Here is a 72,089-nt window from a genome sequence, read left to right on the forward strand (position 1 = left end):
TCTGACCACAAGACAAAATATGAAAATATGACATTTCATAGATGTTTCAGTACTTGCATCACTTCTGTGTTCAAAAGACAAGATTATATCATAGATCCAAAATCTATAGGGAAATTGTTGTTTTGGGTATGTCACCAAAATGGTATGTCGTGTTCATTTTAAAGCATTTCTTCTGTGCCCACAGCCAAATGTTGGCACAAGCATAAGTGGAGGGCCGTAAACACAAGAGAAGGCAAACGCTGAGCCTGTAAAAGTTCAATCCACAGGGAGATGAACTGACCACTTCTCTGTGGGGTTTATTGACTCTGGCATTCAACCAATTACATTATACCTCAATCCACTGTATGTCGTATCCAAAGAAATTCTAAGAGGCTGTGAAGAGGAATTTTATATGTATTGGCTGTTTTAGGCAGTTTAGATTATGCGCTTGACGGAAAATGCAAACACAGAACTTGAGTTATTGGTTACAACCATCTAAAACAAACTATTAATCGCATAGCAGAATAGCTTGAATTGAAAAGAGTTTGGCATTGAGGAAGCAACTTTTGCAAGAGCAAACAACTCTGAAAATGTACAAATCTAGTTGTTTCCCATTGTATCGGTAACTCATTTCAATGAGGCAATCTTGTTGGATTTGTTTAATATCCATTGTATATACTTTTCAGATTTGCCTGTATATATAATTCTCTATTTGTAGGCCTATGACCCAAAGATTTAAATGGACAGATCAGCAAAAAAAAAAAAAAAAACAATGAAATTTTATGAAAAAAAAATAAATTGTATAACTTCCCAAAGGATTTGTCTTCTGTCAATCAGTGATTATTGCTAAAAAAAAGGCTGCAAAGTGGACTAGACTAAATGTGAGATTGGGTGCCATACACTGTAAAAAAATATAGTTCAACTTCAAATAATTTGTTACCCCTCTGACTTAAAATTTTAGTGTATTCAACTAAAATATTCCAAATGTCCCTTAAATTAACATTGAGTAACTTAAAATTTCAAGTTGAATAAACATTATTTTAAGTTGAAACAACTATTTGAAACAATTTTTTTTTTTACAGTGTATATGATGAATTACTTAAATGGTTCTTAGTGATTTTTTTTTCTTTTTTCTGCCACTAACAACTGAAATATTTATGAAATGATAAGATCATCTCCTCAAAATTCTTCTACATTTCCCTTTTGTGTTCCCTACAAACGTTTGAGCATAAATAATGAGAGAAGTTCGATTTTTGCGTAAGCTGTTCTTTTTAAGGCCGCTCTCAGTAAGTAAACAGCACAAGACATCTGACAACTTCAGAGCAGATCCAACTAGAGTTCATCAACTCTCTCTGTCCACAAAAAGAGGAAAGACAGAAAAACATTTGATGTGCTGTTTTTGGGATGCATGCATGAGAGCCGCTGCTGTTTACAATCAACACACAAAGACAGCTTTCTGCAGCGTTCATACCTCACAGAAAGAAACACATTCCATTGCGTTTCTCAGAGGCACGGTGCGCAGGTTTGCTCTTAGAAAGCTGGTACTGTATGTTGGCTACAAGGTCTGATTCATTTTAGAAAAGCAAGCCGCGAGGAATTTCTCAGCGCAGCTCCCTGAGGTCGGCGGTTTACTTTCTTCCTCGCCTGCTGAAACTGAGCACAAGGAGCTTAAGAAGCTGTCAGAAATCTTTGTAGGCTCCAGATAATCTTATCGTTTTGTAAATGTCTGTTATGTTAGTTTCAGGAATGTGTAAAGAATTGCTGAAGTATAAATCATCACATATGGCATCTATTGTCACTTAAAGATCCAATTTGCTGCCTTTTATTGGCCAGTGATTGAAACGTTAGAAAGTCCTCAATAGAACAGACACGTGGCAGTAATCTAGGTTAAATGTCGCGGCTCCAGGGCACAATGGGGTCATATAGGAAGTGGCTTTCGGTCGGAGAGAATGAAACGCTGTTCTATGCGTTTATTGTTGCTTTACTGCTCTGTCATGTCTGCACCAGCACATTTTGACTTCTTACACTCTAAGATAGCAAAAGAAAACTTAGCAAGATAATATTGTGAATATTATAAATGCAGAATAAATGACTATATTTACCTACGCTACTATTCAAAAGTCTGAAATCTGCAAGATTTTTTTTAATGATTTTAAAAGTGTCCTATGTGATCAAGGCTGCATTTATTTGATTAAAAATATAGTACAAACTATATTTTTAATCAAACTATATTTTATAGTTTGATACAAACTATATATCAAACTATATTTTTAATATTTTGAATTTATTTCTGATGCGCAGCTGAATTTTCAGCATCATTACTCCAGTCTTCAGTGTCACATGATCTTCAGAAATCATCCTAATGATAATTTCTGATGATTTGCTATCATCAATTTCAAAAACATTTGTACTGCTTCATATTTTTGTGGAAACTGCATTTATTTGAAATAGAAATATTTTATTACATTATAAATGCTGTCATTTTAACGCTTCACTGATATAACGTGTCCTTTTAATTTATTTGAAATGTACTTTTTTTAATTAATGAAAGCATTTTTAGAAAACCTGTTTTCTCAAGGTGAACCACGAAGAGGAGCTTTCTCACGTCTATCAGTAAAGGCATGACATCTGTCCACAGAGATCGTGTCACCCTCATCTGACTGTACAGTTTGTGTAATTGTTTAGTTGTGGGAATATTTAAGTTATGTGCACAAAAAAAGAGAAAAAAATATGGGATAAGGAATTGTTGCAAACTGCTAGGCCACAGCTTCATCATTTTAATTGCTTTATAACAATTATTATTATTGCTATTATTTAAGATTTTTCTTATTTTATTTTAAAAGCAGAATTCTGTCATCTTACATTGTAAATTAGGGTCACTCTTGTTCAGTCCAGCTCCACTGGCAGTGATGTGGTTGTTCCGAGACCGTTACATGGAAGTAGAACTACACAGAACTTCTGCTGATTTTTCCAGATGTTCATGTGAATTGCTTTCGGTAGTCAGCAGTTTTCCAGCAGACACACCCAGTAATACAGACACAGACGGCTCTGCTAACACACACCCCAAAATCAACATTGGATGCCATGAACAGCCTATTTGTCCTGATGTCCGCGCCGAGCTACAGTTGGCTGAACATGTGTCAGGAAACCTTCCATGGGGGGGTTCAGGAGCCACGAAAAACACATGGCCAACATCCACTGCTACGAGACGTTACACCTCAGAATAGCTCAGAGTTTCTGAAGGGAAATTGTCCTAAAGTCAGTATGAATCACAATGTTGTCAAAGTGGAGTTTTTCCAAAATTTTATTAGTGATGCTCACTATCAGTGCTATTTTTAGCATCGAGATACCATTCTAGTTTTTTTACTTTCATTTGAGTTATTTTGTTTTATCATTTCTATTAGTTTTAATTATTTTAGTACATCTAGTTAAACTGAAAATGAGAAATGTTGCCTTGGCAACTAGCTGAAATAAAACAAGGTTATTTTATCTATAGGGCCTATATATCTTTAAATTTATTTCATAATAGTTTTAATAAATTTGTCATATTTTTTATTTTTAAAATACGTCAATATAGTGTTTTTTGTGTATACAACCTCTATTAATTTTTATTTCTGTTAGGTAGGCTATTTTAGTGCATTGAGTTAAACTAAAAAATGTTTCCTTGGCAACTACCTAGTATGTTTGTGCTATTATGTTTTTGTCAGTTTTAATATTGTTTTAACTTTCAGATGTTTATATAGTGTTTTTGCCACCTTTTTAGTTTTAGTTTTAGGTTTAAAAAAACCCAAAAAACCTATAGAACTGTGAGCAATCACCGAGTAACACCTATTAGAAATGTATTAGCATACGTTCAGCTTAAAGTTTAGCAGGTATTCTCTGAGTTTGCATTTAATAAATGTGTTTCAAAGTTCCGCATCTGAGACCACGGATTTCTTCATTTTTGATCTTGCTCTGTCTGTTCTTTATCATTAAACTAATACAGCAGGTCTCAGTGAATCTATTGTCAGGCGGCTGATTTGAAGTGGGCTCTTTCTGGACTCGTGATGACCAAAGGGGCTCATTGTTTTCACAGAAGCCTCTGTCCCTACTTCCTGTTGACACAAGATGAATGTCCATCACATCCTGTCTCCAGGGTTGGTGCCTGGTGTTCTCTGTCTGATTGACAGCTGAATGAATGAAGCCAAAGCTATCTTCTTTAACAGAGACACGACTGTTTCCCGTCTGCGGACGTGCCCACATTCAACTCGGTATGACAGTTTATCCGAGTTTGTTCAAACACTATATTCGGACACTTTTTAAGATTTGTATATATCATACCTCACATGTGCAGTTGTAAACGATCAGTACTGTAATGAATCTGAAACAGCCAGTAGAGGGCAGTCGTGTTCTTTGATGTAATTGACATCCATCACCACGAGAGGGCGACATTAATGCACTTATGTTTAGCCTGCTGTCATTATTGTAGCAGCACAAGGGATTCAAATAACTGTTCACTAATAAACCAAAGTGCTAAATAATAAATATAATAAAATCTTGATGAAATGTGGTTAATAAATAAATATAGGTGTTGATAAGTAAAATGCAGTTAATAAGTAAATAATAAAACTGCCTTGGTCCTTGGTGTACAACTCAGTGTGATTTCAGTATCACTGATATACATATAGTTTTTGTCAATATTTTTCATTAGATTTTATTCTTTATAGATTTGTTTTAATTTTAGGTAGTTTTGTATTTTTTATTTTATATATATATATATATATATATATATATATATATATATATATATATATATATATATATATATATATATATATCTTTATACTTTATAAATAAAGATACTTTATTAAAACAAATGAGAAATGTTGCCTTGGCAATTGAAATAAACAATTTTTTAGGATTTTATTTATCAGTTAATGTTTTTATATTTTCTGTTTTCATTTTTATTTCATTTTTTATTTGTTTGTTTGTTTGTTTTATATATATATATATATATATATATATATATATATATATATATATATATATATATATATATATATATATATATATAACAGTTATATGCAACAGTTATATATATTTTTTTAAGTTTTAGATTTTAGTTTTGGTTTTACTTAGTTTAGTATTTTAACTTAATAACAAAACATTACCTATATCTGAAATAAAAGACATTTAGAAATTAGCTGAAATGGAATTTTTTTTTCTACTTTATTTTATTTCAGCCAAAATCTTTTTTATGGTTTAGTTAACAATCCTGCTACAACATTTAATGTAATAGAGCAGCACAATTTATAGTTGTTATACATTGTGTTTTAATGATTTTTGAATTGAAAAGTTTAATAATTAATGATAACTAAATCATGCCATTCCAAACTTCAACCCTGTTTGTCCTGCAGCCTCCACCTCGCCGATTGTATAATTACTGTAGACTGAATGTAAAGCATGATTTACTTTTGACTTACATTACATATGATTTGCTGTATACATAAGCAAACTTATATTGCTATATTATTTTTATGCTACATGGTTCCTTTTCATGTTTGCAGAGTTATTTCCAGAGCTGCTTATGTGGTTCAGACAGTGATGGAGATGTTAGTGAGGCCTGGTCTCTGAGGAACTGGCCTCTTTCGACATGATTTACAGGCTCAAATTTACCCTCGCTCCTCCAGCACTCAGCATCCGCTCATGATTTCACAGACACTGGGGTCAGTTTTATCAAATAGATCAACACAGATCATTTAGTCTGATGAGAAATGTTCATAGTAAGATCTGATTGATTTCAGACTGGCATTTTGGCAGATCTGAGTACAGTGTGAGATCTTACTAATTACTAAACTCTCTCTCAGGACAAAGTCTCCATTTGAGCTCTAGGAGAGATCATTGAGATTCTGAAGAGATTTCTTTTGAGGTTTTATTTTAAAATGGTTTACCAGGTTGAAATCAGTTTCTAGTCCACCTGACTGACCATCTAAACTAGCTTAGACCAGCTATTGACGAGTGAACATCTTGGACCTAGAACTACAGACCATGTAAAACTAGCTAACACCTGTTTTATCTAGAAATAAACATATTTGGATTATTGTGCTGGAAACTGAAGTGCAAATGTGCAAAGATGCAAATGTGCAACTGTCAGCATGTTAAAAAGCTAAAAAGGAATAAAAATGTCTTGCATTAACAGCTGAAGACTACACTTGTCTTCATTCACCTGCTAACATAATCAGAACGGACAGACGTGATAAACAGAGACTGACTTCATCTACACGAGCAAAGCAACAATGCAAAGATAAAACACAAAAGAGCAATGCGATCACACGGAGTGTGAGATTATTTCAGTTCTCAGCTGTAATGGACAGAGGTTAACATGAATTCATAAGGTTTCTGAAGCAATTAAACGCACTGTTATCTCCCAGGCTCTTCCTCGGAGCCGAAGCGCATGAAAAATGCATGAGCCAATCCTCTTCTGCATCTCGTGATAATGTCAACAGTAAGAAAGCACACTGCGGCTCTCTAAAGTTACCTCAACTCTGTGATTTTAAATTCACTGACATCCTTTTCAACTGGATCACATGAGGTTATGCATAAAGTTTTTGCATAAATGGCTCATAATAAAGCGGTTTATTTAGACAATCTAAAATGATTAGCAGTGACGTTTGTTAATTAAAATAAAGCTGAAATAAAAAAAATGAAAACCTTCAAAAATAGAAATGTTGCCTTGGCAATTAACTAAAATGAATATGTTTAAAGTAAAAATATATTAAAGCTTTTCATTAAAAAGTTAATGAAAACTAATATTATAGATCACACACACAGTATGGTGATAGTTTCTCTAATCTTTTAGAATATAAATATTTTGAGACAATTTATAATTATGATCAGTGTTATTGTTAACTAAAACTAATCAAATTAAACCAGCTGCTCATTTATGGTCATTAGCTGGTCTGTGCTGGTTTAGATGGTCTGTCAGGTGGACTAGAAGCATGTGGCCTGGATTTCGGCCTGGTAGACCACTTTAGACCAGCAACAAACCACATGCCAGTTTCCATAAAGCAGTTTGGGCATTTCAGAAATAATACACAGCAACATACACACTGCAAAAAATGCTTTTCTTACTTAGATTTTTTGTCTTGTTTCCAGCCAAAATGTCTTAAATCAAGAAGTATTTTCTAGACAAGTAAAAATCATTGTCTTGTTTTCAGAAAAAAAACAAGTCAAATTTAAATGAGTTTTGTCCTTAGAACATGCAAAATAATCTTATATCAAACAGAAAACAAGATTATTTTTCTTACCCCATTGGCAGATCATTTTGCTTGTTTCAAGCAAAAACTCGCGTAATTTTGAATATGTTTTTCTTGAAACAAAACAATAATTTTTACTTGTCTAGAAAATCCTTCTTGATTTAAGAATTTTTAGATAATTTGGCTGGAAACGAGACAAAAAATCTAAGTAAGAAAAGCATTTTTTGCAGTGCAAAGTCTTTTAAAAATCTGAAGTTTTGCAGAATATACTGTCCTCACCCAATAACTTTCCCATGCATATGTTTTGAAATTTCAGAGATTGTGCGCTCAAGGTCAGGCGGTGTGCTTGTTGTGGTTATTGAAGTATGCAAAATGAAAACATCAGCGGAAACGGAATAAAGCAGAAACTAAATGTCATTATACATATTCAGACTCGGTAAAGAAGTGTAACTTGCCAGAACGGTCTCACAGTTTGATTTTTATTGTTAAAATGACCAGAAGAGTTCAGTAATGTTATAGTACGGTATAATCAGGTCTGTTCAATAACTGTCCAGTGAATACAGCAATGAAGAAATAGAAAGCTAGTATAGATACGATTATACCAAACAGCTCTTGCGTTATATTGTCTTGTATTTACAGGTTTTCAAAAACAGTACAAAAGAAGGAAAGAAAGAAAAAGATTGTTGGCTTATTCTTACTTATTCAAGTTAAAGTCAACATGAAACTCAGCGTAAAACCCATTTGATGTCTGCATTGTGACGCATTTTTGAGCGAAATGAAACAAAATGATCAGGAACTGATTTAATTTTGATTTCATGTTAACTTTAAGTAGTTTCTGTTGACTGTGGATATATATGAAATACTGAACGCTACATTGTGTTGAAGTAATTCATCCTGCAGATGTATGCAGGAGAGAGTGGGGTAAGATGTGCCACCCCTAATATAGCAAACTGCATATTCTTTTTGTAGAATAGTGATAAGCTGTAAAAATATTTTGAATATTAACCCTGTTTTGGGGCTGGTTTGTGAAAATCATGTTAAAATAGCATCTTTGATATAACACAGGTTACTCCTAACATGAGGCAAGCTGTGTCACTGAACCACTATTATTAGACACTTATTCCTTATTTCAGTGAAATATAAGTATTAAGGTTCAGTCATTAGCAATGTTTTGCAGCAAAAAATGTCCATTGTCTATCGTCAGTACAGTCATAAAAAATGTAAGCCTAAATTTAAAATTTCTGAATTTGAGTTGCAAATAAAATTTCCATCCATTTGAAATACACAGTTATAACATAAACTAATAAACAGCTTGTGATGCATATTTGTCAGTTATACATAAATGAAACGGGTCAAATTATGGCATGGTTTTTTATTAACTATTGCACCTGTGTGATTTCATTTAAATAATCATGTTTAGAATGCTTAGAATCAGTTTTAATTCATTCATTATGAAATCAAGGGGATTTATTCACTTAAAAAGTATGTTCATGAATAAAAAAATAGCTAGCTGTAAAAACAAGCAATTTAAAATGAATGAGGTTGAAACAAATTGGTTTTACTGACGATAAATAACAAACCTGAAATAAATAAAATATAAACCTGGTTATTGTGTATTTAAATATGAATCATTTTAAGTTTTTCAGGTTTTTTATGTTAAAACTGTGTAATCCAAATGGTTGTAATTTTTTTTTAGAATACATAAATCAATACAAATGTAATTTAGTAGTGTGGCCAATGTGGGAAAATCTTTGACCCTCATGCAAAAATTCCCAATCGCGGATTTCACCCACAAAAACTGGCTAAACAACCGTAGATCTGACAACAAACTGCAGTGCACGCTTATAATAAACAGAATGATACCATGCATTGTGTGGACGCTAGTTAACATTATTGTGAACATTATCATCGTGTCCGGACCGCTTCCCACGTATCGACGAGGACACAAAAGGTTCAATAGACTGTTTGCTTTAAACGAATGGTTATTGTCATGGTGTAAAGAACAGAAACTGCTCTTTGTTAATAACAGGAATCTTTTCTGGGAGCGTTCTAGGCTTTTCCGTGCTGATGGCCTGCACCCCAGCAGAGTCGGAGCGGAACTCCTGTCAGACAACATCTCCAGGACGCTACGCTCCATCTGACTAGTAAGCCAACTCTCAAATAACTGCTATGATGACTTTTGTTCTACCCACTTAAAAGATAGAAGTACTTGCATTGTCCAATCTATACAGACTGTGTCTGTTCCCCGAATAGCGAAGCCAAAATATAAATTTAATGCAGGATCTAGAAAAAATCTGATCGTGATTAAACCAGAAAAACACAAAATAAATGAACAAAAACAATTTTTAAAGCTTGGGCTCCTAAACATTCGATCACTCGCACCCAAAGCAGTTATTGTAAATGAAATGATCACAGATAATCATTTTGATGTACTCTGCCTGACTGAAACCTGGCTGAAAACAAATGAATATTTTGGTCTAAATGAGTCTACTCCACCAAGCTACTGTTATAAACATGAGCCCCGTCAGACTGGTCGTGGCGGCGGTGTTGCAACAATATATAGTGATATTCTCAGTGTTACTCAGAAAAAGCTGCCAGGGCAGAGCATATCCACAAACTCATAGATAATAACCAAAACAATCCAAGGTTCTTATTTAGCACAGTGGCTAGACTAACAAATAAACAGACACCGCCCGATCTAAATATTCCCTCACAGATTAACAGTAATGACTTTATGAATTTCTTTACTGATAAAATAGATAACATCAGAAATACAATATCAAATTTAGATTCTACTGCGTCTAGTATTTCAGCTTCATTCATCGCACCCAAAGAAAAACTGCAGTGCTTTACAACTATAGGACAGGAAGAGCTAAATAAACTTATCAGTGCATCTAAACCAACAACGTGTTTATTAGATCCTGTACCTACTAAACTACTGAAAGAGTTGTTACCTGTAGCAGAAGAACCACTTCTCAATATTATTAACTCATCGTTATCTTTAGGTCACGTCCCAAAACCATTCAAGCTGGCGGTTATTAAGCCTCTTATTAAGAAACCACAACTAGATTATAATGAACTGGCAAAATTACAGACCCATTTCAAATCTTCCGTTTATGTCTAAAATTTTAGAAAAAGTGGTGTCTGCTCAATTGTGCTCCTTCTTGCAAAAAAATTATCTCTATGAAGAATTTCAGTCAGGTTTCAGGCCTCACCATAGCACAGAAACTGCACTTGTTAAAATTACAAATGACTTGCTTCAGACCAAGGCTGCATCTCATTGCTAGTATTACTTGATCTTAGTGCTGCGTTCGACACTATAGACCATGACACACTCATAGATCGATTACAAAACTATATTGGTATTCAAGGGCAGGCTTTAAGATGGTTTAGATCCTACCTGTCCGATCGCTACCACTTTGTTCATTTAAATGGGGAGTCATCTCAATTATCACCAGTAAAGTATGGAGTACCACAGGGATCTGTCCTAGGTCCTCTGCTATTTTCAATATACATGTTGCCTCTTGGTAATATTATTAGAAAATACGGGATTAGTTTTCATTGTTATGTTGATGATACTCAACTATATATCTCAACAAGACCAGATGAAACTTCTAAACTATCTAAGCTAATAGATTGTGTAAAAAATGTAAAAGATTGGATGACCAATAATTTCCTCCTATTAAATTCAGATAAGACAGACATATTACTTATTGGATTCTGTGTACTTAACAGTACACAGAATCTCTTGGATTACAATTTAAAACTAGACGGATGTACTGTTACGTCCTCTAAAGTCATAAATCTGGGTGTAATATTAGACAGCAACTTGTCCTTTGAAAATCATATTTCCCATGTTACAAAAACAGCATTCTTCCATCTTAGAAACATTACCAAGCTTCGAAACATGCTCCCTGTTTCTGATGCAGAAAAGCTAGTTCATGCATTCATGACCTCTAGACTGGACTATTGTAATGCACTGCTAGCTGGTTGTCCTGCATCTTCAATAAACAAGCTACAGATAAATACAGCGGCTAGAGTTCTTACCAGGTCAAGAAAATATGATCATATTACTCCAATTTTACAGTCTCTGCACTGGCTACCTATTCAGTTCCGTATCATTTACAAAATATTATTACTTGCCTATAAGGCCCTAAGCTCCTGCGTACCTAACTCATCTTCTACCACGCTACAATCCAACCCCGCTCTCTAAGGTCGCAAAACTCTGGACTTTTGGTAGTACCTAGGATAGCAAAGTCCACTAAAGGAGGTAGAGCTTTTTCACATTTGGCCCCCAAACTCTGGAATAGCCTTCCTGATAACGTTCGGGGTTCAGACACACTCTCTCTGTTTAAATCTAGATTAAAGACACACCTCTTTAGCCAAGCATTCACATAATGCATCTTATAATCTTGTACTGCAGTTATATCTGATCAAATGTACATTATTATTATTCTTTAGCTTGGGTTGAACAATTTTTGCTTAGATGGAACAGCAGCTACGCTAATTATGTCTCTATTTGTTTCTCTGTTGAGTAACATCCCGTGGTAACTAGGAATGACAGAAGCTTCAGTCTGGATCCAACCCTTAAATGATCTGAGATGACCGAACACCTGAGAAAAGATGATGCCAACCCCTCAGAGGACTTCAGAGGATGCCAACGCTCAGACAACATACAGAATTACCAAATTTTGCCATAAGTTAAATATATTAAGGTTCTGCAATATATAAATATATTGTGGAAACTTAATTTCCTGTAGAGCTGCTTTGCAACGATTTGTATCATAAAAAGCGCTATACAAATAAACTTGAACTTGTTTTTGTTATAATGATGATCTGTCTTGGTGTGAACAAGTCAATCCATGTGAAGTCAATCTTGATATGCGGCACAGTTTACCCCACTCTCCTATACTTCTCATTCATCTATTTTGCATGATTGAATTTTAATAAATTACAAATGGCACCATTTAGTAGTTAATATACATAAATTTATAAGAATAGCAAAAACAGTTCTCAGCTCTTCCTTATATTCATAAATCATAAACTATTCTAGCATGTGACCTTTGACCTGAGTGAATTCAATTGACCTATTTCTGATAATATTCTAAAATAAAGTAGTCAGTTGTACAGTGACAGTAACATTTGAAAAGCATCGTAAGTTGTGGCAATTTCCAGAGCAAAAAAGAAAATCCATTCAAAGTCATCACAATCATTGACTATCACCGACTGTAATCAAAAGATCTTTCATTTTCAAATCAGGCCAAACGGCATGAAAGATCACCATTAGAAATGTTATTTTTACACAGTCCGTCATAGAGTGTGCCGCAGTTTCACTGTTCCTCCGGACACCCCAGAAGCTCCGCCCTCATAGTGATGCGTCCGTACCACGACCACGGAAGAATCCGGATGAATCGGGCGTAGATCGGCGGATCTAACACATTCTTTCTGTGTGTTTCATTGTCAAAGTTTCCTTGGAAGATCTGTCAATGACACAGAAGGACAATGTGCAATTTATAAAATGCTGAATCAGGTGTTCTGATGTCATTTAAAAGTGCACAATAATGTGGCGGTAAAATATAAAGCAGACGTTTGGCTTTCATACACCCTTAACCTGAGCTCTTATAATAGCACGTCGTTCACAGATTAGTCCTCTGAGAGAATCTATTCCAGAAGACTGTTTCTTATCAGCGCTGTCAGAGTAGATTACCCAGCCAACACCACTAACCACCCCCAACCACCACACTCATGACCTTACTGTGTGTGTGTGTGTGTGTGTGTGTGTTGAGGGAGCAGGGAAAGGGCTATGAGAGGAAAAGATCACGTCACTTCATATGACTGAAAAAAGCAAAAGGGATTATTCACTAACAAATGACAATTCAGAAAAATCCACCAAAAATTCACCCACATGAGTAAATCTGTATGACTTAAAAGCTTTAATAGTAAACAACAATATTTGCCTATGCTACCATTTAAAATTGAGTTGGCATGATTTTATGTTTTTAAATGTCTCTTATGCTCACCAAGGCTGTATTTATTTGATTGAAGACATAACTAAATAATAAAGTAAAAACAGTAATGATGTAAACTATTATTACAATTTAAAATAATTGTTGTATATCTTAATATAATTGATTGCTGTGATCAAAGCTGAATTTTCAGCATCATTACTCCAGTCTTCAGGGTCACATGATCCTTCAGAAATCATTCTAATATGCTGATCTGCTGCTCAACAAACATTTATTATTACCAACGTTGAAAGCAGTTGTGCTGCTTCATATTTTTTGTGAAAACCATGATATATAATTTTTGGATTGTTTATTTGAAATATTATAAATGCAGGGCTGTAACCACCATAGACACTGAGAAGGACAAGTCCCGCCAAGTGACCAAACTGTCCCCCCCAATATTTGAAATTCTTGCACTGATCTGCTGCACTCCATTACACAGCGCTCTTGTTAGGATCAGAAAGAAAACCTTTAAAAGTTATATTTGTAGCCTAAAGGTCTAGCAGCACTCATCAATTCCAGCGTGAAGCGTCAATTTGACGTTGAAACTAGACAGCGAAGTTAGATATGGAAGTTGCAAATCATTTAATATTAGTCAACTGTTTTTTTATGTTAGAAATATGTCAATTTTGAGAGAGAGAGAGAGATTTGTGAATTACCTGCATCTGTGCATCTCTTTCTACAAAAAATGAGGCTGTGAGTTTAATTATTTTAAAACAGCCATTTTAGCTCCTTGTTGTTGGATAATATAGCGTAATGGATAGAGAGTCAGACTTGTTACCTGAAGGTCGTGGGTTCGAGTCTCAGGTCCGGCAGGGATTGTAGGTGGGGGGAGTGAATAACCAACACTCTCTCCACCCTCAATACCACGACTGAGGTGAGACCCTTGAGCAAGGCACCGAACCCCCAACTGCTCCCCGGGCGCCGCAGCAATGGCTGCCCACTGCTCCGGGTGTGTGTTCACTACTGTGTGTACACTTTGGATGGGTTAAATGCAGAGCACAAATTCAGAGTATGGGTCACCATACTTGGCCACACACCACTCCCCCCTTTCCCTAATGTAGCGATCCAGTATTAAAACTATTTTATTAATAAAAGGCGCAGGGCAGCAGGCCATAGACAACAAGTTTCTGTGCTCTGATTTGTGTGCGAGTGGCATTAATATAGCTTTTTATATATAGCCTACACTGCTGTTCAAAATCAGTTCGATTTTTAATGATTTTTTGCTGGAGTCTCTTATGCTCATCAAGACTGTATTTATTTGATCAAAAATACAGAAAAATACAGTAATATTGTGAAATATTAAATATTGGTTTCCTATTTTAATGTGATCAAAGCTGAATTTTCAGCATCATTACTCCAGTCTTCAGTGATCCTTGAGAAATCCTTCTAATATGCTGATTTATTATCAGTGTTGAAACTGTTGTGCTGCTTAATATTTTTTGGAACCTGTAATACTTCTTTTTTATTCTTTGATGAATAAAAGGATACAAAGAATAGCAGTTTTCAAAATAGTAATCATTTCTAACAATATATGTCTTTGCTATCACTTTTAACATTTAACACATCCTTGCTGAATAAAAGTAATAATTTCTTTAAAAAAAGAAGAAACAATTTACTGACCCCAGACTTTTGAATAGTAGTGTAGCCTATATTATAACACAAAATGTATATTTTGCATAAACACTGTACTTTTTAACTTTTTATTTATCAATGAATCCTGAAAAAGGTATCACAGGTCCCAAAAAAATATGAAGCAGGACAACTGTTTCCAACATTGATTATAAATCAGCATATTAGAATGATTTCTGAAGGAAGACTTGAGTAATAATGCTGAAAATTCAGCTTTGTTTCACAGGAATAATTTATATTTTAAAGAATATTAAAATATAAAACCGTAATTTTTAATTACAATAATATTTCACAAAATTAAGTTTTTATTTTTGTATTTTTGATCAAATAAATGCAGCCTTGATGAAAGAAACTTCTTTAAAATTCATTAAAAAACATACTGATCCCAAACTTTTGAACGGCAGTGTGTATATATATATGTGTGTGTGTGTGTGTGTGTGTGTGCGTGTGTGTATGTAAGTTGCCCCCCCCCCCCCCCCCATTGTTCAAGACATGGTTATGGCCTTGTATAAATGTCTTGTCACTTTTGATCAATGTAATTCATCCTTGCTGAATAAAATAATTAATTTCTTTAGAAAAAATCTTATTGATCCCAAACTTTTGAACAGTAATGCATTTATGTATTTATTATGTATTGTATATTGATGCATATAAATGAAAATGTACCACATAGCAACACTGGCAGTCTAGTTGTATCTGTCTAATGAATGTTGAATTTTAAATAGAAATAACTGTCTCTCTTTTCTCCATAGAAGGATTCCTTGCTGGAGTTTTGTTTCTGAGAAAATCTTTCATCTTGTCAGCTGCTGCCGCTCCGGATGGAAAGCATGGAGGTGGGAGATTGTCATAAAAATGCTGAGAGGTTGAAATTTTTCTCACGGCTAATGCTGATGCCATGTCCTTCACGGAGGCTGTGTAAGAAGCTCCATCTATTCCTTACAATCAGTAGGGTGATTTTTTTTATAAAAGACATTTCAATATATACTTTACATACTTTAGAATACTTGACGGCATCTCCCTCAAATGTTCATGTTCACAGTAAATGTCCTACCTTATCCTTCTGTTGTTTCTCATCCTGATATATGAGCCATTTCTCTCCATCATTACTGAACGCCACTTTATAGGAACCAACAAACTGCACATGCCCGAAATCTTTGGCTCCTTGGGTGATAATTCCTGTGATTTTGGTGGTAATCAGCAAATCCACCTGGTGATAAAGAGAGAGAGAGTTTTGTGAAGAAAACAGTAGAAGATGCATTCAAGCCCACATAAATGACTCTAGAAGTACGTTTTACATCTTTCAGAGCCCTCCACAAAAAAACAAACAAAAAAAAACATACTTGTAAAATATTACTGTAATACAATGAAATATTTGTTATAGAAAATTGTGTTTCATCAGCATGCACATCTAATTTTGAATGGCAGTTCATGAAAACAATTATGGAAGCCTGTTTCTCCCACAGAATAAAAACAAATAAAAAGGTAATTGTGACTTTTTTTCTCTGTGTTTATATCACAATTCTAAATTGTAAGATATAAATGTAGAATTCTGACCTACTTTTCAAGTTTATATTTTGCTAATCTTAGTCTATATTATAACTCTGACTTTTTTCTCAGAAGTCTGAGTTTACATCTTGAAATTTTGTGTTTATATCTCACAATTATTAATTATTAATTAAAAAATTTAATAATAATAATTTGTGACGTTTTATCTCACAATTCAGACTTTTTCTCACAATTGACACAATCCCCCCTTCGTCACTTTTGCTATGTCCAACAAGCCATGGTGCTTTCATGTTCTCACGCAGTGAAAAATACATCGTGGAGCAAAGAGCAGACTGACAACATGCTGACAGACAAGACAGAGCAGGTTACATTAGATATGAAACAAAATGTCATTTCTCTGTTTTAAGTGGCACATTAACGATTATCTCATCCTCTTTACTTCTTGTATCATGAAATAAACATGAATGAACATCAAAAGGTATTTTGTTTCAACCACGGAAAGACATCAATACACACCATTTTTCAAATTCAAGTCCACCGACGTTAATCTACTCTACTGTCTGGTTTGTTTGTCGAACAAAAACTCGCGAGTTTATATCTCACAATTCCTATTCCTATTTTTCTTCTCAGAATTGCACATTAAAGTCATGAAATTCTGATTTCTTTTCTCAGAACTGACTTTTTTTTTTTGCACAATTTTATTTATTTATTTGCAAGATTTATTTATTAATTGCAAGATAAAAAGTTGGTTACCTTTTTTTAAAAAAGAAATATATATACGTGTATACTGTATATATCCCATGGTGTAAATGGACTTCCATTGTAAAGAGTGTAGTTATGGTGTCATGAGCTCAAAAATAAAATAAAATGACAAAAAGGAAAACTGCTGGAGTAGCTGTGCAAAAATACAAACGCGGCATCCAACATCAGGCGCTTGCAGTGTAGACAGCTCTGCCCATGCCTTCAAGTGTCATTGTAAAGTAGGTTATACCTCTGCAAATGATGAGAAAGGTGCCTGAAGGTAAAACAAATCTCACACCTGCTTTGGTGGGACTGTCTCTCAACCGATTATCTGTTTCATACAGCTGGAATTCACTGCCCTTCATGGAATGATGGACGTCAGACTGAATCACAACACTCTGCACTGCAGAGTTCCCCTCGGAGGACCGGAGTTAATCAGCGCCACTGACACCACAGGAACGTCTTTAGGCCACTGAATTTTGTAAGTCTATTACTTTAGTGGTATTACAGGATTTCAAGGCTGCTGTAATTAACTGCTCTGGAGCTTCTTGTTTTTGCTAAAACAGCCAGTCCTGATTAATGAACTTGGCTTTTATTAAAATAATCCATGCCTCATGAAAATAAGATGACATGATGCCTAAAGGCCTGAAACTATAGTACGCTTCTCTAAGTTCGCTATATGCGCAAAATTCAGAATTAGTCTTTTTTTCTGTTCATGAATTGAACTGGCCACACCCACAGCGTGTGTTTATGTAAATACTTATGTATTTAAAACAATTCAAATTACAAGTCAAATTACTTGATCATGTGAGTAATTATAATAATAATAATTCTAATTATTTGAAGTATATTTTAACTGAGTACTAAAAGTAATTAACATAACCACACACACAAAAAAAGAGTTGAGCCAACTTAAAATTTTAAGGCAACCAGCTTCAGCAGATTTTTGAGTTTTCTCAGCTGGTTGCCTTAAAAATTTTAAGTTGGCTCAACTTTTTTTTACAGTGCAAAGCAGAATTTAATTTCACAGCACTATATTGTTTTCAGAACTCTAAAAATGATGACATCAAAATTGTCATTATTTAATACATAATTGAGTGAAGTCAAATGTATTAAATATAATGAAAAAATTAAATTATTAGAAATTGTTAGTAAATGGCACAAATAATTAGACAGGAATGGCAAATAACGCATTGAATTAAATATGAAATTTAGAAGTAGAAAGACTAAAATAGTATTTTCTTGTAAAACTTACTTCAGTAGTCTTTGTTTTTATTTGCAACTTCAAAATCACTTTTTACAGCGTAGATAATTCATATTAAACAATATTTAGGCATATTATTAAAATCTACAGCTGTTTTATGAATATTTTTATTTAGTTTCCTGTATTGTGAATAGGACACAACTGTGCAGCCAGTACGGCCTCTCTCTCTCGCTGTATTATTCTTTCATGAGGACTCAAGTTCTGCTTTCTGACCTAGGCTGACGTGATCGGCATTCACAGCAGCTCTGCAATCTCAGAGGAGCGTTTGAGCGGCCGGGCTCGGCTCTGCAAGCGTGCAGGTGTAATATAATATATACATTAGCCTGTTCTCTCGGATCCAATTTCCCGATCTCAGTTCAATGGCAGCAGACTCAGCATTTAATGATCACGGCTCTCGGGTCTGAGAATAAGCTCAGATTTACAGTCCGTTATAATGGCAAACCATGAGCAGCCCACCGGTTTAATTAGATTAGTGATGTTTGGTGGTACAGTAGCTGACCTGTGTGGGTGTATATGTAGAAATTAAAGAGTATCCTGCAGTGTATTGAATGCATGAGGATGAATGTATTTATGTGGCATGGAAAATGGTATACTGAGCAAGGTTGATGCCATATGACATATCCTACCACCCACCATGTGTTAAATTCAGCCCACTTGGAGCCCTAAATGATCCCATTGGCTGAAATAACTTTTGTGAAATGGTATAACCTATTTGGTGCCCAATTAGAAATCCCAAAATCACCACGTAAATATTCTCTGGTTGTCTTAACAATAATACTGTCTGTTTATCACTCTGAACACCATCAATATTTGAAATTTTTAACTCACTCAGAGGCTGAACCTGAACAGGAAAGTTTCTACAGCTGTTCTAAGTTATGAATATTTAATGAGGAAAGCATTGTTTAGTTCATGATAAAATAACTCGGCATAATATTCAAGCACCTTTGGAATCGCATTTCCAGAGCAGAGCTTCAAAAATCAGGATTAATAGTGTTCTTAACTCTGGGTTAAAAATGATGATAACCCAGAATTAAACACAGCGAGAAAGGCTGATCTATTTAGTCTTTTGGAGCACAATCAATCAATTATTATTTTTTAAATTGTTGAAAAACACCTGAAACCGGTCTGAGCTGGTTTGCTGGACTTCCAGCCTGGTCTAGCTAATGTGCTTTAGAGGAGATTTAGGCACTAATTGGTCGGGCTTATATATAACAATAATAATTTGTGTGTGTGTGTGTGTGTGTGTATATGTACTGTTCAAAAGTTTGGGGTTGGTGTGACTTTTACTCACCAAGGCTGCATTTATTCTATGAAAAATACAGCAAAAATTGTAATGTTGTGAAATATTATTATACGTTAAAATAATGTTTTCTATTTGAATATATTTAAAAATGTAATTTATTCCTGTGATGCAAAGTTGATTTTTGTTTTTGCATTATTACTCAAGTCTTCAGTGTCACATGATCCTTCAGAAATCATTCTGATATGCTGATTTGATTTCTTATTATTATCAATGTTGAAAACATTTATGCTGCTTAATATTTTGGTGGAAACCGTGATGCATGATTTGATGAATAGAAAGTTCAAAAGACCAGCATTTATTTGAAATAGAAATCTTTTATACCATTATAAATGTCTGATAGCATAAACACTGCGACTTCTGACCACTTCAATGTCCTTCCTGAATAAAAGTATTAATCTCTTTGAAAAAAACTCACCCACAAACCTTTGAACTACACTTTTGATATCTGTCTCACCTGCAGCCATTGGGATTGGTCATTATGGGCTGATGTCCATGCATTGACCTTGCCCTGTTTGTCCAGTCTGGCCTTGGATGGTTCCCAGGAGAACATGTCCATGTTCAGGGTCTGAAACACACTGGAGGAAGTGACCTGATAGTCCTGGATGTGTCCGGTCTTCATCCCCATGGGCTCTGAGCATCCTGAAAAATACAATCGCAAGAGTAAACATAATTCTAACTCAGGACTGTGTTGGAGACGAATACAGCACGCTTCAAAACACAGACCTGTGAGCTCACAGCCCAGGAGCTCCATTCGCAGTGTGCAGTGCTTCCTACAGACTTGTGGGTAAATGCGGATGTACTGCGCTTCGATTGGTGGACTGAAGGAGTTGGCCGAGGGGGCATTATTATCAGTATTTCCAGTGAATATCTGCAGTAAAGTAACATAAAATTTGCTATTACGAAAATATAAACCTGAAATAATATATACCTGTACACTGCCTTTCATCAACTAAGTGTTTGTTTTTATTATTATTAATACTTTTATTCAACAAGGATGTATTAAATTGATCAAATGTGACATTTAAGACATTTGTAATGTTACAAAAGATTTCCATTTCATATAATGAATAGAAAGTTACAAAGAGAGCATTTATATGATGGTTTACACATAAATATTAGGCGGCACAACTGTTTTTTGAACATTGATAATAAGAAATGTTTCTTGAGCAGCAAATCAGCATATTAGAAAGATTTCTGAAGTATCATGTGACACTGAAGACAGAAGTAATAATGCTAAAAATTCAGTATTTCATCAAAGGAATAAATTGTAATTTAAAATATATTCAAATAGAAAACAGTTATTTTAAATTGTGATAATAATTCAAAATAATCCTGTATTTTTTATAAAATAAATGCAGCCTTGGTGAGCATAAGAGACTTCTTTCTTTAAAAACATAAAAAAATTGTAATGACCCCAAAAAAAGTCTGAACACGTATTTTAATTATTTATTATTATATTATCTTTTTAATGATATAATTTAAACACAAATCATTGTGTACATTTATTTATCATTATTGTAAAACATGAACTAGCTGTCAAAGATTTCATGAAATCATAATGAATAAAAATAAAACCAGAAAAAAGGGGAGAGTTGGCAGGAGAACTTCTTAAGCGGACAGTTTCTTAATTTAAAAAAGTCCCCCTCGGGCTTTCTCATCTCATCTGGAACGAACGGCGTGCCCCGTCTTACCATGTCCTCGTCTGTGTCCTTGACTTTAAACATGCTCCAGGCCTTCCCGTCGTCGCTGTACGCCACTTTATATGATTTCACGTACTCTGGGCTTCCGATTCGCTTGGCACCCTGTGTTATCAGTCCGGTCACCCTCATCCTCCGCTGCAGATTTATCTGTGAGGAGACAGCACAAAATCGATGGCCTTAGCTCACAAGATGAACAAGTGAAGCCTTGTGGGCTGTGGAGTCATAATTTGTCCCTATCAGAAATTGCTGTGGTAGAGACAATGACGACCATGCATCTGGAGAGGGGTTTTGTGGAGGTCATGTGTATGTGTATACATACACACACACACACACACACACACACACACACATATATATTAGTGCTGTCAAACGATTAATCGCATCCAAAATAAAAGTTTTTGTTTACATTATGTATGTGTACTGTGTATATTTATTATGCATATATAAATACACATACATACAATACATATTTTGGAAATATTTACATGCATATACATTTATATTCTTGTATTTTGTATTATATATAAATATATATAACATATAAACATAACATATTTTTCTTAACTAAATACATGCATGTGTTTGTATTTATATTTACAATAATAAATATACACGGTCAGCACACACATATATATTATGCAAACAAAGACTTTTTTGGGATGCGATTAATCACGATTAATCGTTTGATAGCACTAATATATATGTGATGCTACCTGGGAAAAACCGTCGGATGTCGCGCTGGGCCGTTTTCAGGAAATTTGAAAAATAGGTTGAATGTAATTTTTTTGTCAAAATTAGGTTTTCATTAAATTATTATTCTATAACATCTTGTCTATCATCTCTGAAAATATCTTGGCAAAATTCACTTGTTTAGTGCAGAAAAATAGCGATTTATTGCAGCAAGCAGAAAAGACTCTCTCTTGAACGCCCTGCGGAGGTGCTTTCTCTTAACAGAACAAAAACAGTTAACCTATCCTATCAAAATAAACCACGTAACATATATAATAAAGGTGTATTAATGCACATTTCCTGCCAGTCCTGTGTAAACTACGGCACGCAGAGTTTATTTATTTATTTTAATATTGTGAGATGGCGGAGCACAAGAAAACATCTGAAGTATCTGCTCAATTAAATGATCTTGCTCGTCTCAGTCTGCTCAATCAGTATATATCAGTATATACTGGCATTGTCAGTGCCCTAAAACAATGTTATAATGGACTATTTCACATCCATAGATGAAGGATCGGATGATGAAGTTACTAAAGAGGAGTCCGATGACAGTCTGTTTATGCACAGGTTTCTGAGGTACACTATTCGTGCTATCTAAAGTTCAGAGACTATGCCCATGATAATCAACGTAAAACTGTCCTCTTCAGGGTAACATAGTCTGTTTGTGTAATGATGCAGTAGCGCTAATAAACCCGTGAAGTGAAAGTGAAACCCGTCTCACTTTAAACACGTTTTTCTCAAAATTCCATTCCTGAAAATAATAGCTATCAACCAATTTCAGATAGCCATAACTTTCGTTACAGTCAAGCTATGGACCAAATTGGAAAGTTTTGGAAAGGGCTTGAACCCAGCTTTCATATGGTATCAAAACCTAAAAAAGGTCAAATTCACATATGTGTGTGTGTGTGTGTGTGTGTGTGTGTGTATATATATATATATATATACATACACTATATTACCAAAAGTATTGGGTCACCCCCTTTTAATGAACAGGTTTGACTACTTTAGTAATTTCTATGAGTACAATGTTTAATGTTTAAGCATATAATGATATTCTAGGGAATTGTGTGCTTCTAATTGTATAGCAATAGTTTGGACAGGACCCTTTTCTATTCTAACATGACAGTGTCTCTGTCTATAAGGCAAGGTTCAAAAACACATGATTGATTGAGTCAGTGTGGAAGAACTTGACTGGTCTGCAGAAAGCCAAGTCCTGATCCCAGCTGAACTCCTCTGGTGTGACTTTATATGCAGACCTTGAGCCAGAAACTCATCACCAAACATCAAGATTTTTGGAACTGTGTTTATGGACCGATGAGACTAAGATGAACCTTTATCTAAGTGATGGGAAAGCAAAAATGTGGAGAAAAAAGGGAACTGCAATGATCCCAAGCATACAGCCTCATCTGTAAAGCATGGTGGAGGTGGTGTCATGGCATGGGCATGCATGGCTGTCTCTGGAACAGACCCTCTCAACTTAACTGATGACTTAACGTATGATGACAGTGGCAGAATGAATTTGGAAGGGTACAAAACCATCAAGAAAATGCCACCAGATTCATTGGGAAGTGCTTCATATTGCATCAGGACAATGACCCAAAACACCCTGCCAGTTCAGTCAAGGAATTTATAAGAGCAAAGAAATGGAAAGTCTTAGATTGCCCAAGTCAATCTCCAGATTTAAATCTGATTGAACATGAATTTCAGCAGCTGGAGAGGAAAGTAAAGGCAGAAACTCCCCAAAACAAGCAACAATTGGAATTGGCTGCATTAAAGGCTGGGAAAAGCATTTCAAAGGATGAGAGCAAGAGTCTGGTGATGTCTATGGGTCACAGACTCACTGCTGTGATTGTGTGCAAGGGATCTGCAACTAAATAATAGCTTTTAATCTTTTATATCGGTCTTATGTTCAACTGTCCCAGTACTTATGCTCACTGTAATTGCGCTGTGCGCTGAGAAATTTTCTGGAGAAGTAAGCCACAGGGTGATGAATTCCTTTATCACTTTCCTGCAAAAATTAATGCAACAGGACACAGCTGATCACTTAGAAAGACCTGTGAGGCAACTGCTCCAATACTTATGCTCACATCAGATGAAACTCTAAAAGTGCTGAACTTCTTAGCTGGTAAAACATATATCTGTTGAATCACGCAATAATAAAATGTGACATTCTGTCTTCACTCCACAGCCAACAGAGCAATTTTGTCTTTGCTGTTCCAATACTTTTGGAGGGCACTGTATATATGTATCAGATAATACAATCAATGCAAATTAAATGTATTTTTTATATATTATTTTATTATTATTATTTAAAAAAATAAATGTTTTAGTTTTATTTATTTTATTTTTTACCAATTTTAATAATTTGTTTTGGATTTAGAACAATGACAAAATGAAAGCAAATTATTGAAAGCAAAATATTTTATATTACACACATATACTCAAAATATTTCTGCTTTTCCTGTATTTTTGATCAATTAAATGCAGCTTTGGTGAGCATACAAGACTACTTTTATTAAAAACATTTTTTAAATCTTACTGACCCCACACTTTTGAACAACTGTATAAATTTATTTTTAATAATATTTTAATTATTTAATATTCTGTCAGATTCTAAGTTTAATTACATAATTTAAACAAAAATTAATATGTACATTTATTTGCTTCCCATTATCAAAACATGAACTCAAATACATTTTATATATATAATTTTTAATACATATATATATATATATGGAGAGAGAGAGAGAGAGAGAGAGAATTTATATATAAAATAATAATAATTATTGAATTTTAATAAATGTTTTATTTATTACATTTTTATTTGTTTTTTTATTTTAATGGGTTTGTTTTTAGTACAATGACAATATAAAAGCCAATTATTTAATTTTGAAAACAAAATCTTTGTCATGCTTAATTTTCTTTTTATTATTATTATTATTATTATTTGGGGAACTTTGCTATCTAATCATTTGAAAATCCATACTACTGTAGGTTGGAACACCACCTGATGTCCAATGCAAACACAAAAGCAGCTCTAAAGGAACATCTGAGGACTAGGCAAACAGGCAGCACAGTTTTCCAGGGACAAATTGAGGTCTTATTTAAAAGCATATGGACATCAAAGCCATCTTTAATCTCAAAGGCACAAAAATAGAGTCAGCCGCACACAGGACGCCAGCAGAACAAGGCCAGGACGCTAGTGTTGTGTAGGCATAAGTGGTGGCAGTGTGCGGTTACCACTTAAGTCATTACAGCGGCTGTGAACTTTTTTTGTACACCCACACTGTTCTTTCTGTGTGTCTCCTAATGAAATCTCACACGGATATGCATTTGGAACTCCTAAAATCTCTAATGAGATTTACCTCCTAGTATAAACTAATTACTGTGGGGTGTTTATGCTTTTCCTTTAAAGTTGTAGCTGTGTTGGATGGCTGGCAAACAGCTCTGAAGTGATGCTAGTGATTTGTTAGTTGTTAGCAAGAACTGCTATTGCTATTGCTTGTATTCTACTCATGAATTGATGTTCAATTATAAAAAAGTACAAAAGTTTCTTTTTCCATTAATGCAGTCAGAATCTGGCAGGATTACCTGAATCCATGGGTATCGATCACCCTCGGCTGCGCTCCAGGCATTGACGAGACCCTTCTTGTTGAGTCGGGCAAAGTACGGAAACCACTTCTGCAGGCCGAACAGAGCTCGATGTGTGGAGGAAGCTGTTACCTGCTGGTTCGAAACGATCCCCCCTTCCATCCCTAAAGGCCCAGAACATTCTGAGAGGACAGACAGAGAAAAAGATGTTAGAAAATATTTGAGATGTAACATCTCAAACATTCTCATTTTAAAATACTCAGTTCTCATAGACAATTAAATGGAAAGATTTTGCTCAAGTAACCTTCTTATATGCTTGTCCTCAGAAAAAGCCCTGTATTCTCTAAAGAGAGTTTTAGGAAATATCTCAACAATGTCTCATATTCCAAAGTATGCTGTCAAATGTTGAATAGTTCTATATAAACTTAAACGTTTCATATTAAAACTAAATGTTCACCTTCATTTTATAATTCCATAATCTTACTGTGTGTCAACAATTCTCTCGTTTGTAGGACCATTTCCATTTTTAAAACAAATATCACTAACTATTCTGATGGAGTTTCCTGCAATATTTACTCAACAGCGCTCCACTAGGCTAGTGTAGGCTCAATGCATATGACTAATTTCATTGTGTTGTGCTAATTTTGTTGTGTTGCGACTTGTTTCCATTGTGTTGCAGATATGTCATTGTGTTGTGGAGATTTCTTTTTGTGCTAATTCCGTTGTGTTGTGGCTTGTTCCCATTGTGTTGCAGAGATTTCATTGTGCTGTACTAATTCCGTTGTGTTGTGGCTTGTTTCCGCCATATATTGGGGAGATTTCTTTTTGTGCTAATTTCGCTGTGTTGTGGCTTGTGTCCGTTGTGATGTGCTAATTTTGTTCGTTGTGTTGTGGAGATTTCGTTATGTTGTGCACCATTGCAGTGCACTGTGTAGGTCGATTTCTGAACGAATGATTATTATGAATCGGTTCTTACTGAATCAAAACCCTACAGCGCCACCCGTGTAATTCGATTTCTAAAGGGATGAGTCTTAAGCATCAGTTCTTTTTAGTAAATCAAAAAGCTCTACCAATTTAGTATGATTCTAGCACAAATGACTCTCATGAGCTGGTTCGTTTTAGTGAACCAATCATGTACAGCTTACAAATGAAAGATTATTCATTTAAATATGTCTACATAGTTTTTATTAAATTATTTTAGTTGCTATTTTAGCATATCGAGTGAAACCATTCAAAAATTTGAAATGTTTTCTTGGCAACAAGTAGAAATAAAATAAGCTTAAGTTTTTTGAATATTTTATTCTATTTCATTTAATGTTTCTTTTTTACGATTTTAATTATAGGTAATTACAGTATAAAAACCCCATTGGATTGCATATACCACTTCTAAAAGATTATAAAGATATTTAAAAAAATGAAAAACTTTAAAAAGTAAACAAAAAATTATGCAATAATTGATTTAAATCAAATTATCATCAAAATCATATAATTTGCAAAAGTCTCCTGAACTATAAAATACTTTTTTTTTTATTATTTCTTACAAATATAGTTCATAAGGCTAATTATTAAACAAATTTAACAAATATAGTTAATTAAGCAATTGAAAGGAATACCACAAACGCAGTGTTCTTTGGTCTGGAGTGATAATATAATAACATTATTCTTGCTCTCGCTGGTTCTCGCCACAGACTCCGTATCGACCCCTGAAATGCCATCTTTCTCTGTTTTGTCCTCAAAAACATCCGGCAGGTCTGAAGTTTTGGATGCAATGTCCTTGGATTCGTCGATGGATATCGTGTCCTTGCTCTCACACACAGAGATGCTGTCTTCACTCTCGAAGCCTAAGATGTCCTCTCTAGAGTCATTGCTGTCGTCGGTTCGTCCACCTGCGGAGATGGCGCCCGCTCGCTGGTGCTCCGGGGAGAACATTAACGCAGTACTTGAACCATCTCTGCAGAACGATCGCACAGACTGGGGAGATTCAAAAAGGAGCCGCAGGCTGCTCAAACTTGCCCGTAGGGAGCTTCTGCTGCTGTGTTTGGATAGCATGATTGCAAATCAAACCTTCTCGAGGGGTGTAACTTTATATATGCTCCTCAGAGGCGTGTAAGTAAGAAAGCATGACAGTAATCTTCAACTAATTTGATTAAATGTTCATAGATGTGTTAAGATACAGCTGGGACCTTCTTGTTTTGAGTCAGCACAAAACATACCAGCAAACAAGTCATAGTTTCACAAGTATTGGCAGTTAAGCCTTTGCGGGGCCCTGGGCTAACGCTGCTTTGGGGGGGGGGCCCTTCCGTTACACGCCAATCAAAATAAAAAATGCGATCAAACGCTGTATAAAGACATGCACGATATAGGCCTACTCGTGAAATCAAAATAAACAAACACAATGCGAACGTCACAATCCCATAGGAGGCAAAACATTATGTACATAAATTAAACAATATTATCGAATAATAATCTTACAAATCAGCAACAGCCAAGCAAATACAATTAAATATCACTCAGCACTAAAGGGCTTCTTCCTACTCTTCTTATAATGCGCTAGAAGTTATAGACATTTTAAAAATGTATAATTTAGTTTAACAACATTAATTTAGTACAATAGTGAAAGACATTCCCTCAGGTATTTGTATTTATTAAGCACCAATAAACACAACAGCAGTTGACCATAGTGCTGTAAAAAATAAAATAAAACCAGTAAAAAGAATAACATCAGTAAACTTCAAACAAACTTCAAAGTTTTAAAAGCCAAGGTAAGAAAATAAGATTTCAATTTAGTTTTAAACTCATAGACAGAATTTGAAGCTTTCACAGATAAAGGAAGGTTATTCCATAGCCTCGGTCCAACTATTGCAAATAGTAAAAGGTAGCCATAGTATGTTTTCTAGCTGGATGTTGTGCTTGCGATCAATAATCACGTCTTTGCATTCGACCAAAAGGATTTGCAGAACACGAGTCCCACTCGTGTTCTGAGCGATAGGCGGTAGAGGTTTCCGCTTGGTCTTAAAGCCTTCCTTGAGCAGCTACGTTCGCAATTCAAACAATGATTTTTAAAAAGAAAAATGTATTTGTTATTTGTATGGTCTAGGTTGTCATTCGGTGTATGCCTGCAAATACGGGACAAACTGATGCCTTAAATACGGGATGATTCCATATTATACGGAACGGATGGCAACCCTGTATAAAATGCAAAAGAGAATTGACTCGGGGGCCCCCTAGTGTTCGGGGCCCTGGGCTACAGCCCATGTTGCCCATTAGGATAACGCGGCCCTGAGTATTGGTATCTCTCGGTTTGTGGCACACTTTCTGGAGACCAAACATCCAGGAAATATTGCATGGACAAAAATAAGCAAAACAGAATCAGTTCCCTGCCTGAATTTATGGAAATGACAGAATGATTTCACAAGCGATGTGGTTGCATATTGGCCTCATTCACATTCTCCCAAAAAAGCTGTTGAAGGTAGATAGCTCCCATCCCCAAGATAACACACGCTGAATCCAGTTTTAGTTTGAGTTTGCTCCTCAAGAGATAAACACATGGGTTTAATTAAATGAGGTGATGAAGTCGATTCGCACTTACTGTACTGACAGTTCTGCCCCATGTATTCGCCGGGACACTGGCAGGTGTAGTTTGCTCGCAGATCTGTGCAGCTGCCTCCATTTTTGCATGGATTTTTCTCACACTCGTTAACATCTGAAAAGACAAGCAGACATTCACAGACACATCGGGAAATTATTAAAAGCGACAACCTGGAAAAAGCTACAAAAGGTCAAATATTGTTTCTCATTATCATTTACACTGTGATGAAAAACCTCTCTTCCATCATACCAGTTTACATCGAAGGGTGCTTATTTATGCATTGAATACCGACAGGGAATATATTATTTCTTAAGTGTTGCTCACATGAGACTGTTTATTCTTTATGTTTTAAGTATCAATCATTTTGTCTCGGATGTTTCTTGCTAAAATGCTTCAGATATTGACACAAATGTTGAAAGAACAGAAAGAGTGTAAAGCTATAAAATGAGTGTACATAGCAGCTCAGACTATTTGTTCATGGAAGAAATGTTGGAGTTCATACTGAGATCTTGGACTTTTAGGCTTATCTTGATCAAAGAGCACAGTCTTGAGACTTTGTTAAGATCTCTTCTGAAACATTTCTTCTTTAGGAATCGTGAGATTACTACTGTGTAAAAAATAATTTGAAGTACATTGTAGAGTAAAATACAATTTCAGTCGTTCAAATTCAAAATTGTATGTTTCAACTTGGCGTTTCTTTGTAATCATATGTGAAATATACTAGCAGTGAAATCCTACCTAAACCCTATTTTTTCAGATATTAAATAATGCTGCTCACTGAAGACTTCAATATTGAAATATCAACTTCATCTCAAACGTTTCTCCTCAAATTCCTTTAGATGGTGATACAAAGCAGCTCTGGCAATTTGTTCTTGGAAAAATATGTTGAGAAATCTTTGAGCTGAAATTGAGACTTTTGACTGCAGAATTATCTTGACAAATCTGAGCACAGTTTGAGGCGTTGTTGAGTCTTATGAAAGATCACTTCTTTAGGAATCAATAAAAATGAGTTTCGAAGTTGTAAATTAAGTATTACTGGAGTACATTTTACAAGAAAATACTACTTCAGCCTTTCTACAGTACGATTTCACATTTAATTCAGTGTGTTACTTGCCATTTCTTTGTAATTTGTGAAAAGTGTAAATCTTAAACCCAAATTCTCCAGGTGACACAGTTGAGATATTAAAGAGACCTCATTTGCATTTTTTTTCTTAGTATGCAAAAACATATTAAACCTAAAGAACACCCTTGATTTTCTTTATTGTCCACCAGTGGGTCATCATTTTTAATTTCCAACTCAAATCTCTTGGAAATTTTTTTATTATTTTTCATTTTGGTGAATTGGTATGATTTGAGTCATATGGAAACAATCTAAGCATAAAGGTCCACCTCCAAACCGAACACTCAGTGGAACGCAAACAGATCAAAGGTGAACATAAAAATGAGATCATACAAATTCATATGATTTCACCACCAATATGCCAAAGCGTAATTGTAATGAGAGTATGTTGTTCATTTTATAGGCAGGCACTGTAACAGATTGACTCCTGGTAGCAGAGCTCACAGTGTCCTATTTCAGAGTTCTACCTCTCTCTTTGATTTTTAAGGAGAATGAAAGGAACTCAAGAGACTTGTTACAGACAGCAAGCCGTGGGGTCACCCGAGCAGAAATTCAGGGATCTGCAAGGTGGAGCACAGGCTCAATTCTATCAGGTATCTGGCAGAGATAAACAACACCTTTGGGTTTACCACAACAGAAGAGTACTGGAGGGCAACAACCAAATCCACAGCTTAAACAGGGTCACCTCATGAGCACTGAAAGCATGGATGAACACAACAAATATGGGATTTAAGGATCTGATGTTAGATTGCACTGATCCTCTCATGGGGTGGTGTCAAAATAAAAAGAAAAGCTAAAGGAACAAGACTTTATTGTCTGACAGAAATTATATGCAAAAGAGCTGGATTTGCAATTTCAAAACCAGACTTTAATTTTTTTGAGGTAAATGTGAGTGGGTCTTGCACGTGTAAAAACTGTTGTCACGATGAGGAGAGTTATGGAAGGTTTCCAGCGCTTTGCTGCAAAGGCTTTCTGAGTAGTTTTAACATGTTGCTATGCAGTTGCCAAACTAAATCGGTCTGATATTCTGTTCTCTACACTCAAAAACATTTGGTGTAGAAACAGTTTTCACAAACACGTTGAATTAAATGTGAAATTTTAAATCTAAAAACTGAAATAGTATTTTCTTGTAAATCTTACTCCGATAATCTTTGGAAAAACATTTCTTTTTTTTACAGTTTAGAAAGGACCACAATGTCACATGACCACAATCACACCACAAATGTATTTCAGTTTAGTCCTGGAACATTACAGGGGCTGCATTCTATACTTTTCTTGCATTTCAGGGACCTTTCTTTCACTAAAAAGTATTTTACCCCAACCCCTGCTCTATTTTAATCAAAATAAATTTGAATCCAGTAAATTTTAGCTCAGCAAGTGTAAATCTAGATGAGTTATTCAAGTTTTTAATACTGCACCTTTAAAGCCTTAAAGGGATAGTTTAACCAAAAATGTCATGTAAATTCTGTCATCATTTACTCACTGTCAAGTCGTTCCAAACCTGCATGAATGTGTTTGTTCTAACACAAAGGAAGATATTCTGAAGAATGTGGGAAACAGAGCAGTCTGGGGCACTATTGACTTCCATAGTATTTTATTTTTCCTACTATGGAAGTCAATGGTGCCCCAAAACAGCCTGATTACAAACTTTCTTCAAAAAATCTTCCTTTATGTTTGGCAGAACAAAAAAATTCCTACAGATTCAGAACTACTTGAGGGTGAGTAAATGATGACAGAATTTTCATTTTTTGGGTGAACTATCCCTTTAAGTACGTTATTAATGTCCTTTGTTATGAAAAGCATTGATGTGAGTGGTCATAAGTTAATTTGCTCATACTCTACTGGAGTTTAGTTTTGCATTGTACACTACCGTTTAAATTTGGGGTCAGTAAGGAAAGAAATTAATACTTTAATTCAGCAAGGATGCATTAAACTGATCAAAAGTGACAGTGAAGACATTTATAATGTTACAAAATATTTCTATTTCAAATAAATGCTGTTCCTTTAAACTTTTTCTTAATTAAACATCCAGAATTAAAAATCCTGATTCTTTTTATTTTTTTATCATAGTTTCCTCCAAAAAAAAAATATTAAGCAGCACAACAACATTGATAATGAAAAATTGTTTCTTGAGCAGCAAATTGGGATTTCTGAAGGATTATGTGACACTGGAATCACAGAAATAAATTACATTTGAAAAATTATTGAAATAGAAAGCAGTTATTTGTGCTTGTAATATTTCACAAAATTTCCTGTATTTCTGATAAAAATAAATGCAGCCTTGGTGAGTAAAAGATACTTTTTTTCAAAAAGAAATTTTACTGACCCTAAACTTTTTTTTAATGGCTCTTTAACTCTTTTATTTTAGATCAGAAACAAAAATACTGATATGACCCCCAAAACAAAGCATTGTTTTTATGTTGACACATTCATAGTGAAGAACGACCATTGGCATTCAGCTTCATGCCAGTCATGTGCATCCAAGCACCGCTGTCAGTTGCGATAGAACTAATTCGTCCTGATTGGTGGGATTCCCTCCGTGGGGCCAAAGTCCAGCCAGTCAAGCAAGTAAATTGGTGTGAGGAACAGAGGGGGGTTGGTCAGCTGTCACGCTGGATTTGTGGTACTGGACGCTTCTTCCATAGGTTCTGTGTTTTACTATGTGTTTATTTACTATGACCTAATAAATGTTGCTTTGAGATGCCCAAGTTCCTTTTGGTTGCCTCTTCTCCTGATCAGAGCCCCGTCTGGGAAACGATTTCCATGCCATTATTGAATGCATGCTGATTTCAGCATTTTGTTTCATAAAGAAACGCAAATTCAATGTGCCGAGACAACTAGGTTAATAAAGTCAGTGGTGCTTCACACAGTCAGAACCAGCGGCGGATCCTGGCATAGTTGATATAGATGAGGATGGCAGCGCTCCCTGTGGTGGCACATACTTCACTTCTTTATGGCTCTTCCACAACACTTTCACCAGATTGCACCAGCTCTCCTGTGAACCTCTTATTGAAAATTAATTGTGATCTTGCGGGTAACTTTTTCAGAGCAGCTCCCTGTGCTATAATTTTCATTCCCTCTTCTGCTGGTAAAAGTCACTGACATACAGTTGCATTTTTTCTTGGTGCATTAAAAAAAAAAAAAATCTATATATATATATATATGTATACACACACACACACACACACACACACACACAGTAATCAACATTTGAAGTGGATCAAAAAAGTTAATCAAAATTGTCCTATAACAAAAGCGCCTTGGCATCATGCTGCTAGGGGTGATTTTAGTGGCAGGGACTGGGGAACTGGGAAGGCTGAATGCAATACATAAAGAGATATAATTAATGAAAACCTGCAGGGGAACTGAGGTAAGGGTCTGAATACTTATTCAGTGTGATATTTCAGTTATATTGATATATTTTTCCCACATCAATCTGCACTCCATACACCATAATGACAAAGCAAAAACAGAACTATCACAACTTTGTAAATTTATTATAAATAAAAAACTGAAATAAGTACATTACATAAGTACTCATACCCTTAACTCCGTACTTAGCTGAAGCACCTTTACAGCCTCAAGGATTTTGGGGTATGATGTGACAAGCTTTGCACATCATTATTTGGCAGTTATCTGCCATACTTTTCCTCGCCTCTTCACCTCTCAAGCTCTTTCAGGTTGGATGGGGTTAGATGCACATTTTCAGGTTTCTCCAGAAATATTTGATTGGGTTCAAGTCCAGGCTGTGGCTGGACCACTCAAGGACATTCACATATTTGTCTATAAGCCACTCTTGCTGTGTGCTTAGGGTCATTGTCCTGTTGGAAGGAGAACCTTCTGCCCAGTCTGAGGTCCTGAGCGCTGTGGAACAGATTTTAATTAAGGCTATCTCAATATTTTGGTGCATTGAGATTTTCTTCTACTCTGACGAGTTCCTCAGTCCCTTCTGCTGAAAAACAGCCCCACAGCATGATACCAGCACACTTTACTTTTGGGATGGTACTCTGCAGGTGATGAGCAATGCCTGCTTTCCTTCAAACACGATGCTTGGAATTGAGTTTCATCAGACCAGGGAATCTTATTTCTCACAGTCTGAGGGTCCTTTAGGTGTTTTTTTGCAAATTCCAAATGGGTTCTTGTGTGTCTTCACTGAGGAGAGGATTGAGTTTGGCCACACCAACATAAAGCCCAGATCAGTGGAGTGTTTCAGTGATGTTTGTCCTTCTGTAGGTTTCTCCCATTAGCATATATGATCATGGAGCTCAACTAGAGTGACTATCAGCTTCTTGGTCGCCAGTCTAGACAAGGCCTTTCTCCATCAGTTGCTCAGTTTGGCCAGGAGGCCAGCTCTAGGAAGAGTTCTAGTTGTTTCAAATGTCTTCCATTATGGATAATGAAGGCTACATGTCAACCTTCAATGAAGCAAAAACTTAACTTTTCCGTTTTCTGAACTCTTCCCCAGATGTGTGGCTTGAAGCAAACCTGTTTCTGAGCTCTACAGGCAGTTTTTTTTACCTCAGGGCTTGGTTTTTGCTCTGATATGCATTTTCAGCTGTTAGATTTTTTATTAAGACGTGTGTGCCTTTCCAAATCATACCCATTCAACTGAATTTGCCACAGGTTAAATTCACTTGAAGTGTAGTAACATCTACAAGCAATATGAATGCTCCTGAGCTAAATTTCAACTGTTCCAGATAAGGGTTTGAATACTTGCAATGGAATCATTTAAGTTTTTTTTTAATATATATCAATTTGCAAAGATGTTAAAAACAGGTGTATGGAGTGTAGAATGATGTGGGGAAAAAGTTGGGGTATGAATAGTTTTTGTAATCCAGAAAGGATTATGTGTTTATGAAACACATGTTCAATGACATTCAGTTCTATTCCAGTTTTAAATGTGCTTCTAGCCTGGGATTCCACAAGATTTGTATTTTAAAGCAACCCAGTTTGAAGGGAGCATAGTTTGCTTTTTGGGTAAAAAGAATTTCTTTATATGAAATTCGAATGACATGACAATTAGATTAGACTGTACAGAAATTGAAATCTACACGCTAATACTCATAGTCACGCATTGCTGATGTTGTTAACATTAATAATTTGAGAATAAATTATAACAATAATAATACTTTGCACGGTTTGATGTGATATGAGCTAACCGATCTTTAGATTAAATCACCATTGGTAGCGTGATTTAATGCTTTTTCCCTTGTACTTGTTCAGAGGACAATATACAGTGACAATTCTTATTTGGGTCATGATGACTGACAGCTACACATTCACCTCAAAACATTAGATTAATCCGCGCTGGAGCCGTGCCGGAGCACATTCCATGCTAGCACGATAATTCCGCACACAGCTGCAATTCCAGGTTTTCAAACAGAGATGGCGACAAAGAGGCAAAACCTACGGACTGCAGCTTTAATTTAATATACTACCAATTTATTTTAGCTTTAGTTAATTCTCTGTGTTTTAATTTTTTCGTATCTTTTCTAATAAATCTTAATGAAATATTTATTTTTATTTTTGTCTAGTGACAGCCCTGGGTTTTTTTTTATTTTTATAAATGTCACACTCAGCTAAACATCCTGCATGAGGTCAATCTGCTGCGAAGTCTAATTATTATGACAAAAACTGAGCAGGTCATGGGGCCCGGGGCAGATAATGAGACTGGATGTCATTCTCCAAAAATCCAACCAAAAAAATAGTCTGATATTTCTAAGGCCGCTGCTCAGTCTGTTTTCCAGCCCCCTGCTACTAACCGAGCCTCAGTGTCTTATCTTAGCTGTACTCCGGCATTAATTATAGACCACGCTTGGAAGTCATTTCAGGAGACAGTGCAAATTAAGGTCACGGATGCACATGTGTGATGTGTATTAAGCAGTGCAGAACAGAGCTGAATATTCTTTTTCCCAATCCATGAATAATGCAGGCGGTGTGAGGTAACCACAGAAACATGAGAGTCAGGACAAAAACAAAACAAATAAAAATAAGCTCTGACAGCAAACAGATAAAAATAGCTCTTTGTTAATTAGGTTCCTGTCACTTTGCTAAGTGTTCTGGCACAATATGCTGTAGGAGTTTTTTTGAGACAAACTGAGGCAGAAAAACACTGATTTTCATATTAATGTGCATTGTGCTTCTACACTAGTGAAGCTAAAGCCATAAAATACACTACAGGAAGTGAGCTATCTTGGCATATGTTCTTCCATTACTGTGGCAGAAGTCACTTTTCGTGTGGACGATAGTTTCATTCAATCTGTATAATTAAACTAGATGTGTTATTCTGGTGTAGATACAAGCATGTTGACTGTTGAGTTGTGGGAATAAATGAAAGTTCAACATACATGCACTATATTCACTACATATATTTAAACCCAATTTTTTTATATGTATAGTTTTAAATATATATTTTTTATTTTTATAAAAAAAATTCAGATGTATATTTTTAGATATTTTACATTTTATAATTTTACACTTTTTATGAATTTAGTCATTTAAAAAATTATAAATGGGAACAACAATTATATTTATTATTAGATATAAAAAGTATATATATATATACTGTGTGTGAAAAAGTGTTGGCCCCCTTCCTGATTTTGAAGTTTTTGCATGTTTGTCATACTTTAATGTTTCAGATCAAACTATTTTAAATATTAATCAAAGATAACACAACATGCAGTTTTTAAATGAAGTTTTTTTATTATGAAGGGAAAAAAAAATCCAAACCCACACGGCCCTGTGTGAAAAAGTTATTGCCCCCTAAACCTAATAACTGGTTGGGCCACCCTTAGTAGCAACACCTGCAATCAAGCGTTTGTGATAACTTGCAATGAGTCTGTTACAGCGCTGTGGAGGAATTTTGGCCCACTCTTCTTGGCAGAATTGTTGCAATTCAGCAACATTGGAGGGTTTTCGAGCATGAACCACCTTTTTAAGGTCATGCCACAGCATCTCAATAGGATTCAGGTCAGGACTTTGACTAGGCCACTCCAAAGTCTTCATTTAGTTTTTCTTCAGCCATTCAGAGGTGGATTTGTTGGTGTGTTTTGGATCATTGTCCTGCTGCAGAACCCAAGTTCCTTTCAGCTTGAGGTCACGAACAGATGGCCGGACATTGTCCTTCAGGATTTTTTGGTAGACAGCTGAATTCATGGTTCCATTTATCACAGCAAGTCTTCCAGGTCCTGAAGCAGCAAAACAGCCCCAGACCATCACACTACCACCACCATATGTTACTGTTGGAATGATGTTCTTTTTCTGAAATGCGGTGTTACTTTTACGCCAGATGTAATGGGACACACACCTTCCAAAAAGTTCAACTTTTGTCTCGTCAGTCCACAGAGTATTTTCCCAAAAGTCTTGGGGATCATCAAGGTGTTTTCTGCCAAAACTGAGACGAGCCTTTATGTTGTTTTTGCTCAGCAGCGGTTTTTGCCTTGGATCTCTGCCATGCAGGCCATTTTTGCCCCGTCTCTTTCTTACGGTGGAGTCATGAACACTGACCTTAACTGAGGCAAGTGAGGCCTGCAGTTCTTTAGATGTTGTTGTGGGGTCTTTTGTGACCTCTTGGACGAGTCGTCATTGTGCTCTTGGGGTAATTTTGGTCGGTCGGCCGCTCCTGGGAAGGTTCATCACTGTTCCATGTTTTCTCCATTTGTGGATAATGGCTCTCACTGTGGTTCGCTGGAGTCCCAAAGCTTTACAAATGGCTTTATAACCTTTTCCAGACTGATAGATCTCAATTACTTTCTTTCTCATTTGTTCCTGAATTTCTTTGGATCTCAACATGATGTGTAGCTTTTGAGGATCTTTTGGTCTACTTCACTTTGTTAGGCAGGTCCTATTTAAGTGATTTCTTGATTGCGAACAGGTGTAGCAGTAATCAGGCCTGGGTGTGGCTAGAGAAACTGAACTCAGGTGTGATAAACCACAGTTATGTTTTAACAGGGGGGTTTTACTTTTTTTTTAAGTTAAAAAAGTTTAACTTTTTCACACAGGGCCATGTGGGTTTTTACATTAATTTTTAATTTGTTTAATTTTAAAGTGTGAGTGCATATGTGAATAATAAAAAAATAATAATAAACATTAAAATTAATGTTTATATTTTATTATAGAAATTTTATAGCATTTTATTTAATATCATTAATTGTGTTGTGTGTATATATAATATGAATATAAATTTAAAATTTCATTAAATTTTTTTTTTTATTATTTAAATTTAAAGTGTGTGTGTGTGTGTGTACACAGAATTTAAAGATAGAAAATAAAGTTTTATTTCAAGTTTTCTCATGATTGAAATATATTGAAATAATTTTCTCTAAACAAAGTTTCTTACTGTGTTGGCAGTGGACACCATCGAAGCCAAGTGGACACCTGCACAAATACCCGACAAACGTGTCACCGCGGTAGGTCTCACTGGGTTCACACACCCCTCCGTTGTGACAGGGGTTTGGGCGGCAGGGCCCTGAATGATAGAAACACACAGTATCTGAAATCCGCAGGGTTCATTTGAAGTGCTATTTAAAATTCTACTAGAGTTTATTGCAGGTTGATTTGTAAGTGAACTTGATGCTCAGTGCGCTTGATGATGACATGCACTTTCCCCACAAGGTCATTATTATTTCATTTTTTTCAGCTCAGTCTGAACATCACACTAAATACTGCATTAGCTATAAAAGAAGACTCCAGAAAGTGTGAGTTTCTAATGAACGCTAAGCAGATATTTAAATATGAATTAACTAGTGAATGGAAATCGAGGCTGACATCATTTATGTTCACGGCCCATAAGCCGAACATGAGCCATCTGTTTAATATTCATATCTGGAGTCTCAATGAGCAAAGCGCTCTTGAACCTTTTTTAAAATGAGGACAACAGGCTACAAATAAACAAACTCACCAATTACAGATTGCTCTTCCCAGCCTGATGCTGTTGAAAAAGCAGAACGCATAATTTGTGAGATTCTGACATATTCTATCTACACTATTAAAAATAAAGATTCCAATTAGATAGAATTGGAATCTTTATTTTTGAATTATTTATTATTTAGTTCTTTAAAAACATAATTTCCTGCAATAATTTTTACAGGGGTTAAAAACCGTAAAAATGCTAGAATAAAAACATGATATTCACTCCAAAGATGAAAACTATAATGAAAAATATGAAGTTTTATACAATGCGCTAACAACACAGAGGAACGTTATCACTAGAATCACTTTCAGAATGATATTTTTTTACAGCTGATGAACGATAAAATCACTGACAGCCAATCAGAATCAACCTTTAAAGTGCTCGAGCATTTAAAGCACAACAGTGTTATCGTGCGTTATGATAATATCTTTATTGCTTTAGTTATCTTTAAATTGAACATTCTTGGTGTGAACGTATGAAGTTAACTTATATGTTTTATATGTTGCATTACACTGTATGTAAAATACTCTAAAATATAGATTTTGCAAGTAATAACTATGAATTACTATATCATTTATGGTGAAAAACTCTAAAAAGACATTCAGTCACATTTACATATGATTATATTTTATATTAACAATTTTGTTTTATCTCATTTTTGTTATATAATGCACATTAAGTGTTTGTGTTCAATGTTCTATATTTATAAGCCAAAACTCTAATCTGAAGAATTTACACTAAATTTAAATGAGAATGTACACTGTTAAAAATTAAGGTTCTTTATTGCCATCTATAGCTCTATGAAGAATCTTTAACATCCCTGAAACCTTTCCAGTCCACAAAAAGTTATTTAGTAGAAAAAATGCTTCCGATTATTACCATATTCTACACACTAAGAAAAAAGGTTTTATGGCTTTTAAGAACTGTTCACAGAAAGGTTCTTTGGGGAATAAAATGGTTCTTTCTATTGCATACAAAAACCTACATTTGGAACCTTTATTTTTAAGAGTGAGTGAAATGCCAAACTTAATCTCCAAAAACCCATAACTCAAAATATGATTCTTGATAAAGATTCTTTGCTGAATCTAAGAATCTTTGGAGAAGCTTTACATGTAAGAGTGTGGAGAGTTAAAACATCTAAATCATGTGAACTCATGAATGATATGTTGTCAGATAATGAAGAATACTCATAGCGATGCAACAGAAGAACCATTTTTGGTTCCCCAATGAACCTTTCTGTGAACAGTTCCTGAAAAACAACTTTTTTCTTAGTGTGAAGAATATTTCAATATTCTAAAGAACCTTTATCCAGCGGAAAGGTTCTGTGGATGTTATAGGTTCTTCATGGAACCATGGATGCCAATAAAGAACTTTTATTTTTAAGAGTGTAGGCAAACTCTTAATAAAGCTCAACTACTGTACAGGATCACTCCATACATTTTAAAATGCATTTTAAAATGGCAAGAAATTAAATCTCATGGGCCTTTAGGGTTCTCAAATCCAAAAGGACAAAAACTCACAAGCAACATTTTCATCAGCTGGTGTACTGGGACAGTCAGCACCGTTCTCGCACGGAACCGGTTCGCATACTTCACCTACAAAACATGAAGAGATATAAACAGGAAATGAGCAGATCCTCTTTTCCAAAGACAAGTCACCTCTACAGCTTGGAAATAGTGTGTTGTGGAGTGATGCACGAGAGTTTGTGATGCTATATACACAGCCACGCTGTCGTTTTGGCCTGAATTATTCAGCCACAGGAATCTGGAGAGTAACTTTGAGTGTTTACACAGGTGTCCATGTCGGCCAAACTTTGGAATACACTTAGTGCTTCAGAAGTGCGTAAGGTTAAGTGAGGTGGAAGATTAGAGAAAATCTTTTGTGTTAGGAAAGAAACACGGCTGACGGAGCTGTCTTGTTTCACAGTGATCCGACACAACCTGAGGGCATGAAACTCACAGTGGATTATAGTAGCGCCCTACACACTGCCTTGTGCTTTCCAGTACAATGAATTTCACACTGCCATGATATTTGTTGAGTTACGTGCATTGATACAAAAACACTGGCACTGGAAACTTGTGCTAATTTGATTATGAATAACAGTGAATCGGGAAGGAAATGAATGACTCCTCAAAGCTTACAGTTTTAATGTACCATGGTAATTCAGTTCACACTAAAAAAAGTAGTTATTGCTGCTGGGATAAAACTGTGGTACTGTAACTTCAAAAAGAAAAAAGTCATATACCATAGTTGTTAAGTCAAGTACCACAGTTTGAAGTGGACTACCATTCAAAAGGTTGGGGTCAGTAAGATTTTTCTGTTAAGTGACAGTAAAGACATTTATAATGTTACAAAAGATTTCTTTTTCAAATAAATGCTGTTCTTTTGAACATTCTATTAATCAAAGTTCCTAAAAATGTATCAAATGTATCAGTTCCCACAAAATATTAAGCAGCACAACTCACATTGACAATAATAAGCAATGTTTCTTGAGCAGCATATTAGAATGATTTCTGAAGCATCATGTGACAGTGAAGACTGGAGTAATGATGCTGAAAATTCAGCTTTGATCACAGGAATAAATTACATTTTCAAATATATTAAAATATAAAACAGTAATAATATTTCACAAAGTAGCTGTTTTTAATAGTTTTTGATACAAATGCATCCTTGGTAAGCATAAGAGACTTTCAAAAACATTTTAAAAAATCATACCGACCCCAAAGTTTTGAACGGCAATGTACTACTCAGAAAACAATGTAAATACCATGGTAAATAAATTTGATAATCATTCTGTAGTACCATGGCATATAAAGTTTGAATGAGATCCCATAATGCATTACATATTTTACTGTAAAAACTGTAATAAGATATTTTGGTTGGAAGAACTATGATTTCTAAGTACAGTTTTTGTAAGCATTATAATCATTGTAATAAATTATTGGCATGCAAAAACAACAGGTTTAAAGCTAAAAGCTCTAATAAGTAATATTACTAGTACAACACTAACCCATGCAGGTGATTTCTAATGAAAACTCCAGTCCAAACTGAGTCATTCTATGTAAAGGTCAGCCAGAGATGCACAGTATGACATTTAACACAATCACATTGGGCTCAGCTATTAAAAACACAAGGAAATGTTTCAGGCTCGCAGATGATAACAGTGTTTAGATGACTATTTATTGTGCAGATGACCTCTGGATCACCTTAAAGTAACATCAAACAAATAGCAGCACTGTAACATGCACAAGCAGGCACTTTACTATTCATTGCCATCTTTAATGTGTCAAGCAGCTGTGCTTGCATTAATGTCATGTTTAATTGAGCGTCTGTTAGAGGGCGCTGATAAAATAACCCAACATCTCATTATCATCTCCCTCATGAATTATATCTGAGGACATTTGAATAAAACGCAGATGTCCGAGCTGTGAATAAACGCACCAAACGTTGTCTGGAAGTTCAGATGTGTGTTAGAAACTTGGTTCTGTGCAATTGTGAGGTGTATGTTGAACACACAGAGTTGTGTTCCGTGAACTCACCAGCGGATGTCGGATGTGGGATGGATGCGCCAATGAAGACGACCAGGAACAAAAATAAAGGCACCATCGCAGGGAAACTGGTTCTCCTGTGCAGCCTCGATGCGTCCCGTGTTTCAGCTGTGATGCAGATCTAATGGCAGAGACACTCGCAGATGCTGTGACTCCGAGCAGTGATGCTGATGCTGATGCTGCTTCTTACTGCAGTGATGAAGATGATGATGGAGACTCGACACTGGCAGCACTCTCTGTAGACGCTCCCACTGACCCATTCATTCTCAGAAAAACACAACTTTCATACTTGATGCAGTCTACTTTACAAGACCAACAAAAAGAAATAATAATAAAAAAATTATAATAGAAATGGGGGCCCTTATTTGATCTGATTTCCAATATCCCTGACTGTCACGTGCAAATGTAAAATGTTTTAATATCCCATAAACACAAGATAATATTGTTAATTCGCACAATTATTGTATTAGGCTAACTTACCTGAAAAAAAATTACGTCTTAAATCGTAGATAATCATGTTTTTCCACCGGTGTGCTCTTAATTATTACAAAAAGGTTTATTTATTACACATATTATAGCTACTACTTCATATAGCCTAGCGTATTATTCATATATTTAACCATAAATATTTAAAAGTTGTGTGTCTGTCGCCCTCTGTAGCACAAAGGAGTAAGTAACAGTATTACACAATGATATTCATTCCTCCTCGAATTAATTTATCATTTTAACCCGATTAATGTGCGTATTTCGCATATATTTCTTCTAATACTATGACTTGTTATCAAACCGAGAAAATATTTTCTAGAATATCATATTTTAACAGGCTGTTACCTCAGTAGGCTACTGTAAATCTGTGCTATTTCGCATATTCTGATTATCCGTGCATAATTATACTCATCTTTAATGATTATAAAACCAAGAAAATAGTTTCTATAAAACTTTCTATTGTTATTGTTTTACCTCAGTACTGTAGATGGCCACCGCTGCCTTTAAAAATAAATGAATTACATTTAAATACAAATTAAATTTAAAAGAAACCCTCATATCCATCATTTATTATCATGATTTGACTGTAGCAACAATATCTTTTGTCAGAAACTTGTTACCATGGTAGTTTTTTGTGACGCGACACAAAACGGGCGCGCGCCTCAAGGCAGTCAGGAGCGCGGCGGGCGGGCTCACGCGAGGTGGGAGTGTTTGAGGGGCTGCGCGAGACTTCACAACACAACTCTCAACATGAAACTAGCCAAAGTGAGTGAGACAAAAGTAACGCAAAGCTTCCTTAACATCATCTTTAACATCTCTTCCCAACTTTTTAACACTCCTGCTTCACTGTAAATAAGCCTTAGCGCTCAACTAACCTCAAACGCTAAAATTTTGTGGTGTCAAACTTGGACAGAACCAAACTAAGCTAACGAGCTAACGCACATAGCCGTCAGTTGTATGCAGATTTAACTTTATTCTGTTTTTTATTAGTGTTATTCTAGCCGAAAATGCAGTTCCTCATAATAGATCTGATGTTTATTCTCATATAAAAAAGATCGTGTTGTGATTAGAAAGGCAAAAATGCACTAGCAAAATGTGTACGATACTTCTATCACAATATTTGAGTTTTTCTGACCGTGTTCGTGCTTATTTTCAGATTAGGAGAAAAGCAAACAATGAAGACCTGAAGCTGTCTGTCTCGTGTTAGACCCAAACCACCACAGTGAATCAGAGAAAACTCTCCTAAAAGGGAATAAAGGTGTAGGTTTCAGGAGGGGAAACCCTCCTGAACATTGTCAGCTTTCATTGTCAACATCCCAGGGTGACAATGATGGCAACCCATGGTGGCAGCGAGGAGCCTGATCCCTTTTCGGTTGTGACCCGGATGGCTGGGGCAGGGGGAGATGGGACCACACATTTACCAGCCTGTCGTGGTCAGGGTATACAGATCTCGGACCTGGGCTCAGGCTTGTCCATCCATACCACGGTTTTACCACCTAAACAGCCTCCTGGGTTCACATATTCTGTATTTGGAAAGGATCCAAGACCTGGAACAGTCATGTTTGCCTCAAAGGCAGGTGGTATTAGTGCTGGACCTGTTATATTGGGGTCTTTTTCAGGAGTTGGGAGGGGGATGTCAGATCCTCCACATGAAGGTGCTGTCGGTCGGATAGCATCCACGTCGCTGAGTCCTGAGGTGTGCCTGGCGTCCCCTTCATTTCTTCCGCTGGGCATCGTTGAAGAAGGTGATGCTCTGGATGTGCAGGAAGTTGGGGAGGATGAGGAAGTTGTTTTAACCCTCACTGCGCCACCTCCTAATCAGTGAGTCATGTAATATGACATTATGCATCCAATGAGTGTTGAAAGGGATAGTTCACCCCAAAATAAAAACAATGGTTGAAATATTAGCCTCAGGCCATCTAAGATGTAGATGAGTTAATCCGAACAGACCACACCAAGAATGAGAGTCCAAACAGCTGGTAAAAACATCACAATAATCTACAAGTAATCCACACCACTTCAGTCCATCAATTATCATCTCATGAATTAAAAAGCTGAGTCTTTGTAAGAAACAAAACCATCATTACACTGTTTTAATTTTTAACTGTTGCTTCTCTCCAAAATATAAATCCGTAATCTCACATCAAAATCCACCCACATATTTGTTTAGAACTATTGCTTGATCTGTGCGTATTTCTCTCCTGATTCAGATTCACTGGAGAAAGCAATATTATGAATAAACAGATCCATAAAGTGATGGATTTGTTTCTCACAAACACAGCTTTTCACTTCACAAGATGTTAATTGATGGAGTAGAGTAGTGTGGATTATTGTGATGTTTTTATCAGCTGTTTGGACTCTCATTCTGACGGCACCCATTCACTGTATAGGATCTATTGGTGAGCAAGTGATGTAATGCTAAATTTCTCCAAATCTGTTTTAATAATGAAACTCATCTACATCATGGATGGCTGGAGTGTGAGTCCATTTTTAGTAAATTTTCATTTTTGGTTGAAGTATTCCTTTTACTTTGATCTGTGATAAAAAATAATAAAAGATTTGTAATGGAGTTTGTAACTCGACAGGTGGTATCATGGGAAGCTGGACCGGATGATCGCAGAGGAGCGTTTGCTTCAGGCCAGGACGGCTGGCAGCTACCTTATCAGGGAGAGTGACCGCAGACCCGGCTCATTTGTGCTGTCTTTCCTTAGCATGACCAACACAGTCAGTCATTTCAGGTGTTTGTTTATCTGTTATCTTTGTCTCCAGCTTCAGAATCAAATCACATCTTTAAATTGAACTAATCACGAATGATCATGGCACATCTTTATTTGCAATGTGCTTACATTTTAATCTGAAAGGTTTTGTGTTTAGATAATGAGATGGTGTCTGTGACCTGAGTAATGGATGTTTGCAGGATCATCGCCATGTGTGGAGACTACTACATTGGAGGCCGTCGTTTCTCCTCTCTGTCGGATCTGATTGGTTATTACAGTTACGTGTCCTGTCTGCTGAAAGGAGAGAAGCTGATATCACCAGTCGCTCCTCCAGAGGTAGACATAAAGTGTAAACATTTTGTAGTATTTATTAACAGAAAAATGGACAGTCATTTTCACAATATATTGAAATATTTTCTTTTTGTTTTGTAAGCCTGTTGAAGACCGCAGGAGGGTGCGAGCAATTCTCCCATACACCAAAGTGCCTGAAACTGATGAGATCAGGTCATTTGATTTTGTTATTTTCAAACATATACTATATATAAAATATATAATTTTTTTTTTTTAAAGAAATTAATACTTTTATTCAGCAAGGACACTTCATATTGATCGAAAGTGACAGTATGGACATTTATAATGTAATAAAAGATTTATGTTTCATAAAAGAAAAAACAACTTATCATGGTTTCCACAAAAATAGTAAGCAGCACAACTGTTGTTTTCTTTCTATTGATAATAAGAAATGTTTCTTCAGTATATTAGAACGATTATATTACAATGAAGACTGTGCTGAAAATTCAGCTTTGTCATCATAGGAATAAATAACATTTTGAAGTATGTTCAGAAAGTTTACTTAATTAGACTTCTTGTGCTCACAGTTTCTTCAAAGGCGACACATTTATAGTTCATAATGAACTGGAGGACGGCTGGTTGTGGGTGACGAATGTCCGAACAGATGAGCAGGGTCTTATAGTCCAAGACCTCGTGAAGGAAGTGGTGAGTAGAAACACTGTTTAGAATAAAAAATAAAAAATAAACACATCCATAACTGGATGAATATGTATATATACAGAATTATGACAGTGTGTCCTATATTGACACATTCACAGGGACGTGAAGAAGACCCACATGAGGGGAAAGCGTGAGTTTGATTATTTTGTTTTGATTCCTGTTTGAGTGGTGTTAGTATCCAGTAGTAATGCAAACTATACACTGCATAAAATTAATAGAAATATGTGACCCTAGACCATAAAACCAGTCTTAAGTGTCAATTTTTGTGTCATCATCTGAAAGCTGAATAAATAATTTTTCCTTTGATGTATGGTGTGTTAGGATAGGACGATATTTGGCTGAGATACAACTATTTAAAAATCTGGATTAAATCTAAATATTGAGAAAATCGCCTTTCCAAATGAAGTCCTTAGCAATGCATATTACTAATCAAAAATTAAGTTTTGATATATTTACGGTAGGAAATTTACAAAATATCTTCATGGAACATGGTCTTTACTTAATATCCTAATGTATTTTTGGCTATTGATACAAATATACCCCAGCGACTTAAGACTGGTTTTGTGCTCCAGGGTCACATATGTGATTATATTCATGCCTTATCACTTATGATCTGCTAAACATCATCTGTCTTTTTCAGCTGGTTTCATGGCAAGATCAACAAGCAAGAGGCTTACAACCTACTGATGACAGGTCAGTCCGAAAAAATGTTAAAAAGCAATAAACCGCGTAGGGTTACACCTGCTTAACTCCTGTAATCGCTCTCCCCAGTTGGGCAGGTGGGCAGTTATTTGGTGCGCCCGTCTGACGGCACACCTGGGGACTATTCGCTGTACTTCCGCACCACTGAGACCATCCAGCGCTTCAAAATCAGCCCCACACCCAGCAACCAGTTTATGATGGGAGGCCGTTACTACAACAGGTAAATGTGATTTGTGAACATTGTATGGCTTTTGGAATGTATCAAATCGAGTTTCATGACTCACATTGCTTGTGTTTTCTTGGTTTTGTTTGTACAGTATTGATGACATCATTGAACACTACAGGAAGGAACAGATAGTTGAGGGCCACAACCTTAAAGATGCTTTATCTGTCCAAGTATGTGCAACAACCATTTTTCAAAAACTCTGATTCATTTTATTGATGTTATTGTGTGAATGATTTGAATTTGGGATTTCATCAGCACCAGGAGCAGCTGCTTACTGACACCGTCGAAGGTAAAGAAATCTACAACACCATCCGCAGAAAGACCAAGGATGCTTTCTATAAAAACATTGTGAAGAAAGGATATGTCCTGTTCAATAAAGGTATTGCTAACTTTTCAGTGTAGTTTTACATTGAAGACATTTTCGAAATCACTTTACTAAGAAATATAGTCTTGTGTCTTTTATAGGAAAAGGAAAAAGATGGAAAAATCTATATTTCATCCTTGAGGGAAACGATTCCCAGCTGATCTACTTTGAGAGTGAGAAACGAGCAACCAAACCAAAGGGTTTAATTGACTTGAGTGTGTGTTCTGTGTACGAGGTCCATGACAGCATGTTTGGCAGGTTTGTTTCCCACTGTATTATGCACTGATAATAGTTCAACTTTAGGTTCGAGTGAAATACATTTAGCTATTTTATTTATTTTCTTCTGCAGGCCAAACTGTTTCCAGATAGTTGTACAGCACTTTAGCGAGGAGCAGTGTATCTTTTACTTTGCTGGAGAGACCCCGGAACAAGCTCAGGTACTGAAGCCTTCATTAGCAATGCTGGCTAATACACTTTCATCAGAGTAACAGAGTGTCCAAATGATTTTCTGTCTTGAGCTTAACATATGAAATACTGCATTTGTCAGTCATTTGGTTTCAGTCCTAAAGGGAAATTTCATACATTCCAAATCCAGCTCCATATACACTACTTTTCAAAAGTTTTTGGGTCAGTCAGATTATTATTTGTATTATTATATGTGACCCTGGAGCACAAAACCAGTCTTAAGTCGCTGGGGTATATTTGTAGCAATAGCCAAAAATACATTATATGGGTCAAAATTATAGATTTTTCTTTTATGCCAAAAATCATTAGGATATTAAGTAAAGGTCATGTTCCAAAAAGATACTTTGTAAATTTCCTACCATAAATATATAAAAACTTCATTTTTGATTAGTAATATGCATTGCTAAGAACTTCTTTTGAACAACTTTAAAGGCGATTTTCTTAATATTTAGATTTTTTGCACCCTCAGATTCCAGATTTTCAAATATTGTCTTATCCTAACAAACCATACATCAATGGAAAGATTATTTATTCAGCTTTCAGGTGATGAAAAATTGACACTTAAGACTGGGTTTGTTCTCCAGGGTCACATATTATATTCAGCTAGGAAGCATTAAATTGATCAAAATAACAGTAAAGACTTTTACATTGTAAAATGATATTTTCATATACATTTTTTGTTTTGTTTTTGTTATATTTTGAAATATTAACATAGAAAACTGCTCTTTCGAATTGTACTAATATTTCAGAATATTACTTTTTATTACTGTATTTATTATCAAAAAATTGCAGCTTTGGGGAGCATAAAGGACTTCATTATATGAAGGACTTCAAATATTACAATATCTTCCTGAAACCCAAACTTTTGAACAGACGATGTGTGTATATATTAAAATTAGATCTGTTTGGCTGTAATATTGTCATCTTGCAGCAGTGAGGATAGAAAAATAGCTTTTGTTGAACACTGTAAATATAATTCTGTTCAATTTATTCTTGTTCATTTCTTACACCCTTCAATTGCGTAGGACTGGATGAAATGTCTGCAAACTTTCTGTAGTAACCTTAGGAAACCCAGCCAACCCTGCTCAAACAAACGCATGCGTCAGGTAAACTCTCAGTTGCTTCCTGTTGTTTAATGTCATGAATTCCAGCTGTTACTCACATGTATCTTTACAGGTCAGTAGCTTATTTCTAAATGTTGAGGAGTCTCACCACCTTCCTAGTAAACATTTCACGAACGCCTACTGCAACATTTACCTGAACAGCATTCAGGTTGCAAAAACCCATCTGCGGGAGGGCCAAAACCCTGTGTGGACAGAGGAGTTCATTTTTGAGTAAGCCACTTCCTCAGATATTGATAGTAATTCTATAAAATCAAACGTTTTTATTAATGTTTCTCAATACTCCTGCAGTAACTTATCCAGCGACATCAACAGGTTTGAGATCAGCCTGAGCAACAAGATGAAAAAAAGCAAAGAGAACGATATTTGTACGTTCCTTCTTATTACTTCATGCTCAGACTTTCAAAACTTTCGTATAAGAAATAACATGCGCTCTTCTCCCGCAGTGTTCATGTGCTGCCCTCTGTGTCGGCTACAAAGGGGTCAGATGATTGACGAGTGGTTTCCTCTGAGTTCCCACGTGCCTCTGAAGAACGTGGCGCCCAGCTCACTCCGCCTGAGAGTGCGCTACTCTGTGGAGAAGATCATGCCTGTGGAGGTGTACAATGAGTTAAAAGAGGTTGGCTACATACATGAGTTGATATATAAACAGGGTCAACATTTTACTAAAATTCAGTGACTGGAAAGTTGACTAGTAATTGTCCTAGAATTTACAATGCATTTCAGTCACAATATAAGAACATGAGTCTGACCCCTTCTGATGAAAGTGCAATGATACAAGTAACTGAGGAATTAATGCAATGTTGTGACATAAAAATCTGTATTTTGTGATATTGGTTATTCAACATCACATTATTTAAGGTATCATTGATCATCCTGTCATGTCCTGAAGTCAAGTAATGCACTATATAATTTCCCACAGAATTTCTCTAATAAATATGTAACATTATTATGAAAGCCTATTTCTGCCATGGAATAAAAAAGAAAAAGGTAATTGTGACTTACAATTCTGACTTTTCTCAAGCAATTCTAACAAATAAAAACAGACTTCCAAGATACTGTTAACATCATGGCAAAATATCAACTTGTATATGCAAGAAAAAAGGTCATTTGATTTATTTTTTAGGGGAAAAATCCACAATTACCGTTTTTATTTTTCTATTTTTTTGTGTAAAAATGTCACACTGAGGAAATTTTATTTATAAAAATACAGAGTAATGGCCAGTGAGAAATATTTTTGGCTGTTGAGACCATTGTTATTTTAGTTCATTGCTTATTATTTATAATTGCTGTAAGTATTTTATTAAACATTTTTTGAATGAGATTTTTATATTTCCTTTTGAATTTTAGTTATATATTTTTTTTAGTAATTCTGTTGTGCTTTTGTGATTTTTATTTATTTATTTATTTTTTAATATTACTATTTAGTAGTGCTGGGCAACGATCAATCGCGATTAATCGCATCCAAAATAAACGTTTTTGTGTACATAACATATGTATTTGTACTGTGTATAATTATGTATATGAATACACACCCATGCATATATATATATATATATATATATATATATATATATATATATATATATATATATAAGAAAAATATGTTATGTTTATATATTTACATATAAATTATATTAATATAAATATATACATGTAAATATTTTAAAAATATATACTTTATGTGTGTGTCTTTATATATACATAATAAATATACACAGTACACACACATATATTATATAAACACAAACTTTTATTTTGGATGTGATTAATCGCTGCCCAGCAATGCTATTTAGGTTAGTTTTAGTTTAGTTTAAGTTTTTGTTTATTTCCAGTTACTCATTTTAGTGCTTAAACTTATTTCTGTTAGTTGAGAAGGTAACATTTCAAAATTGTAAGTATTTTATTTAATTTCAGCTGTAATTCAACTAACACAAAAGTTTTTAATAGTTTTAAACACTAATATCCCTGGTAGAGACACATAGTAATTAGTAATTGGTTTATTTTAGAACTGGCAACTCATTCCAGCATATAATATTTGATGTTTTTCAGCTGGTTCTGCTGAAAGAGTTGCATGTGATCAGTGCTTTGGCCCACGTGTGTGGACAGAACCGCACTCTCCTGGCTAGCGTTCTGCTCAGGATATTCAGACACGAGAACCTGGAGGCCCAGCTGCTCAGAGAGCTCAATGACCGTGAGATCAGCGCTGAAGGTACTTGTTTTATTCCTCTTCTTATGCTGCATGACTGAATTCATCAGAATTATTCACAGTTGCTTGTTTTTCCAGATGAAGCGACGACTCTCTTTCGTGCCACCACTCTGGCCAGTACTCTGATGGAGCAGTACATGAAAGCTACGGCCACTCCATTTGTTCATCACGCTCTTAAAGACACCATCCTCAAGATCATGGAGTCTAGACAGTCCTGTGAGGTATTGCTTAGATGTTAACCAAAATCGCATAGAGATCATCATGCTTAAATATCCACATCCTCCTTTTGTAGCACTTAATTTTTTTCCACTGAGGTCCTCTGATAATGTTAGATTAGGTTTCTTGTTCTAAAAAAAATGGACTAAAAACTGACACTTTATCTCACAACTCTGACATTTTTTCCCTTTTTTCCGTATTGTGGAATACAAACTCGCAATTGTTGAAAAAAGAAAGTAAGAATTGTTATGTATAAAAACCTGTCTCAATTACCTTTATTTTTTATTTCGTGGCAGAATTGAGACATATAAAGTGAGAATTAAGATAAAAAGGTTATATGGAAACTCGGAATTAAGAGAAAGGTCAGAATTCTGAATTGCAAGGAAAAAAATCTGAATTGTGAGATAAAAAAAAAAAATACTGAAATAAAAATAATAGTTTATACTTTAAACTCAGAGGTTAAAAATTCTGAACTGTGAGATGAAAAAAAAATACCTTTTTAATTTTTTTTTATTCTGTGGTGGAAACAGTCTTCCATAAAAAAACAATAATTGAATTATCATTATCATCAATTATTTAATTACATTTAATTATTAATTAGATATTAACATCCTCTCTTTAACACTTCGAACTAAACAGAATCTTTAATATTTAAAAATCTAAATTACCTATTATGATTTATGACTGGCTAACATGTTTGCATGTCAAATTATGTTATCAAAAAGCTTCAAAAATGAATGAACCCTTTGAAGCTGATAGATCAATCTTGTAGATCAATCATTTGCCTGCTAAACATATGTTGTTTCCACTGTAAATTAGCTCAATCCATCTAAACTGGAGAAGAATGAGGATGTGAACGTGAATCTCGCTCATCTCCTGAGTATTGTGTCTGAGCTGGTGGAGAAAATATTCATGGCTGCTGAAATCCTCCCTCCGTGAGTCACTGTATATATAAATATACTTCTGCCAATAAATCCTGTGATCCAGCAAGGATATAATGTGAGAGTGATGCCTTTTTTGCAGGACTCTCAGGTTCATATATGGATGTTTACAGAAAGCTGTACAGCAGAAGTGGCCCAGAAACACAACCATGAGAACTAGAGTTATAAGGTATGGAAATGTGTTTTGTCGGAGGACAATATTTGATTTATAATGGATTTAATACAATTAAAATAAAACATTATATTAATTAGTATAAATGTATCGACAGCTATGTAATAAAATGTTTTACAAAAGTATTTTTTTCTTTTCCAGTGGATTTGTCTTCCTCAGATTGATCTGTCCTGCTATAGTCAACCCCAGAATTTTTAACATCATTGCAGGTGAGCTGTGATTGGGCAATTAAATTTGTTCAGTTTTTATTATACAGGCATCAGCAACATTTTGGCAGACTTTAAATATAGAAATGTATACATCAAATACTTGGTCTATTTCTGCAGATCCACCTTGCCCTATCGCATCCCGGACTCTCACCTTAGTGGCCAAAGCAGTCCAAAATCTGGCCAACCTGGTGGAATTTGGTGCCAAAGTAAAATAAAATAAACATTTTAATAGGTTTTAAAGACTTCTGTGGTTCTATATTTGTTGCTTTCTTTAAATATTTAATGTTGTCCCCTCTCAGGAGCCGTACATGGAAGGAGTAAATCCATTCATCAAGAGCAACAAACACAGAATGATCAAATTTTTGGATGAGCTTGGGGTTTGTCAACTTCTCTAAAACTAATTTTACTGCAAATATTGCTGAAAAAAATGTGGTGTAGTAATAATTACAAAGAAACAGCTAGTAACACATTGAATAAAACAAGGATTTTTTTTTGAAGTAGAAAGATTGAAATAGAATTGTCTGCTTTTGAATAATATTTTTTTATTTACAACTTCAAAAAAATTATTATAAGAAAGAAATTAGATGTCCTCTGGGGGGCGCAAATGCTTTATTAGCCACATTTTTCAACACAGAAATACTCAGCAATGAGTTTAAATGGGATTATCATCAAATGTACTTTACTTTGTTGTCTGTATAGAGGTTCTGGACAGAAATTCATATTTGACACTTGCATAAAACATACAATAAACAATATACATACACTTACATATCTCTAAAACACATGAAACACTCATTACCCTAACAAAAAACATGCGAAAAGCCTATTTGTTTATTTATTTATTTACATTTATGCATTTAGCAGACGCTTTTATCCAAAGCGACTTACATTGCATTCAAGTTACAGTTTTTACATTTTTATCAGCTCTTTTTATTTTCCAGAAAACCCCAATGATTTCCTATTCACATGCCCTGTGCAATATGTCTAGTGTGTCTTTACTATTTGCATGCATTTGCTCTTTTCAGAATGTCCCAGAGCTGCCTGAACCCACAGAGCACTTTAACACTGACCTGGCCCGTGACCTCGCTGCCCTCCACCAGCTCTGTGTCACACATTTAGATGAGCTGAGGATACTCAGTAATGAGAGGGGCGCGCAGCAGGTACCATTATAACTTAATAAAGTGTTTAATGATGAAAGCCAGTACTTGTGGTCTCATGTTGGGTGCAATTGTTCTGTTTCTCGCTCAGCACATCTTGAAAAAACTCTTGGCAGTCACTGAACTTCTGCAGCAGACCCAAACTCAGTATGCAGTGACCAACAGCAGCCGATAGACTGCAGGGTTTCATTGTGCTGCACACTTTAAAAGCTTTCATGTGTCTGTTCTATGACATTATAAACCACTTTTGATCATAGACGTCACATTAGACAGACAAGGCAGGGAGTGAATGTTTGTTTACCTGCACTCCCATATTTACAGGATGTTTTCATAAAGAGAGAAAAAAAAATGAAGCAGAAGAAACGTTCCACAGTTGTCATGAAAAGGACAGTGATGTTTTCCAGGTGACAGAAGTGATGTTGTCCAGATTCATAACTACTGTTTGCATTCTGCAGTGTCGAACACTATTACAGTTTTTCCTCTGAAAACAAACTAAAACCACATTTTACCTAAAAATCTGTAATGCTTGACAAGTGGAGAAGGAAAAACGCATGTAAACTAACTGATGCTGCGAAAATCATGCCTTAGAAGACCAAATATGCTTTATGAATTTAAACTCTGACTGGTTTGTTTTCTTTATAAATGTTGTGCTTGAGCAGGCGATCAAGAGAAAGCATCATATCTGATTTTATATATATATGTCCGATATAGGAACTACCAAGAAATGCAGAAGAAGGTATTTTGTATCAAAACTATTTTCATATTTGGAATCATGAAATTGAAAATAATGCTTTTTGCTTTTGAATTTTTCTAAAATGATTTCGTGACAATATGCATAAAGATGTGAGTGAGATTACACTATCAGGTATGCATGCACTCATTTAATGTTCTTGTAAAAATACAGTGATTATGTTTTCTAATATATATATGCAAATAAATCAAAGGAATTTTGTCATTTGTTGGTCAGTTTGATATCTATGAATTTCTTACCATTTTTTTATTTTGGTGTTTATTCTGTGTCCTTTCGATATGTTGTATTTAAAGTGGTGATCTTGCAGAATCCAGGAATAAATCTGAATATTCAGATTAAAGTACATACAAATTATTTATATGACGCAAAAACAGATAACTCCGTTTTTAACGATTTTCAAAAATCAAGTTTTTTCATTGTGCATTCCAATTAATTTCAGTCAAACTGCAGTTGGGTTATTTTGATTAGGTACAAAATTACTAAAACTAACAATAAAAACATGATAGAATAATAAAAAACATGATTTTTGAAAATTAAATAACTGAGTTGTCCGTTTTTGCAAATAAGCTCCATATATGAAGACACATTATCATATATATGATCCACACACACACATATATATATATATATATATAACGCACAACATAAATGGTTAAAACAGACACGACAAATTAAATGAATGTGCTCTGAAATCACATCAAAATACAATACATGTCTGATATCCTGTGACTGGATATAATCATAGTCTGAAGCTTTAAAAAAAGAAATTAAAAAAATCTACAGACTGGCCCTCGAATTTTGGCAAAACTTGTGTAGTTAATCCAACCTTAAGATCACAAAATATATAGTCATCTTTATTTATATAGCGCTTTTAACAATACAGATTGTGTCAAAGCACTTAACAGTATCAAATTGGGGGATAGAGTGTCAGTAATGTATAAAAATAAGATTAAACACTCAATTTTCAGTTAAAGGCATTTCATTATTGAATTCAGTGATGTCATTGTCTAGATCAGTTTAGTTTAAATAGGATCTGTGAAATCAAATTGATGATAATCACTAGAGATCAAGTGTTATAATATATATTTTAAGTAATAACATATAAATATAAAAAACTGAATTCTCTTTAATGTATTTACAAAATAATAATGTTCAGAATTTTACCTCTAGATGGCATCATTGTACTTCATTCACCGAATCAATGACTAGAAAACGAGTCCTCTGTGCCTAACAAGTGCTGTTAATTCTGCTTTTATCACGCGTTCACAATAAAACATAATTGCATCATTGAAATGTAATATACAAACATATTTTAATAATGCAAATTGTTCAATCCTTCCGATAGAAGATATAGTCCTGGACATTAATGTTAATATACTATGGCCCGGTTTCACCAGGATTAGGCCATAGTTCAATTAGGACATTTAAGTCATTTAAAAAAACAAAAACATTACTGGTGTACATCTTGAGACAAAACAAAGGCACTGATATATTTTAAGATCAGTCGGTGCAAGTTTCTTTCATTTGAAACAACTCAGACATGCATTTTAGTCTGGGACTAGTCTTAAGCCTTGTCTGTGAAACCGGGGGTATACGTTATATAACTATACGAAATGTTTTTTAAGGTTTCTTTTTGTCTAGGTGTTTTAACGTAACTCAACTCCAACTATCTGTTTTAAAAACATTGTTAGCTGTAGATAAGCGCGTTTATTCACACACTTCTAGGACCTTATTTTTCATTTTGTAATGACGATATTTCTCCGCGCTCAACCCCACAGGCCCTGACTCCGGTGGAGGGATTTAATTGTCCTGTGACGAGGCACAATAGAGATTACAAGCACCCACCGACAACACAGTTGGTCAGCAGAAGGGACTCTATATGCTTCGTATTCCTGCCTCAGTTTTCTCTTTATGTTCCTCTTCAAAGGGCCCAAACAGAGCCCAGCAGGTTCGAGTAAAGAGACCTGAAAGAACGTCGTCCTACTAGGCCTAATATTTCAGCCAGGGAACAAACTATTAACATTTTTTCCAAGCAATGATTAAATCAATGTCAGCACAACTAAAATCCACACAAGATCAAATGAAAAGAGCAGAAAATGATACTGCCAATATAAAGCACAATTGAGAAGACGTTATCCATTTCAAAATGGAAAATCTTACATTTCCAGTGGATATGTAAGTTGATAATGTAGATGCAGTGTCTGAGGCAGAGTATGAAAACTGCAGCGAAGAAAATGTGATCAATAACTCTAATGATTGATGGAATGTGGAAATGCAACGTCTATAAATATCTTTAGCCCATGACCTCGTGCCCAGTGGACTTCATATGTCAGACCCCGTGCCCTTAACCACTCTACTGGTTTTGTGAACTAAAGGAGGACAAGGTCTATTTTCAATTATGGGTTTCGGCCCCTCTGACACAAACCATTTAACCCCTGACCTCCCTTAGGGCAGCCGGACTGCCTACCGCTGGGCCGAGCGTTACTGGCACCTTGTAAAGCATACGCTCTGAATGACCAAAGTACCGCGAGCAGCTGCCCTCTCACTCCACGCACTAACAACCTGCCTAATCCATTGAAGTCAAAACCAACAGACCTGCCCTCCACTTCAGGGGACTAGTTATTGAACCCTTTCTGAGTTTACAACGTCCCGCTGGCAATGCAGAACTGACTTATTAATGAACTGTTTGTTCTATTACGGAAAACACATACAATTTTATTATAGTATATTGACACTTCAGATTGGTAAATACACATGCAAACTATTTTTAAGTAGCCTAATATTTGGTGTGGGCAATTTAACACTGCAAAATGGATGGATTCTAGGTAAAGCAGTGCATTGTGGTTAATTTTGAGAGCACACTTCCCACAAGAGCTGGAATTAGAACAAGCAGGATTTTAGGACTCTGGGAACATAATGGTGACACTGTCGTCAGCCATTCAATTGCCATTCAATACATAACTATTGCTCACAGATGGTTTTAACAATATGTTAAAATTTGCATTTTAGGGAGACAGCCATGGGGGACACTCGTTTCTCACAGAGTCACTCATTTATTGTCTGTAATTCTTGCTGACATTAAATAATTTTTAATACTATTTAGCAAATTATTAAATTTCAATTTTGTGACCTTAGCTTAGTTTTGCGATTAATTAATCATGCATTCAATTCTGCATGAAAAAATGTGTTGTTTTGTTTTTTGATTTAAAAAAAAATGAGCTCTTATTTTAAATTATTATTTTAAAAACATATATATATATTTTAATTGAACAAATACTATTTGGCAAAGTAAATTCTTTAGTTATTTGTTTATTTATATAGCCTATTAATTTGTTTATTTTGTTAACTGGACTTAAAAAAAAAACAAAGCATTGAAAATATTTGTATAAATGTGCACATATATGCATTACTTTTTTCCGTCAGTCGCAAAATGTTTATTTTACCATTGTCATTGTCACTGACGTGTGTCGTGGTCATGAACAAGGCCAGCTGGTCAGCAGGTCAAACCAATAGTTGACCAAGTAGACTTCAATGACTCTCTGTGAGCTGTGGTCACTTCAATTTTGTGGTCCACTGGTGCCCTGGACCTGTAAAATGAAGACACTCACCAGACCTCACTTGACCTGCTTCATTGTCTGTCCATATGGACATGCCAAAAGCATGTTGTCCTGGGGTCAGAGGGGAAGTGGACGACACATATTTATAGGCCCCTGTAGACTTATTTGACATTAAATGATTGGTATTTGAACTCTAAAAGGGTGAAGTGAATTTACTTGGATTTGAACATTGAACTGCGACGCAAAGACATTTTTAAATGTCTTTAAAACATTACCATTTAAATGCTAAAAATGCTCATAATGTGTGTGTATGTTTGTGTGTTAGCGACTGTGCACCAGACAGCAACAGAAACTGCCCCTGAGTGATGAATATAGTTGTAAAAGAAAGGCTTTGTCTCAAACCGGCCCTGTTGGGATGAAGCATTGTCGCTGGCTGACCTTTTGGGTCAGTGTGAACTCTCCCAGTACCAGGAAGCTGACGGACCACTTTTTCCCACGCGTTATAAAGCTCTTTGTCCCATGCAGAGAGCTGCCATTAACGTTTGAACCTTTCCTTTTGGGCTGCTGCAGTCGGCCACTGGGTCGCAGAGCGTCTCCCCGGTACGTTAGATACAAACCCACCAATAGCTCCCTTGGAAACGTGGATAATAAGGATCAGCTAAGCTAACTGTGACAGCGTGGGCCAATTTTCCGGCCTGCTGAGTCTGTAAGGGGTTTTTCTGGAACACACGACTGGAGCCGAGGAGTTTTCAATGGAGTGTTTGTGTGAGAGGGAATGACAAACGGAGTTCAGAGCGAGAGTCTGGGGGGAAAACGAGGGATAGATAGATAGATAGATAGATAGATAGATAGATAGATAGATAGATAGATAGATAGATAGATAGATAGATAGATAGATAGATAGATAGATAGATAGATAGATAGATAGAACAACAGATAAATGATAGACAGACAGACAGACAGACTGATTGATTGATATAGATAGGTCTGCTCCATGGATTTGTTTATGAATAATCTTACCTTTAGGTTGTCATCTATGAAAAATAATAATACAGCGTTTCAGATATGAGGAGTCGCAGCTGAGAGAGGGAGCAAAGCGTTCACTCACCGTCTCCTCTGTCAGCTTTTTCAAGGCTGCAGCAGAACATAATGGCGGAAGTCGAGTCGCTCAGACAGGAAACACACTGCCTTTTAATCAGCGACTGAGCGAGAGAAAGCCGGACGCTGCCATACAAACCCCCATAATGCTAATCACCCTCAGGCTCAGGGTGCTAATGGAGGACCTAGCTCGTTAGCCGAGCGCTAATTAGCGTGCGCGCCGGGGCGGGCGCTGTGAATCACGGTGTGATGTGAATGTGTAATGTGCGAAGCCTCAGCCTTTTTAAAGCCTCTTTACATTTGGCTAATGCATTACAGATCTGCGTAACGTCTGCTCTTGTACACACATTAGTACAGTTATACCGCCGTGCGAGCTTTTTCCTGCCTCTTTGTCCTCCTCGCTGGCCACATTCATTTCCAGAGACAGCCTTTATACCTCCAACCGTACCTTGTCTAGATCATGCCAGGAGTCACGCTGTGGGATGCCAGACGGGGAAAGATAGTTTTGGCCCTCGTACCCTGGCAACTGTTCTCAGAGACAGCGGGTCGACGGCTACAGACTCTCCTTTCCCGGGCCGAGGCCGTGCTGGAGCCCAGACGGGCCTCTGATGAATGAGGCCTGGCTGAAATAAACAGGCCCTTGATGTTTGAAATAAATCTGACAGGCTTTTCTAGCAAAGGCCCAGCCTGGTTTTCATCTGTCTCTGCCGTTATATATCATGACAGTTGCACCATGTAGCAGCATGGCTGCTGACGTCATAATTTACAATCATGCATTGTGTTCGATGAAAAACACCCAGGCTGAAGTATTATAAATGCCGTCTCGAACACACTAAAAACCTTTAGGTTTTGCACAGCTGGATGGATGTGAGGTCATTTTTTCTTCAGCTTTTTTTAATGCTAATGCAGTAAGATCAGCTAATCCTATGGATTTATGTTTTTTTTTTTTTTTTAAATATATTATTTTCTGCACATGAGTCATTGTTACACTACCATTCAAAAGTTTGGGGTCAGTAATTTTTCATTTTATTTATTTTTTTGAAAGAAATAAATTAATTCTGTTATTCAGCAAGAATGCAAACTAACCAAAACAGTCAAGACTTTCAAATTGTTACAAAATATTTATATTTAAAATAAATGCTGTTTTTTTCTTTACTTTATACTTATCAAAGAAAAAAAATATTAAGCAGCACAAATTTCAACCTTGATGATATAATAAATGTTTCTTAAGCACTAAATCAGCATATTAGAATGATTTCTGAAGGATCATATGACACTGAAGACTGGAGTAATGATGCAGAAAATTCAGCATTTCATCACAGGAATAAATCACATTTTAAAATATATTCAAATACAAAATAGCTGATTCAATTATAAAAATATTTTAAAATTTTACAGTATTATTTATATAATAATATATTAATGATAAAATAAATATTAAATAAAAATTATGAATAAATACAAAAATAAATGCATCCTCAGTAGACTTCTAAAAGCATTTAAAAATCTTACAGACTCCAAACTTTTGAATGTGTACATGATTTCAATGAGTCGTTCCAAATTGGACAGCAGAAAAAAATGGAAAGTACAAACTAACTATACTATCAAACATAGGACGGTAGTATGAATATTCGTTTTAAAAGGATTGTTGACACCTCACACCAAAGGCTTTGTGTTCATTTAAACTCTCCAACATTTTGCAGCAGTCACTTGCTACAAAAACCATGAAGAAAAGTACGCAAAGCAAAAGAAATTTCAACCCAGACTGTGTTAAACATGGGTTAACATGCAACACTCCAAGTACATTGTGAATTGTGAACTGAGTTATCGACCACTGAGAGCATGAAACTATTAATCATCATATTAGTTCATACTAATATTAATAAATGACAATATTTTTTTGTGTTGTGTTGGGTCACCACTACTGTAGATTTTGCTGAAGTGATTACTGGGTGGCGGAGAGGGTCGGCTTGACTTTCAGGACAGGCTGCTCTGAACAATTAGATCTGTAGAGCTGCTGCGGAGGTCTTTTGTGAAGCAGCACTTTGAGTGAGTCAGAAACCTCCCTTCGGATCCTCCCTCCCGCGGGGAGATCAGTGACACTGGTGACACACAGATTACAAATATCTAAACATTCTCAAAAAGATGCATTTATTTGAGAAGCAAAATGACAGAAGATAACAAGTCTTGTTTTCTAAAAAATATAACAAAATTAAGAGACATTATGCTTTAAACAAGAAGAACGTCTACCAATAAGGTCAGAAAAATAAACTTGTTTTCTCTTTAAATTAAGTTAATTTTTCTTTCCCCATTTACAGATATGTTTTTCCTTAATTGGTTTAAGCATTGTCATTTATTTCGATACTTTTTGTACATGCATTTTGATTTGACAATGTATAGATATTTGCACTTAAAATGAAACAAAAAATACAGAGGAAGAAAATCTTTTTTGCAGTGTAGCTCATAGCGTAAGTCATTATTTGCTTAGAAAAACAACAACCTTCCACTGTAACCACAATCTAATTTACTAATTGGCTTGAGAAACACCAGATTTGAATATGCAAATGAGATTCGAGTGCTAGAGCAGGTGACTTAAATTTTGGCTAATTTCCCCCACCCAAATCTGTTATTTGAGAAAATTTGTATCATTTACATCTATTCATTCAGCAGACACTATGATCCAAAGTGACTTACAAATGAGAAACATCACAAGCAATCTGTCATACAGCCAACAGTATTCATTAATACACTATGTTAAGCACAATCAAGCTTGACTCATAAAGTTATTTTTTACATAATTCAAATTTTTCCGTAACCACAATTAATAAGGTTGTATTTCTCCTGAGGATAAAGGGTGTTTTTCCGTGTTTTTCCGAGTGTTTTTAACACTCTCAACATTTGGCTTTTTATTATATTAAATTTTATTATAGACTAACAGGAAAAGGTTAAAGTTAGTTCAAGTCAGCTACCTGCACTAGGAGCATGACAAAATTCATGCAAAACCTCCCTAAAAATGTATTTCAAAAATCGACCCCTCTGAAAGCCATTGTACAAGTCTCACACTGCATGAGAATCTTACATGCTTTTAAATCTAAAAATAAAAAAACGGGCTTTTTCCATAAAACAGATATTGAAACTTCAAAAATGCCACAAATTTGATCCATGAACCCAAATGAGCAAAATACCAATATATCTCAGATAACCTCTGCTCTGGTCTTGTCCTCCTCTTACCAAAAATAGGCCGTCATCTCTCATGTCACTTCCTCCGGGCGTCAAGCACCCTCAGATGCTTGAGTATCCATTAGATGTGATCTAGATCGCAGAGGTAATGGCCACGTCTCGATACATTAGGGGAGTTAAGCGACTTGACTCTACTCACGGCTAATTGAAGGCTGCAAATTTCTTAGACACGTCACCTCTCACCTCTTCAAGCGCTCGCGACAGGACCTGTGACAATATACCATGTAGATCTATCTTTGACAGGACAAGAGACATAACAAGAGTGCCGATATTAAGTGATCACTTTGTTCCAAACCAGCTAGTGCTGCATAGATTACCTACAAACTGTTTGCTACTGATTACAAATGACATAGTCAAAAAAATGGAAGTCAGTAATGTTATCTAGATTTGTTATCTCAGTAGATCTTTGTTAAATGTTATCTAATTGTAGGAAATGCATTCTGACTACTTTTGGATTACTTTTGACATTTTATTTGTTTACCTGCATGTCAATGTGACCATTACCCGACATCAGAGAACATGCAGATGTGTTGTTAAATTATTGAAATATTAAATCTCAGGGCTCTTCAAAGAAATATTTTAGGTCAAAGGGGTAAAAAATTTGGGAATCCCTGCATCACATGAACAAACAATAAACATAAAATGATCAATAACGTGGTCAAACACTTACCAAGTTGGAAATGTTCTTGGCAGTTATACATCAGCAGTGTTTAGTAATATATTTTGATTTTATAATGTATGCAAGTACTAAATGTTTGGAATCTGTTTACGCAGTCCAGATTACATGTAATCAGCACTGTTGGCAGGAATACAGTGGACTTCCATGAAAGTTATTCAATTCTGAACACAAGTACAGATAGGCTGCTTTTTCTTTCTTTAATGTGTCTCAATCTGGTTCGGCTTCAGCTAAACCATGCAGTGGAAAACCTCTGGTGCATGTGCTCTAATTGTGTTGCGGCTGTAGATTCGCTGCAGTGTTCTTGAGCTCATGGGGTATGAAGCTCTTGTTTGACAAGCCGATCACAGGCTCATCATGTTGGCCCCAGGCTTGGGTTTAAGTCAGCGGGGGCCCAAGGGCCCCTTTTAAACAGTAAAAGTTGTTGCTACGGAGATTGTAAACCATGTACGGCTGTGACTTTCCTTATGCATGGCTAAACCGAGCACACGTCTAATTAAAGCAAGATCATCCTTATGATGCCGTTTACTTATGGTAATGTAATATTGAAAACCATTTTATCATGGTAACCATCATTACCCGCTTTGTTATGTAATATGAAAACCAATAAAAACATCATTTACAAAGAAAACAACCAAAAGATTGAGTTAAAGGATCAATTGTTAGTGTACATCCGTAATATAGTTTTGCCAAAACTGTTGTATCTTGAGATTAGCCATCATATATGCATTCAAAAATAATATTAATTTACTATGCGGTAACAGTAAGTGTAGAATTGTATTATTTATGTTTCCATTACAGAAATTACCATGGTAAATGTATCACTACTTCAAGTGCATCACTTCAATGCATTAACTCAAAACCAGAGATGATATTTTTAATTAAAACCAAAACATCATCTAAATAAATAAATAAATAAAGTTTACGCTGAGGTACAAAAAATGCTAAAATTTAAACTAAATTAAAAATAAAAGGTAATTAAAAATATGAATAAATACTATAATAGCATAGAAATAATATAAAAATAACACTGCACACAACATTAACCACAAATGTACCATGGGCTTATAGTAGTACCATGTTTTTAGGCATGTACCATGGTATTTTTGAAGTGCCTTGGAGTATAATAGCAGTGTATACATATCAGAATATATACCACGGTATTGCAGGCCATTACTGTACCATAGTACTGCTACAAGTAAGAGGATGCCTCTTTGCTTGTTTCGTTTCATCAGAATCATGAGGAAATTCTTGAACTTTTGATGTAATTTTGTTCTCCTTATTTAGTCTCCTTGGCGAGATAAAATAATGTAAGGGTGGCAATAGATCTGCCCCCACAGGTCAAGCACGTCTGCTTAACCTGTCATCTGAGAAAGGCCACCTCACAAAGAGCCACAGGAAAATGATCTTGTCATTACCATGGTAACAGGCGGTTGGATACCAATCAGACTTGAGAGGGGGAGGATGTATTCAAAGTGCTACATAAATCTGAAATTGCTGTGCAATTTTCTCTGGCAATTATCCCAAAAAAGAGAGAGAGAGGAGAAAGTAAAAAGAAATAGGGGGTAACTACACTGTAAAAAGGGATAAGTTGACTTAACTTTAAAAAATTGAGGAAACCCGTTGCCTTAAAATTTTTTAAGTAAATATTTTAAAAATCTAAGTTAAGTGAACCTGACAATTCACTTAACTTATTTTTTTTTATTATTATTTACTTGATAATTTTAAGGAAAGGGGTTTCCTCAATTTTTTAAAGTTAAGTCAACTTATCACTTTTTACAGTGCATAACATCCAGTCTACACTAAGAGCAGGACAAACTAAGACATTCCTGTTATTAACAGTTCAGCATATTTCGTATATTTTAGTAAGTTTAGTATATTTTAAAATGACAATTGCCAGTTACAATATCAAAAAAATTCACTAACCTGCTGATTTAAATCATTTTTCTAAACAAATGTATGAATAGTTCACCCAAAAATGAAAATTTGCTAAAATTGTACCCATCCTCAGGCCATCAAAGATGTAGATGAGTTTGTTTCTTCTTCAGAACAGATTTGGAGACATTTAGCATTACATCACTTGTTCATCAATGGATGCTCTGCAGTGAATGGGTGCCGTCAGAATGAGAGTCCAAACATCTGATAAAAACATCACAATAATCCACAAGAAATCCACATGACTCCTGTTCATCATTTAATGTCTTGAGAAATGAAAAGCTACATGTTTGTAAGAAGCAAATCCATCATTAAGACATTTTAACTTTAAATCTATAAATTATGAGTCCATAATCCATAATAACCTTTCCTCTGGTGAAAGCATCCATTGCCTGTCCCTCTCACATCAAAATCCACCCACATATTTGTTGTGAACTATTTTATACTATTTTGCTTGTAAACTGTGAATTATCTGTGCATATTTCTCTCCTGATTCAGACGAGATGACTTTTTCACTGGAGGACCAATATTATGGATACAGGACTCATTTAATATTAAAAACATCCTAATGATGGATTTGTTTCTTTCAATCATGCAGTTTTTTGCTTCACAAGACATTAACTGATGGACTGGATTACCTGTGGATTATTGTGATGTTTTTATCAGCTGTTTGGACTCTCATTCTGACGGCACCCATTCACTGCAGAGCATCCATTTATGAAAAAGTGCTAAATTTCTCCAAATCTGTTCTAATGAAGAAACAAACTCATCTACATCTTGGAAAGCCTGATAGTGAGTAAACGTTCAGCATTTTCATATTTAGTTGAGCTATTCCTTTAATCATGTGATTAAGTCCTAATCTTAAAAGCACTGTTCTAAAGCAGCACTTAAAATATATAGATATAGAAATTATAAAATTTTCAGACTGAATTGTTTATCATATAGTGGATGTGCATCTCCTTGACTTGATCCATAACTGACACTGATATTCACCTTCTGCTTTCAATGAATGTCTCACAAATGAGACCCAAGAGACATAATCCACTGCACATCATAGAGGGTCATTGATTATCACTGAATGTGACCTATGAGGGCGAGTCATGTTGACCTGGATTTAAACAATGCTTGACCCATCAGTTACTTGTAGTGTGGAGTGGCTCTATGGCTCCCCAAGGACGCAAAGCAGCTCCCAGTGGACATTCAGCATTAAAATTGCATCTATTTGCTCTTTAAAACACAATTTTCATACTCTTCATATCTTATTTTGTCTACTAGCAATATCCAACTGTGTGTGTTTGTGGGCTATGCATGCCCCACAGGAGAAATATGGCATTTCTGCAATTTTGTCTTAAACATTTTCACCATATTTCTATTATGTTTTGTGTCTAATAGCATTCTATGGTAGAAATTAGATTTAAAAAATACATTTGTGCGTCCTAAATACACACAATTAAACAATACATTCATGATTTTTGCATAATTTGACAAAACCACAGCTTGAATAGAACATGACAAGTGATATTTACATTGATTTTGATCTAAAGCATGCTGTTCACTGACGTTGTTGTTTATTTGTTAACCAAGAAGGCTAAATGTTTGAACTTTTGAAAAAAAAATTATTAGCAGTAAAACTGTTGACAGTGAGGGAATCAATGTCACACTTGAGAGCTCATAACTTGTTTTAATTTACACACACACAATCAACTAATTATTTATGATGATTTTACTCTTTGTAAACATTTTTATGGTCGATTTTCTGAATCTTCTAACAAACTTTGTTTGGGACTAGCGTAAAACAATAAAATCTCTCTCTATAAAATGTACTTGAAAAGTAGGAAAATTAAAAGATGAAGGCAAAAAGTTTCCTAGACAGTTTTAATGTAACTTTAAAGGGTTACTCCACCCCAAAATAAACATTTTGTCATTAATCACATACCTCCATGTCGTTCCAAACCCGTAAAAGCTTCATTCGTCTTCGGAACACAATTTAAGATATTTTTGATGCATTTTGACAGCTCTCTGACCCTCCCATAGACAGCAATGCAATTAACACGATCAACTTCCAGAAACTTAGCAAGGTGTAAAGAGTACTTGAAAACCATACTTGAGTAAAAGTACAGATACCTTACAGTGAAAGTTATTCCACTACAAGTTACAAGTCACCAATTCCAAAACAACTTGAGTAAAAGTCTTAGAGTATCTGATTTTAACAGTACTTAAGTAATTTACTTGTACTAAATGTAGACTCAAAGATGCACTAGTCAAAGAGACATGCCAGTCAATATATATATATATACATATACTATATATATATACAGTAGACACTGGATATGCTGGTTTTGACCTCATTGCCAGCTGCAGTCATGTCAAGTCAAGGCGCTCACATTCATGTAAAGTAGCCTTGTTGCCAAGTTTTGGTGAGTAAGGGCAAAATGCACAAGATATAGTATTTTCAGTGCTCTGTAGTTGGCGATATCACATCTTTTGTAGCAGAAATAAACTGCTGCAGAAAAGCTATGTGCCATGCAAAATGTAATGTGTAACTGCAACACTCTTTTCAAATGTAGTGGAGTAAAGAGTACAGATACTCATTCAGAAATGTAGTGAAGTAGAGAGTAAAAGTTACTCAGTACAACTACAAAGTCTCCGAAAAGAAACTCAAGTACAGTAATTAATTACATTTACTCCAATACTTTACACCTCTGAAAATAATCCATGTGACATCAGGGGTTCAACCATAATTTTACGAAGCTATGAGAATACTTTTTGTACGGAAAGAAAACAAAAATAACGTCTTTATTCAACAATTTGTCTCCTCTGTGTGACTGTAGCGGCATTTTGGAGAACATCCGCTGAATGAAAACAGCGTATGCTGTTCTGTATCAGCTGTGCCATGCGGATACGCTGTTTTCGTTCAAATCAAAGCATAGACAACGCAAAAATTTTATCCGCATGGTGCAGCTGACACAGAAGAGCGTATGCTGTTTACGTTTAGGGGATATTCTCCAAAATGCCGCTAAGCTGAAGCAGAGGAGACGAATTGTTGAATAAAGACTTCTTTCCGTACAAAAAGTATTCTCGTAGCTTCGTAAAATTATGGTTACACCCCTGATGTCACATGGATTATTTTACCGATCTCCTTGCTATGTTTCTGGACGGTGATCGTTTACATTAATTACATTGCTGTCTATGGGAGGGTCAGAGAGCTGTCAAAATGCATCAAACATATCTTAAATTGTGTTCCAAAGACGAACGAAGCTTTTCCGGGTTTGGAATGACATGGAGGTAAGTGATGACACAATTTTCATTTTGGAGTGGAGTAACCCTTTAATATAACAAAGAGAAAACTATGAAATCTGTTAGTTTGAACAGAAATCAGAATTCACTTAACTTAATCAGAGTATCAGAACTTAAAGATTCTATGGACAAGTCGTGGAAACCTGTTTTTATGAAATATAAAGTCAGAATTGTGAGATATAATTTCAAAATTTTGATTTTTTTTCTGAAATTCCAAGTTTTACATCTTACAGAATTCTAAGTTTACTTCCCCCAATGCATTTTTTTCTATCAGTTCTGAGATTAAATCATGCAATTCAGACTTTTTTCACAGATTTCTGAGTTTACATCTCAAAATAATGTTCTTTTGTTTCTGTGGTGCCACAGAATAGAACATTTAAAATGTTATTGTGACATTCAGTCTCACAATTCTGACTTTTTCAGTGAGTTTCACAGATATAAACTGTATATAGATATTTGTATCTAGCAATTCTGAGTTGACTGTATATCTTGCAATTCTGTCTTTATATCTCGCAATTCTGACTCAGAATAACCAATTGTGAGATATGAACTCAGAATTGTGAGAAAAAAGTCAGAATTTTGAGATTAAAAGTGGCATTTACATTTATTATTTTACCCCGTTGTGAAAACAAGCTTCTATATTCGCAAGCATGCAAAAATACAAATGTGATTTGATGCACAAAAAAACTATCTAATGAACTAGTCATCAAAATAATACTTCTGACATTTTGTAGTCGACCCTCAAAGTTGTTTTCCATCCCATGGATGGAGGTAGTAGTTTTTAATGTGACAGGAGCAGACGGCAGACCCCTGGACTTGGGGGAGGAGGTGGTGTGGACGACAAACTCGCTGAAAGTTCTCAAGGAATCATTTCTATTTCACACTCCACTTGGCTGCTGATTTGAGATTGTGTGTTAGCATAACAAAGCCGCAGAGCCTGTGAACTTGGGGGACCTTTCGACCCCGCCGCTCTGGCGGTGAATAGGCTTTGGCTCTGCCAATAGAACCCCTCCCTGCCTCTCCTGTTCGTGGCTAAATTGTTAATCAGGGTAATTTAATATAGTTTTCAATATGCCTCATCTCTCTTTGGGAGGGCATTCACAGCTTCCCTCTCCTCCCCAACCAAAAAACACCCCGTTCTTTCATACGGCCCCAGACAGGCAGCTGCAGTCTGGCCTCCTCTGCGGGCTGAAGTGAGCCGGTATCATGCATTGCTGCGGTGAAGTGGGGAGAGAGTTGAGGTGGACGTGAATGTGGAAACCTCTTAGCCTTGTCTGACTCTAAGAATGGGGGAGAGACTCTAGTTGGGTTTGAGACCGTGCCGGGACAATAGTCTGTCTCCGAACCGCTCTGCACACAAGCAGACAGCCCGGCCCACCCTCTGTCCATTGAGATGTCCAGCTTTAATGCTCTCTGGATATGTTAAGCCATGGTTTAGTTTCCCCCATAGCTCATGGGAAAATATGAAAGTTTTGTCGTTTTTGTTTAGATAAATTATATACACTTGCCAATTTAGCATAGAAATCATGTTTTTTTATTCCTTTTTCGAAATATAATGCGCACCTTCATGTCCAAACTCTCTTTTATATATTTTAAACAGCAAATGTGTTTATTGAAATCTTTTAAGACCCCGTGAAATCAAAATTACAGTGTAGTCCAAGCCTGTTTTATGGCAATATATATGCTAGTGTACTTGATTAAGTAAACGAGAAGCTGACATGCATATTTACTTTCTCTTCAGGTAAATATCTTGACTGTAGGGGCATATACATATGTTGTATATGTTTTGTGTGTGTGTGTGTGTGTGTGTGTATGTACACATCATAAAAACACCGTGATACATGTTTTGCTTCAGTATGCGCTTAGGTTTTCAGAAACAAAATTTATAAATCACCTCATATATACTGTATATATTACTTATTTTATATTACATATCTACATGTATAGTTATAAATAGTGTTTCTATATATATAGAGAGAGAGAGAGAGAGAGAGAGACAGATAGAGAATATATATATATAATTTTTGCATAAATAAATTTTAGCCCCACCCATTACCCAGCATGCTTAGCAGCACGCGCGCACACACACACACACACATAATTTAATATCACATTTTTAAATTATGCTAAGTTCCACAATGGTAACACTCATACAAACATGTAAGACTTATCTGTAAACATGCCCCCAACATTGCAAAGCATGCTGGATAATGGGTGGGGCTATAGTATGAAAAGTATTATTTGGATCATTTATTGAGCCTTTTTAAACCTGAGGTGTGATTGTTCAGTGTCAATATAGAGGGGGTTTCATGATGCTTTGAGTAGCCTACATATTAGCCTAAATATTAACGGCTAACATACAGTTCAGATCTTACACCAAGCGGAAATAAGCTATTACGTTTGGACTTCGAATTTTTTGCCAGATAAATGTGTTCAAAAACATAATTATTGCAGTAATGCAGAAGGCCAAAACATGCACACATTTCTCCAGAGAAGGCTAATGTGCTGCTCACTGCTGGCTTCTCCATTTATAAGAGATGTAAGCTAATTACTGGAAGAGCATTGTTAACTTCTGCTGGTTATTTGATCATTATCAGCTTGTTTAATGAGAGTAAATATAAGCACCGCATTCAGAATCACTGATTGGACAGGCACGGTCTTTATGAAGAGACATGATGGTTCTCCT

At 35.5% G+C, this 72,089-nt stretch overlaps 2 protein-coding genes across 2 annotated transcripts; one reads left to right on the forward strand and one right to left on the reverse strand.

Annotated features, from left to right (window-relative positions):
- Nucleotides 1-12,183: 12,183 nt before the first annotated feature.
- On the reverse strand, nucleotides 12,184-43,962 carry LOC306865461 (EGF-like repeat and discoidin I-like domain-containing protein 3). Its single transcript, XM_079410064.1, has 11 exons — nucleotides 42,845-43,962; nucleotides 40,826-40,900; nucleotides 39,294-39,323; nucleotides 38,733-38,861; nucleotides 29,275-29,388; nucleotides 25,686-25,867; nucleotides 21,357-21,512; nucleotides 20,389-20,533; nucleotides 20,120-20,304; nucleotides 15,903-16,058; nucleotides 12,184-12,694 (listed from the first exon to the last, which is right to left on the reverse strand). The coding sequence occupies exons 1-11, from the start codon at nucleotides 42,909-42,911 to the stop codon at nucleotides 12,545-12,547; spliced, it is 1,389 nt and encodes a 462-aa protein (XP_079266190.1). The 5' UTR covers nucleotides 42,912-43,962; the 3' UTR covers nucleotides 12,184-12,544.
- Nucleotides 43,963-44,012: 50 nt separating this feature from the next.
- Nucleotides 44,013-55,937, forward strand: LOC306865662 (ras GTPase-activating protein 1-like). The gene is made up of 26 exons (XM_079410404.1): nucleotides 44,013-44,104; nucleotides 44,496-45,160; nucleotides 45,925-46,077; nucleotides 46,257-46,392; nucleotides 46,490-46,560; nucleotides 46,935-47,052; nucleotides 47,166-47,197; nucleotides 47,708-47,760; nucleotides 47,839-47,989; nucleotides 48,087-48,165; nucleotides 48,251-48,374; nucleotides 48,461-48,617; nucleotides 48,709-48,796; nucleotides 49,850-49,930; nucleotides 50,001-50,158; nucleotides 50,237-50,313; nucleotides 50,392-50,564; nucleotides 51,998-52,157; nucleotides 52,233-52,375; nucleotides 53,190-53,305; nucleotides 53,394-53,480; nucleotides 53,625-53,692; nucleotides 53,810-53,898; nucleotides 53,992-54,069; nucleotides 54,718-54,852; nucleotides 54,941-55,937. Exons 2-26 carry the CDS (start codon nucleotides 44,667-44,669, stop codon nucleotides 55,022-55,024), a joined length of 3,105 nt encoding a protein of 1,034 aa, XP_079266530.1. The 5' UTR covers nucleotides 44,013-44,104; nucleotides 44,496-44,666; the 3' UTR covers nucleotides 55,025-55,937.
- The last annotated feature ends 16,152 nt before the right edge of the window (nucleotides 55,938-72,089 follow it).

The sequence above is a fragment of the Barbus barbus genome (genome assembly GCF_936440315.1).
Source record: "Barbus barbus genome assembly, chromosome: 47".
Taxonomy (NCBI): domain Eukaryota; kingdom Metazoa; phylum Chordata; class Actinopteri; order Cypriniformes; family Cyprinidae; genus Barbus; species Barbus barbus.

Coding starts and splice junctions, on each gene's coding strand:
- LOC306865461 (XM_079410064.1), bottom strand. CDS start 42,911: ATGGTGCCTTTATTTTTGTTCCTGGTCGTCTTCATTGGCGCATCCATC. Junction 38,862..39,293: donor GGAAGAGCAATCTGTAATTG/GTGAGTTTGTTT, acceptor TCTATCATTCAG/GGCCCTGCCGCCCAAACCCC. Junction 16,059..20,119: donor ACCAATCCCAATGGCTGCAG/GTGAGACAGATA, acceptor CTTTATCACCAG/GTGGATTTGCTGATTACCAC.
- LOC306865662 (XM_079410404.1), top strand. CDS start 44,667: ATGATGGCAACCCATGGTGGCAGCGAGGAGCCTGATCCCTTTTCGGTT. Junction 45,161..45,924: donor ACTGCGCCACCTCCTAATCA/GTGAGTCATGTA, acceptor GTAACTCGACAG/GTGGTATCATGGGAAGCTGG. Junction 47,761..47,838: donor TTACAACCTACTGATGACAG/GTCAGTCCGAAA, acceptor CGCTCTCCCCAG/TTGGGCAGGTGGGCAGTTAT.